Source organism: Pagrus pagrus (assembly GCF_965226575.1).
Source record: "Pagrus pagrus genome assembly, chromosome: 10".
NCBI classification, from domain to species: Eukaryota; Metazoa; Chordata; class Actinopteri; order Spariformes; family Sparidae; genus Pagrus; species Pagrus pagrus.
Genome location: NC_140194.1, coordinates 14,410,514 through 14,482,602, shown reverse-complemented (window position 1 = coordinate 14,482,602; position 72,089 = coordinate 14,410,514). Strand labels below are relative to the sequence as shown.

At 42.8% G+C, this 72,089-nt stretch overlaps 3 protein-coding genes across 4 annotated transcripts; 1 reads left to right on the top strand and 2 right to left on the bottom strand.

The window, feature by feature from the left end:
- The first annotated feature begins 14,181 nt into the window (after positions 1-14,181).
- On the top strand, positions 14,182-51,074 carry LOC311264209 (A-type voltage-gated potassium channel KCND2-like). Of its 2 annotated transcripts, XM_084364893.1 has the most exons (7): positions 14,182-14,691; positions 14,955-16,133; positions 44,528-44,690; positions 45,155-45,253; positions 46,180-46,278; positions 47,310-47,530; positions 49,588-51,074. In XM_084364893.1, the coding sequence occupies exons 2-7, from the start codon at positions 15,025-15,027 to the stop codon at positions 49,763-49,765; spliced, it is 1,869 nt and encodes a 622-aa protein (XP_084221019.1). In that variant the 5' UTR covers positions 14,182-14,691; positions 14,955-15,024; the 3' UTR covers positions 49,766-51,074. The 2 variants fall into 2 exon arrangements, with proteins under 2 accessions (XP_084221019.1, XP_084221020.1); XM_084364894.1 differs by lacking the exon at positions 45,155-45,253 and having other exon boundaries at positions 14,183-14,691.
- A 6,377-nt stretch (positions 51,075-57,451) lies between these two features.
- On the bottom strand, positions 57,452-59,094 carry parietopsin (the record flags this gene model as incomplete). Its single annotated transcript, XM_084363139.1, has 4 exons — positions 57,452-57,607; positions 57,724-57,969; positions 58,133-58,461; positions 58,740-59,094. 4 exons carry the CDS (start codon positions 59,092-59,094, stop codon positions 57,452-57,454), a joined length of 1,086 nt encoding a protein of 361 aa, XP_084219265.1.
- Positions 59,095-59,549: 455 nt separating this feature from the next.
- On the bottom strand, positions 59,550-70,639 carry nt5dc3 (5'-nucleotidase domain containing 3). Its single transcript, XM_084365448.1, has 14 exons — positions 70,271-70,639; positions 68,759-68,943; positions 67,812-67,886; positions 67,642-67,697; positions 67,021-67,111; positions 66,792-66,929; positions 65,830-65,890; positions 65,518-65,620; positions 64,230-64,331; positions 63,968-64,049; positions 63,784-63,870; positions 61,897-62,037; positions 61,743-61,807; positions 59,550-60,971 (listed from the first exon to the last, which is right to left on the bottom strand). Exons 1-14 carry the CDS (start codon positions 70,554-70,556, stop codon positions 60,710-60,712), a joined length of 1,734 nt encoding a protein of 577 aa, XP_084221574.1. The 5' UTR covers positions 70,557-70,639; the 3' UTR covers positions 59,550-60,709.
- Between the last annotated feature and the right edge of the window lie 1,450 nt (positions 70,640-72,089).

Here is a 72,089-nt window from a genome sequence, read left to right as displayed (position 1 = left end):
CATTTGTGCTCGCTCTCTCCTGTGCCAAAGCTACCCAGAGGATTCTTTTTTTCCATGAGAGTGAATCGTCCATTAATTGTGGGTACAACTGGTGAATCGATCTGTCAGGTAGTATTTTCCCGAGCTGCAAATTAGTTTCCCTGGAAGCTGTTAGACTAGCTTTGAGAGGGTTGCAGTACGTCTCTACCCTCTGCATGGTAATACCACACTGTGTTGCCATAGCTTCCCATGATGCCTATAAAGTTCAAATCAACACATTGCAATTACCATCTATTCCTCGGCGTACAGCTGCCCGTAGTGGCTGCCTCCACCAGGAGAGTTAGGACAAGCTTCACTGCTTTATTCTCCCGTATGTCATCCTGGGCTGAAAAACAAGATTAAATTGGTTCTGCTCAACTATTTGCTGTCAGCTAAAAGTAGATGGTTCAGCCTCAGAAAAAAAGGTATCCTGCGAATCTGCGAGCAAACACTCACTCAAACAGACAATGGAGGCGTGCATGCACATACGCATGCGGATGCACACGCACCGCCTCACACTCGTAAACAAATAAAGCAAAGAAATTCAAAGGCTGATTCAGGAATGAAGAAACAGCTCTAGCGGAGAGATGCCTGCACACGCTCGTACACAAGCATGAAAAAAACGCGCACGCGCACACACAGTGAGGCGCAGACCACACAGTCAAACATTAGTGGCGTGTCAGAAGTCTGTCATTTCTTGTTTGGAAGATGTGAAGGCGTAGGCCGGATTTGTGACCTTTGTTGTGACTGTGAGGCGTGTTTCTCCCTCTTTGGAGAAGATGATTAATTTCTGTTATTTACATTACTGCCCTGAAGGCTCCTCAATGGGCCTCACACATTTGTCATTTCCACTGCACTGTTTTTCAAATGGAAATGAAATAGAATGTACAGCCTCCTGGGTCCGCCTCGCCGAGACTCTTTTAAGCAGAGGAGGCGCAGGAAAAAACTGTATTTGCTCATAATAAAACAGCCGTGTCAACATGGCGCTGCAGCAGCCACACGGTGCAAAGTCTTTTGGCTCTAGTAAACAGCAAAATAATCTTGAGGGCTATGAGGTGCTACGCTCGCTCCATTCCCACTGCTCTTGCTTAATTAGATCGCTGATTGGATGGGCACAGTCCATAAACCAGCCATAACACTGGTTCAATTCAGCAGCGAATCTGCACTGCTTTTTTAACATTGGTTTATAGCCTGCAGGAACCATGACATCCCCAGATGTCTGTCTGTGTATTCCCACACCCGTGCAGCGAGCACACACACATCTTAGTGAAACACCTCGTGAATTTATGTTCACCCCATTCTCACTTCCTCTTCTTCCTCTCTCCCAACAGTTGGAAGAGCGAGGGCTTATTTCTTTCACCTCCTGGGAGCGTGGCGATGGAGTAAAAGAAAAGTGAGAGGAAGAAACAGGGAGTTGAAGGGAAAGTGAGAAAGACTTGAAGGTGTCCTGAGAGCGCTTTCGCTTTATGGAAAACGCTGCGGCTAATCCTCTGAGTGTCACTGCACTCCCCGCATCCTAAATAAGTACCTTTTTTGTGCGGTGAGTACAGACGCTTCCCAGGACGTGACAATCTCTGTCCCGCCTCCTTCTCTTGCTGTTGCTCACGCAGCCTTTAAAAAAACAACACTAACAATCAACTGCATGAGCTCTGCTCCATCATGGCCGTCATTAGCTTTCACCAACACAATTAGGGTTTTTATGCTGTTAGAGGAACACAAGCACAAAGTCACTGTACTCATCATTAAGGCCTGCTGAGTTTCACTGAAATGGTCTGATTGGAAAACAGCAGCCACTGATGAGCCATAAATGACTTATGGTCATTTATGCTAATCGAAGCCTCACACTACACATACCTCATTCTATGTTACACAAACACTTTATTTTCCCAATGAGAAGGGCTGGCATTTGTTCCCTGGGGTTGTATTACTACAGCTGGCCTACAGCTGTGATCATAACTTAACGTCTACACAATAGGCCTGGCCCTCTAAGCAAGCTGACCTGTTAGGCCTGGGACTGCTTGACGGCGGTAATTACACATGTGAGCCATTTAAATGAGCATGATTAGCCAGTAACAAGCTGAAAGAGTGAAAGGAGGTGATTAGACAACTGCGTGCTGATTCATCAGCCAGTGGGAAAAGCCAAACCACTGCAGGTGAATGTTTGTGTCGCTTTATACAGTAATAGTTGCTCTAACGATGTTTATACTTGTGGTGGTAAGCCCGACCATAACGAGAACCTTAAATTGTAATAAAAAGTGGTTTTACTGTTCTAATTTACACAGAAGGCACACCAAGGCGCAGTGAAATGGAATTGCTTTTATGTTGCCGTGTCTGCTCAGGCAGATCAGAAAGTCAGAATCTATTTAATATCAGCGGTTCAGTTGGGGTCGCTCACCTTGTGTTTATTTCAGTCTCTTGTTTAATTTAACCACGTGTTTGTGTTGTCAGCGTAGCCCCTGAGCTATGCTCAAAGCCCCAGCATTGCCCTCTGGCCTTTTCCTCCCTTTGCAGATGAAGAAACCCCTGGCTTAGCATATCAAAATACTGCACTTTATTGTGGCAGGTTTATTTATAGAACGAAGGATTTATAATTATTTTAACATCAAAAGACATGCTGGATCCATTCTACAGCCTGTGCGCGCTGCTCGCCATCATGATATCTGACAAGCAGCTCCAGGCACTTCGCTGTGTAATGTGAGCAGGACTCCACTTCTGACAGTGTTTTTGTGGAATTTCAATAATTCTCGCCGTCCAAACTTTTTCTATTCAGATATTCATGAGTTTCAAACACACACCTTTCGCAATCGCTTTTCGCTGCCTCTGCGTCGGCTCCCGCGGGCGCACGGATCTTTAATTATCCACGAAACATACATTAAACGTTTGGTGGATCACATTTCAACGGCGTTGCTCTGATCATTTTAAAGGGAGTCGAGTGCATCACAGCAGCAGAACAAAAGTACAAAGAGGTAGAGGAAAAACATCTTGAGCGCTTCGGGTGACTGATCTGCTCATGACACGGAGAAAAAAACACCACGGAGTGTGACTCCACTGTTTTTTTTGTCGAGGGCAACCGAAAACGATCAAACGTTGCATTAAGTAGAACATGACACCAAATTAGACGCAGTGATTAGTGGCCTTAGTATACAGTAGGTCAGTAATAAAGCAGGACACATCTCCAGTGAATGCTCACAAATGCACATACCCAAACACGCAGTCGATAATGATCCTTCACTCAACTTGAAAAACTTATACAGCAGCAGGCCACTTCCAGCAGCCATTGCCATTAATAACATATTAACGATGTATGTCTGCTTTGAAATTATAATATTTTTGCAGAGGCTCAATTTGAAATCCATCACGGGTGTGGGGGGCTCATTACTAGCATGTAGCCGAGGAATTATCGGAACAAGGCCCTTCGCTGCCTGTCTGTCATTACAACACTGTCAGATGTGCTTTGGCTAGGGGGGCTGTTAAAGGGAGCACGGGGACTTATCTGCTCAGCTGTAAAATGATTTTCTGTCTCTCCGAGAGATACCGCCAGTGTGTGTGGGGGGGTATCAGTGATCTGAGAGTAATTAAGATATGGGCTCACATCACACAAGGGCTTTGCACGTGGGAGACGAGCAGATAAAATTGAACGTGAAATAGTTGAGTTTAAAAGAGGGACTTTGATTAATTACAAAACTCTCAAAGGACGGCCCACCCCCTCTTAAATTGAACTGCCATCTAACGGCGGCTGCTCCGGAGCTGATGACCTCGACACCTCCCCTTTATCTTTAATAGGCAGGTTATCTCGTTATTCATTGCAGCTCACCCATTCATTTGCTATATTGCTCTTTCTGCAAGACTGAAATACATCATTATCTTTGTATCACGCTGCTCCATGTAAAGATTTTCTTTAAAGGGTGAGACATTCGTTGGCCGGGTGGAATTTCAATTGAGTTTATGACATGTAGCCTATCCGCACTGGTCTTTTCACTCTCGATGTGTTCGCCAGCAGCACTAAAGATGCTGATGACAAGGTCTCCCTATTAATACATCACTCTGAAAATAGCTGCTGAGGTCTTTCTCAAACCATCTAAATTCCATTTCTCAGGTGTCCTTAAAGGGACAAATTGTTAGATATGGCCAGAATTTTTATACCACTTTGTACCGGCAAGAGGCGCGAATCCAACAGGCTCCCATTGGCCGATGATCCAATATGTTAGCTGTTAGCGTGATAAATGAACAACTGTACACCTTCTGAATTCAAGTTTCTCTCTTGACCCATCAGGTGACCCCTCTGTTCAGGTAAAATGTGTCTCTTCACTCTATTCATGTCGGAGGAAGGGCCTGTGCCAGCAACATCACATGGAGGTAATAGATGTTCACGGGAGCATCATGTTTTGTTGCAGACTCTATTTTTCACCTGTAATTATGGTGTTCAACGTGTTGGATGTACGCGCTTTTTGTTAACTTCTTGTATAACACTGATGGTGCTCTCTATCTGTCCATGAAATATAAAGCTACAGCCCACAGCTCGTTAGCTTAGCTTAGTCTGGAATTAGGCGGACATAGCTAAATGGCCCTGTACAGAAAGTAACATATTTGTTTAATCTGTAGAAAAACTGAATTGTTAAAGCGATATTTATTCTTTTTTACCTACCAAACTATTTCTTGGCTCTGATGAGTTGCTAAGTAAGCAGCAGAGACTATAGCAAGTCATCCCTCCCAGCTAAGAAATAGTGGGATACATAACCTTGGTTTTGCTCTTCAGTTTTTATACAAATTATCAAAGCGATACAATGTGTTTAATTAGTGAGCTTTAGATCTGCTGGGAAGTGGTTTTTGTTATGAGAACAGTATCGATCTCCTCATCTAACTCTCTGCCAGAAAGGGAATAAATGCTTCTCCCAAAATGTCGAACTCTCTCTTCAACTGTCTCCGGTGGAGGCATCGCACCTCCCCCAGCACAGTATTTATGCGATGCCGTGTGCACTCATTTGGTCAAATGCAGGATTGCTTGGGCTCAATTCCCCACAGAAAATAATTGTTCATTTATAGTCTGGCGAGTTACACAACAAAAGCAGTGGGAAGTGAAAGTGGAAATAATGAAATATGCTAAGAGAAGCAGCTCACACTGGGATTTCTTATGGATTGATCACCATTCCCCGTTGTCGCCTCTCTGTCCATATAATTGTAATTGTAAATCCTGTGACTCTGCGGTGTGTGTGTGCTTTCTAGTAAAGCAGAAATGATTTTTACAAAAGCGGCTCCGAGAAGCTTTAGATTAAAGTGCTGATACTTATCGCAGTTTACTGATATGATGTGTTTAGAGAAAGACCCCCATCACTTACTCTTCCTCCAAGCTGCGATGCTAAAGATTGATAAAACTTTCAAAGGGAGTAAATTGATTTGCCTCCTCCTAGCGGGGTTAATAGGCCAGACTTATATACACTGGACAAAGTGCTCAGTTTGCTTTTCAACCCATGTCTCCCCGGGCCTCTGAAATACATCACAAGACATCTGGTTCAATGACAAATCTCAGCTCACTGGCCGTTCCACTGAATACCATTCACAGATGACTGACGATTCCTTCATATAGGACTAAGGAACGGATACAAGCCAAAAAAAAAAAAGGAGGAGTGAACACGATATGAAGAGAAACAAATTTTGTGGTCCAGATAAAGGAGAGCTGGAAGAGCTGTGTGCCGTGCCTTCATGATGATATTTCACCCTGAACAAACAAGCTGAGCCTCACAGAGAGAGGAGAGCATCGATCTACCTGGCTCCAATCATAATACATCCACTTTTCCCCAAGTTTACTTTCTGGCATTCTATCAGGACTTTATAAATTATTTCGGGTGACAAATCGATCTGTTGCTTTGCCCCTCTCTCTGCTGAGTGAAGGGAAACTTATGAGCAGTACGTGTGTGTGCTTCTGCTTATGTAAATGTGTCTCTGCATGTGTGTGTGTGTGTGTGTGTGGATACGCTTGCATGGGTGTTTGTGTGTCGGCTGCTTTGGAGGCATCATCTGCCATCTGGCCTCAAAGTACAGGGGCCACATGGTGGGAAAGCAAATGTCACTGGTCAGGCCAGCCAATGCCAAGTCCCGACAAATGACGTCAGGAGAAGCCCACACTGTCACTGCCCAAACAAACAACCCTGCCGCCGAGTCTGATCCCCTCCTGACCCCTCAGCCTCACTGTCGTTTGCTTGTAATGATGGCGACGGCGATCTAGGAATTAAAGTTTATCTTAGCATAGCGCTAAGCGACAGTCCTCCTGGAAAAGCGCTGAATCCTTAAAAACAAGTCTAATGTATCTGGAGGGCTTACGGAGAAGTTTTGTGGGGAAAACACTGACGGCCTTGGATCGCGGGTATTTATGGACTGTCATAGCGGCCCGATCATCTAAAGGACAACAGGAAGCAGGTCCAAAAAATAGATTGAGCATCTACGTCCGTGCCAGCTGTATTCAAGCCAGTGACATTTAAGTATCAATCAGATGAAATAGTGATGAAATTCTGAAAAGGATCCAGTAAAATGGTACCTCACATCTGCCAAACAAATATGATTGTAATGCAGATGTAGAGTAGATACTATTTCTTCCTCTTTTGGTCGAAATCTGATGTGCTTCAACACAATGGTCGTTTAAATCTACTTGCTCTGGTGCTTGGCCATATGGCCTTAAAATATATTTATATTATTACATTATTATATATTATATTATTTGAGATTATATGTTTGCAATCATACAGACCCTTGTGCCCCCCGCCTATTTCTAAATATGGTCTATAAAGTACATCTAAAATTCATATTAGCTCTTACAAACTTCTCCTCCTTGAATCGAGCTCTGTCTCTGTTTGTTTTTAGACCCGTAAAAAAAAATTAGCATAGTGCAACGACCCATTCATTTGAATCAGTTGTGTTGGAAACACATCTGAAACATGCAGGGCAGGACGCCTCGAGGAGCAGGACTGAGGAACACTGCCATGAAATATCCTGCCTCTGTTACGTATCTTTGTCGAAGTGTTGGATAACCACATTTGAGGGATCACTGTAAAAAAAATTGCCTAAATCTGCCGATATATATTTATATCTGAGGTTTTACTCCCGTATTTGTTGGACTATAATATTGATATTGTAACGATATTGTAGTGATGACTTTTGGTCCATTCACGTAATATTAACAGAATATGGTTTTTGATGACTCATCATCAGTAATGTGGGTATAATGAGCAAGTGGGTGATGGTGAGTATTAGAACAAGTGGGACAGTCTGAAATCACTTTACTGTAATGCAGCCTTTAAAAGCAAGAAGATACAACGCTTATATCACGATATAACAATATCCAAAATCTATGATGACATATAGTCTCATATCATGATCATGATCGATATATTGCCCAGCCCTAATGTGCACAAACTATGGGCACTGAACTCTGAATGTGCTGATTGATGTCTGATTTGCTCCTGTGCTGAGCTTTACAGCTTATTCCTCACTTTTTCTTAGCCTTCACTTTGGTTCACAGAAGCAGCAGGAACATAAAGATTTTAACACTTGCCACAGCTTCATTTCAATTTGGGCGCTGCGGCTGCACAGACAGTGTAAACTTGTTAAAAGCCTTTTGTTTAGATGTTCACATAGCATCTGCTCAGCACCTCTGCGATGGGGATTGTGCTCAACAGATGAGGCGGGTAAACATTGCAACGTCCTTGGATGAGAATTACTATTTCACTGTCGGTTTGCCAGTCGGGCTCCATGCTGTCTTTGGTTTTTAATTACACACACGAGATAAACACACATCTGTATTTTTCTGCGCGGCTACAAGGCCAAAAAACATCAAGGTTGAACTGTCAAGGCAGGTGAGGGAGAGTGCGGTTCAGTTTAGTTTCATGGCCGTGCTTTACATTTTCCAGCCGACGTGTGCAGTGGTGGTTAAGGGACCGCCGGCTGATCTTGCAGTGATGTACTCGAGGAGTTCTCGAAGCCTCAGACACAGTGCTGCAGTGTGAGAGCTTTAGCTATAGGCACAAGCACTCACAGTGACAGACACCTCCCTTTCTCTTCTAATCCCTTCTACACCTCTTCACCAGATGACAAGAGCTACTTTCCCTATAGACACAGTGAGAAGGAGCTAGGTGAAAAACAATTAAAAAAGTGCCAGTGGGTGGAACACTTATCCCCCATCTCACTGTTCCCCATCCAGAATGCATAAATGATAGAATGATTTAATGAGAGAGACCATATTTAAACAGCACATTTGAGTTTTTGCCAGGCTGCAGTGGGGCTAGATACGTAGGCTTTAACACGTTTGCTTGTCTCCAGTGGCAGCAGAGAGCGAAGTTATAAAACTTAACATGCCTTAAAGGGTAAGCCCACCAAATTAACACATTGACATGTGTTTACATGTCTTGAGGAGCACTACTGCATATGTGAAGAAGGTAGTATAAAGCCTTTTGTGGCTCCAGAGGAAGCTGCGCGTAGTTGGATGAATTGCCTCCAATGATGTCACTCAGTGTCTGGTTGCATTGTGGGTAATGCAGGCACCAGGTGTTGAAAAGCAGTCCACTGGTCGCATTGCACTCCTATAACACTGCTGGGCTCATGCATTCCTTGCATCAAAACCTGGCGTCTACATTACCCACAATGCAACTTAGCCTCTGAGTGACATCACTGGAGGCAAATCAGCTAAATACATGTAATACACAATTACACACAAATGTAATACACAATATGCAACAGTACTCTGCAAGACCTGTAAACACACTTTACTTATCTAGCTAGCCTAGCGCTACTGTCGCTGCCGCTACTGCCGCTAACGTTAACATCGCTAACGCTAGCTAGCTAACGTTAGGGCAGTATAGTATGCTGTTTGCATAATGTAGAAATCAGCTATTTTCTCGTTTTTTTCCCCAAAAAGTGGAAACTACTAAGACTCTTGTTGCTGACAAAACACAGATTCTACCTGATCCAACGGTGTTGGGGCCCACATAGTGATTTTTTGGGCAGAAAAGCCCTGGCGGTGCGCTCCAGACCGCTGAAAGAAGAAACACTGCATATTGTCTCAGTGACAACAATATCTTGACAGTCACCGATGTATTATCGACACTGCCCCCTTAGCGGTTCACTGTTTGTTTTTTATATGACATCAGACATCAGAGCAAGGAGGGTGTGGGTGCATGACATTAGAGAGACAAGAATATGGTGAAAATTGTCACCTAGGCAAGGAAAAAGGAAAAAGAGCGACGGCGGCCGCACAAAAAAGGCAGAGCGTTCAGAAAAAAGTAGCTAGGCACTGCGCCCTTTCTCGAGGCGGCCGCCTGCTACACTATCAGCTGACAAACCTTGTTAGAAGCTGGAAAAAAACTGTCAGATTTCTTACACAGACATAAACAAAACATCATTACAGACCTCACAAACATTGTAAAATTGCTTCAAAATCATAATAATGTTATTCAGGAAAAGATGTACTTTTACTCTGCACCGTGCTACAAGCTCAGTAGATGTTTTTTTAAAATATCTGTTTACATAAAAATGTTATCATTATGACCTTTACTGTGGAAATGAGGTTGAGTTACCCTTTAAATGATAAAAAAGCCTATCTAGCACTACCAGTCATGTGAACCACACGTACCCATATGGCCTATTTGTGGCTTTCTGACAACCAGCAGTTGTTAAATTACAGATTATCCCAGCAATCCTGACGGGGATAAAACTAGTCATACGCTCCTCCAGCGTAAACATCAGCCTGCACTACATATCACACACACACGAACACACACTTATAAATAGCTTCACACATGAGTGCCACGCATGTGCGCACACATGCACACACGGACACAGAGACACAAACACACCAGCTGCCATAAAGAAACAAGAAGACCTTCTCTATTTTACACATCCGCAGGGGGTCAATAACTCATTAGAGCCGGAGAGAGGCAGAGGCAGCTGAGGGAGATGACGTGGTTGGAGAAGGGCTGTGTGTGGCTGTTCACCTGAGGATATCAGCATGTCATTGTGCCCAGAGGTCATGAGGACGATTCATGACTTCATTAGCGGCATGTCATAAAACATGCCAGGGTGTTTCCAGGCCTGAAATAGGGTACCGCGTGTAATTTGCCTGTTTTATTCGTCTCTAACCTTTTTCTCCTTTTCGGGGATTTTTTACTGCTCACCCTATTGGCTTTTTATTTATGACCCTTTTATCGCTTGTCATGAACTTTGCATCTCGTTGAAATGCTCCATAAAAATGGGGTTTATTATGAGGTTAAACTAGACCTCCGTCCCACTACCGACCCAGTGCAGCAGAGCACTGAGCCCATACGATTGTCTTTAAAGGCCTTGTAGGCATTGAAGCAAATATTTGCACTGTAGATGATTCACTCTGCTCATGTGTTATTTCTGGCTTAAACTTACAAGATCGCTTCAATAGTTTCTAATATTTTGAGCTTCTCTTTTGATGACCCGAATCAAATAGCGGCTGCCCCTTCACTTCTTCCTTAACAAGCCCTGGCACGTCTCCAGTGAAGGGGACTCATCTGTTTAATCATCTCAATCACTGAGCTGGACCTGACTATATATAGAATACAGAAAACAGGCCGCAGTGTGGGCTGCGTTAGTGTACTACATTGGACAGACTGTTGCTGTCAGTGGATCAAATGCAAAAAAAAAAAAAAAATGGCTGTGTGTGTGTGTGTGTGTGAGCCCACATGAGTGTCTAAAGGTCAGTCAGTGTGTGTGTTTGTTTTGGGTGCATGCCTTTGCGCTTCAACACTGAACACACTTAAGAACCTGTTTACAAAATGTATCCAGTTACACAACCTAATCCCGAAAGCTTCAGCGTCACTTCATCGGTACAAGTTCAAAACGCCAGCAGGCTCTATCTGGCTCGACTAGACAAGAGTCTGATTATGCATCATGATTACTGGAAGCCACTGCTAACCCTGATGTCTGCAAGTTTTTTTAATCAAATTTATGCATGTATTATAAATCCAGATCAGTGGCTCTCATCTTTGAACTGATGTCCATGCGGCGGTGCCACAAAAATAACACAAAAACCGCCAAATGAGTCGTTCAACCTTGTTGAGGACGCATGCTAATTACTTGATCCAAAGTGTAAATCCATAAACACACAGACGATGTAATTAAATCATCTGCACGGCTCTGTGTCAACACCAATCATCTGAAATGACCTTGGAACTTCTTGAATTGGAGCGTGTTTGTAAAGTGTGTCAGCACCTTGGAGGCTGTCATTCTGACCATCCCAGCACGCCGCAGACCAGCGTTATACAAAAAATGACTCATCCTGTACAGCGATTTCTAAAGATCACCTCCACACATGTATTAAAGCAGGGGGCTTCAACATCTTTTAGGCCAAGGACCCCTTAACTGACAGAGAGACGGGTCAGGGACCCTTCTACATAATGTATATTGTACAAAATTCTGGTGCATATTGACCTCGCTTTACAATAACATGTAGTGAAGCCTGTACTGCCGTGTATAAACAACTGAGCAGCAGTCGTAGCATGGCAAATGTTAAGCATGTTAGCCTCACCTACTGCATTTTCTCTGGATGGTTTGTGAGGTGGAGGGTATGTCAAAGTCACTGTGGCTCACAGGAATCTCTGTACACGTGGGATGATAATAAAGAGAACTGACCAATATGTTTCAACAATACGTTAGCTGACTAGTTCACCGCATTGCACAGGGATTTAGCATATAGTTAGGTAGCTTGTGTAACAGAGTTTGTATAGTATGTGAGTCCAGTTGCCATTATTGCGTATTTTGATAATGATGTATTTGTGAGCTCAAGGACGGTTTCTGTGAGAGGTGGTAAACAAATGCTGCTGGTGGGTTTGAAACGTTGCCAGTTAACAAGAGACGTGCGGGAGGTTGTCGGCGCAGCATTGTGTACAAATAATGTGTATTTTTGACCATATGCCCCTTTGGTACGAGCAGAAGTGCAATGTGGTTTACGAACTGTCGACGAGAAGAGTTACGAGTGGGTTGCTGTATTTTTTCATTGCTGAAATGTTCAAATAACATAAAGCCCTTTCTAAGTTAGCTAGCTTTTTTTTAAAAATCAAAACATTATCAAACAATGATTTGTGGGCCCTCGAGGGGTCACGGACCCCTGGTTGAAAACTCATGTATTACAAAGATATTCTCTAATGTGTGTCTGACATGGTTTTTGCAGGGGAAAAAAAACACAATAACCACATTAAAATCCTTAACATAGCTCCTCTTCCTCTCCCTCATTCATTTATTTTTGTTTTTTGTGAATGTCATATTATATATCAATCAATGTCAGGTATTATAAATGTGTTTAAAGGCTGGTGATTTGCTGTCATACTCAACCTAACCTCTACTATTTGGAAATAGTTTATGTATAATAGCTTTGTAATATTTGTGATGTCACAAATGATGCTCGTAGGCCTCTTAAAATCGGATTTTCAACAAGCACAGAGTAAAATTCACTCTTTCAGAATGAATGCAAAAACAGCCTTCTAGTGTCAAACTGTGCTCATTCATCATCCTACACAGTGATTCTCAAACATTGGGGAACAAGAGGAACGGAGGGGGTCTTAAAATATTACACAGGGTAGTCCTGTGGTTTCACTTCTTGTAAAGTCTTATGATGAATTAGGAGAATTTACAAACCAAAGCCAAGCGGACATGTGAGGCGCGGTAGATAAAAAACGGCCTACCTTTTAAATTAAAACACAGTGGCTATCTGTGCTCAGACAAGCTTGCAGCTACTCTGGCATCCAGCTCAGCTCAGCTGGGACGCCTGTGTTAGGTGCCATTTGGCAACCGCTGGAATATTTAAATGCCCTGATGAATACATAGCCCCTGGGCCTGACTGCTCAAACTGAACACTGAGCGTGCTCTGACATGCTCAGCATACACTAATGGGACTTCTGACAGTCCTGTGCATTCATCCTACAAAAACTCAGCATTGTGCCAGAGGGGACCAGAGGCTGAGTGGGAATATAGTGCACTGGCTGAAGATCTGGAAAACAAAAGGCCACAAGTCAGACTGTGGAGCATCAAATGTGTCCATCAGCAGCCTGACAGACTGTCCTTCAGCAGGACACCAAGACACTTCCCTCTCACTTGTTGCAAATTACAGTGCAGTGCTTTGGTTCTGAGCAACAGCTGCTAAAGAGAATAAATCCACACCTCATTTCGGCTGGGGCTGGGAGTCTGGGTTAATGGTCAGAGAGACCGTCCATTTTCTAGAAGCTCAGCAGCTGTGTGTACTTAAGCATGGCTGCGAACCCCTGTGTGCTTAGCTGGAGCTGGAGGAGATCTTTAGCTGATTGACTACAGTAAAACAAGCCAGGGAACAGCACACAGAGGCGGGAGGAAGTGGCGTCTGCAGGGACGTTGAAAGCTGTGGCGCTGTCCGTGGTGCTGAAAAACAAAAACAGACAAAAAATCCGCTCAGGGCTTGAGAGGGAACGTGCTCTTTATGTCCTCATATGGTCCACGCTGCAGCACGAGCTTCACAGTGGCACAGCTGCATGGACTCCCGTCGGAGCCGCCAGTGTTGTGTTATGGAGCACAAGAGACATTTCATTGATTATGCTTATTTTGGAAAATGTCAGTAGGGCAGTGTAGCCCGATGATGTTGACCTTTTAAGCTGTGTAACTCCACTGAACGGCATCACAGCACGATGCAATCCAAGAAACAATATTGATCACCATTTGTTGCAGATCTGTGCACCGTTTATTTATTTCTCCTTTTTTTTTTTTTTTTTAAAGAAAGCCCCAATAAGTCTGAACATTGCAATAGATACATTTCACCAGGAGCAATGCGCATGGCGTCCTGTGAGAGTTTCAATCCGTCAAAAAAACCCAAAAGAAATCGCTTTAAATTCTCCAAACTGACAGTGTTTCAATATGATCATCTTTATTCTTCTCTTAAAGGGATTTTCTGGCAAAAAAAAAGGAGGAAAACTTCAAAAGAACTGTGCATTAATGCGCTGAGAGAAAATTAATCACGACCTCCACATAAAAAAAAAACAAGCCAGCTCATTAAAGACATCTCACCATATGCACACTAACATAAACGACATTATGCACTCAGGGTAAGTTGAACGCAGCCATATATGCACAAAGACATACGCGCTAACTTGAGCTTTTGGAGATGCCGCCTACTTAGACGACCATTACGCATTGATTAGTCCCCCCGGAGCGAGGCAGCAGAGGAATTTCTGGGTGCAGATAGGACCACTCCTCTCTCTCTCTCTCTCTGCCTCTCTCTCCGCATGTGATTTTCTCTCCTCTCTCCACAGTCGGGGCTCGGCGGTGGCGAGGAGGGGGGGAGGGTGGTCTTGCAGTCGACGAGAGGAGAGGAACAGGAGTTTATTGAAGGAGTAGCTGCAACGGGAGAGAAAAAAACGCATGCGAGTGAAGCACCTCGCCGACGGTGACAGGAGAGAAAGGGGAGGAATGACCGCTCCGTGCCGAGAAACTGCCGCTTGAATTTGTTTAACTTGTTGATGCGACGTTTTTCTACTGTTTTTTTCTTCCCCCCCTCTGTCGTCTGGGCTGCGGTGACAGATAGATGGGAGGCGGAATCGCAAGTGTGCTCATCCGAGGATAGGTTTCCTGTTTTTTTGTTGTGTGTGTATATTTATTAAACTCGCCGTGGATGCAGTTTAAAGAGCAGCCTTACCTAAGGTGGGTGGTTTTCCCTTACTTGGATTTTCATAGAGAAATCTACCCCTCGCTTATTGACGGGTGACGTTTTTTCGAAATCCAATTCATATTCTGCCGCAAAGTAGGCTTCCATAACTGAACAGTTGCAACGAGGAAAAGGCTTGAGAGTGGTACTATGCGCAGGATCAGTAGAAGTGAATGGATGTGTGTGTTTTCCTACAGTCTGCTGAGCCCTCGCTGCTTCAAACCCTAACCACCGGTGTCTCTGTCTGTTCTTCCTGCAGATGCAATTCATCTCTGAACCGTAGCACTGTGATAACCGGAGCAGGGTTGTATTGAACACTACAGGTCAGCATGGCAGCAGGTGTAGCGGCGTGGCTCCCGTTCGCCCGAGCGGCGGCCATAGGATGGATGCCCGTGGCGAGCACCCCGATGCCCATCCCTCCCCAAGACAAGAAGAAAGGCAAGGACGGACTCATCATCCTCAACGTGAGTGGGACCAAGTTTCAGACGTGGCGAACCACTTTGGAGAGGTACCCGGACACTTTGCTGGGGAGCACGGAGAGGGACTTCTTTTTCCACGAGGAGACGAACGAGTACTTTTTCGACCGTGACCCCGACATCTTCAGACATATCCTCAATTTTTACCGCACGGGGAAACTACACTATCCGCGCCAAGAGTGCATATCCGCGTACGACGAGGAGCTCGCCTTCTTTGGCATAATCCCCGAGATCATCGGGGACTGCTGTTATGAGGAGTACAAGGACCGGAGGCGCGAGAACGCAGAGAGGCTTCAAGACGACGAGGAGGACGTGAACAATGACGTCACGCCGGTGAACCTGACTTACCGGGAGTTCCTGTGGCGGGCTTTTGAAAACCCCCACACCAGCACCGTAGCGCTGGTCTTCTACTATGTCACAGGCTTCTTCATTGCCATATCAGTTATGGCCAACGTGGTGGAGACGGTTCCGTGCGGGACTCTGCCCAACAGGTCAAAGGAGGTGTCCTGCGGGGACCGTTACGCGCTGGCTTTCTTTTGTTTGGACACTGCGTGCGTCATGATCTTCACCTTCGAGTATCTCCTCCGTCTGATCGCAGCTCCCAGTCGGTACAAGTTCATGAAAAGTGTGATGAGCGTCATCGACGTGGTCGCCATCATGCCTTACTACATCGGCCTGGTCATGACCGACAACGACCAGGTGAGCGGCGCTTTCGTCACGCTGAGAGTCTTCCGGGTGTTTCGGATTTTCAAGTTCTCCCGGCATTCCGCGGGGCTGCGCATCCTGGGCTACACCTTGAAGAGCTGCGCCTCCGAACTGGGCTTCCTACTATTCTCCCTCACCATGGCCATCATTATCTTTGCGACGGTCATGTTTTATGCAGAAAAAGGCTCCACAGCCAGCAAGTTCACCAGTATCCCTGCGGCGTTTTGGTACACCATTGTCACCATGACAACACTCGGGTAGGTGGTTGCATATAAGTCCATAAACCCTTTTTACGCGCCTCCTGTAACTCACTATAAATCACCGCCCCGGCTGGCTTAGCTCTTATGAAAGGGCCATATTGGTGGCGAAACAAAAACAAACCCTCAGACGAGCCTCTGGTTTGTGTCTCTGAGCCGCACAGAGCCCTGACTGGTGCCAAGGCTCGGCCACAGGTGTGCGTCTAATGGGCACATTAGATAGTCAGTATGAGGGCAGGGTGCAGAGGTTGGGCCTCGTCCCTGTCTGTTTTAAAAGGGAATGCGCTGGAGAGGTAACCAGCAAGGGACACACACACACACACACACACACACACACACACACACACACACACACACACACACACACACACGTTTCAGCCAATCAACACACATTAAAATCCTACCTCACAGCACAAATAATGATCCCTCATGTTGCATTTACAGGCCAAACTGAGGCACAAGTGATTTAATTAAAGGGGGCGCGCACACACACACACACACACACACACACACCTCTCTCTCTCTCTCTCTCTTTAACGAGCTACAGTAAATATTTGAACGCTAATTTCATGCTCGTGAACAACGTCAGCTGCACAATGTGCTGATGTGGCATAAAATAATTAAACGCGCTTAAGACGATTACATCAAATTAATTTGTATTGATGAGCGCACTCAACCGCTCAGCTGCTCGGGTAGGGTTATTATTATTATTACTATTATTATTATTATTGTTATTGTTATTGTTATTATTGCCACTATTGGCTCCAGCTCAGCGTTGTGGGGCGGCGCTCTCTCTCTCTCTCTCTCTCTCTCTCTCTCTCTCCAAGGTGCTGAAAAGTTGTGTCAATGAGCACATTTTTTTTTTTTTTAACTGAATGGATGAAATGAATGTCGGCTGTGCGGGAAATAATAATCGGACCGTTTTCTGATGCGTGTGTGAAAACACCCCTGCTTGTTTCTTTACTCACTGCTGCTGCACGTCTGAGGTCGAGCAGCCACTCAGCCAGTGTTGGTCCTCCTCCTCCTCCTCCTCCTCTTCTTCTTCACCGCTGACACAGAAATGAGGTCCTGTTGAAATAATGTTGTCTTTTAATTTCAGAGCCATAACACCGCAGATCAAACGTCGCAAAACAAATTGCCACTGGCTGTTTGTGCTTGTGTGTGTGTGTGTGTGTGTGCATGCTTGAATGTGTGTCTGCAGGTGTGTGTGTGGCATAAATCTGTGACTATAAAGTTCAGATTTTTCTTTATTTTTATTTGTGGTTTAACCGAGATACGAATGTTTATGCTGGTATGGCTGACTTTTCGTGTGTTTGAAGTCGACCCTCTCTCTCATATCTGCATCGATGCAGCCACTCTGCACCTGCTTACCCTTCTGCAGGCAACACATATTATTATTGCTATTGTTGGAATTATTATTATTATTATTATTCACTGTCACCATGCCCAGCCTGTCTCTACCCGCCGTCACGCTGCGGATGACTCTGAGTTAGTGGATTTCCTGTCTTCTTAATAGCATACAGAGCTTCCCCCCCCCCCCCGCGCTCGCTCAATACCAGTCGAACCACCACTCACCCTCGAAATGACCAATGAGTGAATAATTAGTAATATGCACCATCCGCTGATTGAAGCTGCCACCTCAAACGTAATGCAGCGTTTTTTTTCCACGCTCTCCATTCAGATTCAAAGCGCAGATGAAAGATGAGTTGTGTAAGAGGGTACATTATTTATCTTTGGGGAGCAACAAAGATATTTGCTGCATTCAGCTCGGAATCCCCTTTGTGTTGCTTAAGACGGATTTGAAAAAGATGTTCCGTGGTGCGAGAACAAAACTGAAATGTCCTTGATAATGGGAACGTTTCTGTCACTCCATTGTGCACCATGACAGCCGGGCTGACAGATTTGCAACCTGTACTGAAGCCTTGCAGTGGTGCAGAATGCTGCATAGTGGACCACCGGTGGAGAGGGCTGAATACCCATCACTGAAAGACAAAGTCGGCCTCTTCTCATGATCCATCATTGTCTTGAGGTGCTCCTTTTAAAAGCCACATATCTCACACGGCACCTAGAGTACAGTAGAGCTGAACCGTGGTTGTCATTTTCTGCCGAAGACACTGAAGTGAGGAGAATATCTGTTGTTGTGCTCTCCTCCAGTCACCTTCAAATGCTTATCTGATCAGGGGAAATGAGGTATTCTGATGGTTTGTTTCAGACCTCAGCATGCAGAAAAATCGATCCACACCAAACAAATAGTGATTTGAGTCAGATATGAATGGGGTACTCTTTTCATTCGGTTGCAAATAAGCTCTTTAAAGACTAGCGGGGGCGCTTCTGGCTGGAACCTCTATTCGAAGCGTTTGAAAGCATTTGATTTCACTCTGATAGTCAATGATGCTTTATGCCTGCACGGTATCATGATGCCTTTCCACTACATATATTTTCAATTTCCGAGACGCACACCCTGTGGAAGTAAAGACAGTGGCATGCGTTCTCTCCCCTGCTGATGGCCCATTGATTGTGCTTAAGCAGACGTGCAGACATTGGGAGAGCAGGGGCTCCTGTTCAGAGGCACTTGGCAGGCAGCCTGAATGAAAGGGAAGGGTGCCTGGAGACTAGCGGAGAATCAATAGCACTGTGCAGCTGCGTGTCACACCTCTGTGTCTACTGCTCTGTGCCACCAAACACAGGACAAGACCCACTTATCCCTCCTTATTTATTGAGCCTAATCTCTGTGGCTGCTTCACAAAGAGGAATCTGCCTCTGTCAGAATGCTGCCGCCAAGATCTTCAAGCATTGGGTGTAAAATTTTTGATTTTTATCTGTGGTATTGCCCTTTGCAATATCTTTGAAACCTGCACTACGGTCTGAGGGTGTAATTGCGTGACTTGATTCGTCCGTTAGATTCCAAAGTAAAGATAGCGTTGCACTTTGTTAGTCTGGAATCAGATGTTGCAGTGTTTTCCTGCTCTTGTTTTCTCCCGATGATCCACACAGTCAGGGTGAATTAGCTGCAGAGGGAGTTTTTGGTGCTTCAGATCTTTTAAGTGATTTAAGGTGTAATGGAGTGCACTGCTGAGAGCAGCTGTGAAAACGGTGGAAGTCAAGCGCAACCCACAAGGGAAGAGGAGCGGGGAGGACAGGGTTTAGTCTGGCAAAGAGACACACACGTTACCCCGGACACAAACAGACATTACCTTTGATAGACAGAACAGGCCAGGGCTTCGGACACAAACATTTTTTCAATCTCTCAGTCCTCGTTTCAATATGCCTCTTTGAGCCGCTCGCCTCCGGATAATACTGAGAGGGATGATCGTTCTAATTACTGATTTGTCGCAACATTGACTATGTGCATCGTCCCACGTTGAAACAAACGCCGCCGCACATTGTCGTTACTCAACAAACGCAGAATTTATCACCATGTCGTTTGTCTGTGCTGCAGCTCCGCCCACCAAATACGACTGGAAGGGCTTGACAAGTGAGCCCTATAAACCTCTCAGGAAAGGATTTATAAGACAGAGGAGGCAAGGTTAACAGACACGAGGGTCACTGTAGGGCCCATAAACCACCACGAGTATCACCATTATCAAGCTTGCCAGTTTTGACACCTCAACCCCAGGGCAATCAAAGCCTACAATGCAAAGCATTAAGTTCGTGCTTGGATGTGGTGCGGAGCAAAGCTTTTTGAAGTCCAAACCCTTCACTGCATGTCAAATGTAATTGAAATATACAGGAACAATCTGGAGGGCCTTTCACTGTATCTGTACCCAAGAGATAACAAATGCAGTCTTGATGATGAGTACTATACTCGTGTGGTGGGATAAGTTACCGTGCCCCTGGCAGGCGTTGCAGAGGATTTTCACTCTTTCTTTTTTTTCCACCGAGCACGACAGTCAGCGAGAACATTTGGTGTGTTTGATTATGTACCGCAATGAGTGTAATTTTTGTGTTCAGTAGAATACATTACACCACTTGGCATTGTGTATGTTATGCACATTATGAAAATCAGCAATCCATTATGGGCGATGTGATGTATTACCGTGTAAAGCAGAAGTGGCTGATGTGAGATGTGTAGGCTGCCATTAGCCTGTAGGCTCCCAGCGCTCCTCCAGGTGCTTCATTGAGGAGGAGAGGTGGTGCTAATACGAGGCTGGTATAATAGTCCTGAAGTGACAGGTGACTTAATGAGGGGAACCTGGCACTGAAATGTGTTCTGAGCGAGCTCCTTTCTGCCCATGCAAATGACTGCGAAATGGAGGAGTGAGAGCGAGGGACGGGAAACAGGCAGCCTTTCTCACTGGAGATTAAGATCATTGTGAACAGAGATGTATATATATTTTTTTCCCGCTAAACTGAAGAACCACTGCATTTTTTTCTTTTTTCTTTTTTTTTTTAATGCTCTTTGTTTTCATCACACAAACAGTTTCACACTTTGCGGCTAGAGATTTGAAAGGGTGTTGTGGAGGTGTGAGTTGAATGATTAACACTTCATCGACATTCATATATCACAGATTTACTACATCATATTTACGTCGGTCAGAACTTGAAAGACTTTCATTTGCACCCTTAAATTACATTTTAATGATAGTATATATATTATTATATTGAATAATATAATGTCAGGATGAGAATGTATTTGTGGTCAGTCAACCCTGAGCTGAAAAACAGATTGTGGCCAGCTGGTAGGTTGATGTGAGGTTACTGTGTGTGTGAACTGACTCTAAAAGCAGGCATGCGTCACTGCGGATGGTCAGATTGATAAATAATCTATATGGCAAGGACAAAATGGCTGTCCCTCCATTTGATTCGATTTCTTTGACAACCCGTCTTCGAGGCAGCGCCAATAACACTCATTCCACGCGGGGGGTTTTCATTAATTCACTTTGAATGTGCTGCATTAAGCAGGGAAATAGACTAGCATGCTCTGCACTTGGGCCCTGGGTAACGTAGTGTGAGAACATAAAATATGGGATCAGTGTTTTTTACACTGCTCAGCATTTTCATCTTCTTTGTATCGCAAGCAACGTCAAAGATTAATGGAATTTTCCAGAACAAGATTAAAGTTACTCCGAACGAATGCAGCATCACTGCATTAGGAAATAAGGAGATATGTGAGAAAACACATCGCCTCAATTTCATTGTTGTTAGAAAGCATTTGCTGTGCCTGGCTCCACTTCCATCCAATCTAACAGCCCAGAAACCCTGACCCAGCTGGAGTGAATGAATGAAATTGGGAAATATTGCCTATTTTGTGACTATGTGCTATCTTGAAAGTTGATATGTTGTAAGAGATATCGGCTGTAATGTACGGCATGAGATCACTGGATCAAATGGTGTGCAAATGATAAACCCGGAGCCCAACAGCTATCTCCTCCCCCAGTGCTGCATGGCTTATTTACATACTCAGCATTAACATACAGATGAAAATGGCTCGTCTGGTCATGGAAATTGGTATGCAGACACACATAATGCCTCCTCATCACTTTGTTGAAATATACACATGTATTCAAAGTGCTTTCTCTTAGCATTTGATCCATGCAATTATCATGTTAGGATCGCGGTGCATAGACAAGATTTTAGGATTGTCAGGATATACTTTATGTAAAGCTCGTTATTCTAAACACTGTTATTCCCTGTTATTGCTATTACTATTAACACTAGGCCACTAGTGACCAACGGCGAGACTGAGACCTTTCATTATTAAAGGAGGTAATGTAGAGTTATACCAAGTCACGATCTGTCAGGTGAACATTATCATCATTAATAGGCTGCTTTTGAATATTTGTCATCACAGACAACATTTTTTTTCAGGGCCGATGCTGTTCACAGAGAAAGAATGATGCACAACCAAAAGTAGTGCGTTTTTAAATGTATCTATTTTATCAGCAACCTGTCACAGATATCACCGATAGCGATAATTGTAAAAAGGCTGACTATCGGACTCGATAGTGAGCCAGGCCGATAATGGGTCAATCCCTAATTTTTTACTATTCTTTAATGCGAGCATCAATACCCAAAATGCAACGTAGTGCTGGTCGTATGAGTCATCTAGTTATCGATCCAATTCCAAACAGAAGCACATGAAGCACATTTCTTCGCACTTTACAATATACACCACATACATCGTACACCTTTCACTGACAGCTGATTTGTTCGTCACTTTCCAGCGTCCACTGGTAATTCTGTATTCGCTGTAGTTTTTCTTTTCGCTTTTATGTCAGTTTAACGTGTTCTTTATGACACTTATGCGCCCTGTTAGTGAATACGTTTCTGGATTTGAGATTCGTGATTTGTCTGCCTTCTATTCATCTGCAGTGTTTTTTTTCCTCCTCCATGCCACCAGTGTATTGTCAATATGTTGTCTTGCTCGTAGTTTACATCCCAGATTCTTGTCCTCACGTCAAGCCAAGAAAACCGTTAAACCTCTCCATGCTCCCCCGGCGGAGCCCGCCCCTCAGTTTGACAACCACTACGTTAAGATGAAGTGCACTGTTTCCTCAGCCGCCGCACTACTCTCCCACTCTGAACTTTTTTTTGAAGGTTTTTATATTCTATTGTGTAAATTCGTACCCTTTCATTTGAGTCAGCTCTCACTTTGAATACACCATTTTCACACAGCAGAGAAAACCCTTTTCGGTAGTTCAAGAACAGCAACTGAAAAAAAGTTTCCAAGGAGAGTGACTACTACCCACCTGTTTAAACTTTCATGCTCAAGGTTTCACTGTAAGGTCAGAAAACTAATTATTCACACAGCATAGCGCTGAAACAACAGAAAAATGAATTGATACGAGTAATTCCCTCAGGGTCACATAAGCATCATGAAAAAAGCCATTCAAATAAATAAGTTAAACATATGCACACAGAGCTGCAGCACTTTTAATGTCAGCTGCGGCTGTCTGAACAACCAGCAACTCCCCGCATTGGCATGTCATGAGTCCTGTTTGAGGGAGAAACAGTTGCGCTTTTATTTTTAGACGCTGCTGTCACTATGGTAAACACTGAACTAGCCTTCATTATGCCGCGTTTCCCAGACCCGAACCAGCCTTTGCCTCATTCCTGACCTCGAAATTCAGCTTTGCAGCACAGATGTAGGAACAGAAAGTTGTTAGGAAGGTGATGATCCCACCCGTCAGTGAGAGGAGTTTGGGAGGGGTGTGTTGCTCTTCGCACTGTTTTTTCTATTTTTTTTATTTTCTGTCAGGCGCGTGGGACAGCATAGCAAACACAATATCTTGAAACGGTGCCAGCTTTTATAATGCCAGAGTGTGAGTATCCCTCCCCCTGACATTTGTCTCTTTATCAAAAATGCCCCTCAGCCAACAAGCCAACATCTGTGATCAGCAGAGATTCAGAGATTATAGCTAACAGCAATCATCAGTCTGCCGTGTGAGGCAAACAGAAAAGATTCAAAGAGTGATGTAACTTCTGCTGGTGTCGTACCTCGTTTGAAGAGCGATCCGATGTCACTGTAGATACAAGTTTAAGCAGAAAGTTATGCTCTTTTTAAAGCCTCTCAGCAAAACATGAACTGGGGTGAAATGAGAGAAATCCATTACCCTGACAGTTACCCTGGTTTTAAAGCATCTACACTTAAATGCTGTGTAGCATACATTTATTTCATGGTGACTCACTTTCATTGTGTGATAGTGTGTAATGTTAACACCGGTTCCTCTTTTGTATCCTGCGAGAGCGTCCAAATCAATATAGACTTTTTTATGTGCCAGAGACAAACAGGAGGCAGGGCTCGTCGTCAGATTCAGAGAGCGCGGAGAAACTTTGACGCTCACACATTAATTACCAAAAGCTTGGTTTACAGCCCATTCATAATACCTGAACGTGAGCAGCTTCGCGGCAAAGTCATGAATATTGATTCAGCCCGTTTGTCAGCTTAAAGCTCTGCTTCACCGTTCATGAACCGTCTCGTTTTCAGGAATCTTGTGGCAGTTTACAGCGCTGGGATACCACAATAAAAGCTCCTCATGATCAATACTGATCCCACTTGAATGAAATCCACAGCGGTAGCTGTAAAGGCAGAATACAGATCTCTGTACAGGGTGCAAGTGCGACTTGGAATGGAGCTGCCCATACCAGCCGCTGTTAACCCAGTTTCATTGTTGAGCCTTTGCCACAGGCTCCATAGATTATTAGTTTCTGTATGCACTATGAATGATAAGAGGCTATGTCCCATTTCAGTTTAGGTATAAAGAGCTTCCTCCCGTCTGCCTGGCAGGGAGGTCCTGCTGAGATGAGGGATGTCAGCCTGTCACCCTGACGCATGGCAGCTGTTTCCTGCCTGCCCCAGCTTCTATAAATAGCTAAATATATCACCTAATGTAGGCCGTTTGGTCAAACAGAAACTAAACAAGGCACGTGTTCTAAGGACATTTATCTCTCTTTCACCTCAAACTAATTTCTCATGTCCAGGTGTATCACCACTTTCACATCTTAATATTTTCCTCCTCTTTGACTGTCTGCACACGGTCACAGATGGACTGATGGAGTATTAAGTGATAATCATATAGTGCCGTCATTTCATGTCAAGTTCAGACTTTTAGACACTGATCATTTCTGCTCATCTAATGAAATAGATCATTTAAAGATAAATACTATAAATATATCTGTTACCAGAGGTGGCAAAAGTACACACGTTCTTAACTCCAGTAGAAGTAAACTAACTGAACCTCTGAGAGACTGTTAAACTTCAAGGTAGAATCTGTAGGATTTGTCCGAGCTGTTCCTAAACGCACCAGAAAGAGACCTGATTGTTGAGATTCATTCCCAGGACGTCAAATACCAACATTTTGGACTGACAAAGCATTGTACTGTAAATAATCGATAATCAATAATTCCCTTCAAATACAACCACAGTAAGACTAAAGTAACGAGCCTGTTTTGAAAATGTATTCATACATGTATTCATACATTTTCCCCCAACAAACAGGGGCAGCATATAACCAGAGTCACCACTAACTGTTGCCAACTGTATATTTTCTATACACCCATGACTGTAGCTACTGTTAGCTTCTTAGCCCAGTTAGCTGTGCAGCTAGCCGGACTGCCAGGAGGATGTTGGTGTTTACACCACTAGCACAAGAGCCTTCGACCGCAGGGGAGAAAGAGGTTTTCAGGCCTGGGGCTAGCTGGTTAGCATGCTAACTTCAGTAAATATCTCTTTAACACAGAGCATAGACGTCAAAACTGTTATTTCTTCGCATGCTGTTCATTATTGTAGTAACTAAAATTCTTGCGTGTTGCACCTTTACAATGTAGGGAGCAAAAGTAAATTGTCAAAATAAATGCTCAAGTGAAGTACAGATACCTGAAAAATCTATAAGTATTTGTATTTTGTTGCTTTCCACCTCTGTCTGTAGTTATTCTGCTATCTATTGACGCTGTTAACACAACAGCCAGTTCCTATTATTACAGCCACCATTAGGCTTACGGGTATATTTGTGATGGACACAATAAAACCTGCACAGTAAAAAGCATATAGCTCTGCAATAACTACCAGTTTGTGAAAACTGCCCTTTAGTGTTGTTGTTGTGTAATTTGTGTTGGAAAGATGTTGGTTCATATATGGAGCTAGTCAGAATCTCTGTCACACATAGACTTACAATATGATGCAATTGAATTACCACCAACTATGGTCGGCAAGAATTACCACAGTGTTAAATCAACACTTCGCTGCCACAGACTGAACAAGGATTGAGCATTAAATCTTCACAAAGGGAAATGGTGATGATGCTTTTATTGTGCCCATCCACTGTAAATTCAGAGCAGTCACATGACAGGTTGAAGGCAGCACATATCAGTGTCTGTCTTTTATCCGCATCTCAGTGTAATTTATTGCCACGGTGATAAACCGTTTTTTTTCTCCCAGGTTTTTGCATTGTTCCTTTTTTTAGCCACACTAGCGGCGTGGCTTCATGAATGACAGTGTCTTTCTGTCGGCTGGTGGGACAATCATGTTGGTCCAGACTGAAATATCTCAACAACTACTCGATAGATTTTCATCACATTTTGTACAGATATTTGTGGTACCCAGAGGATGAATCCTACTGGTTTTGGTGATCCCCTGACATTTCCTCTAGCGCCCCCACAAGATTGACATTTTGCAATTTTTAGTGAAATGTCTCTGAAACTGTTGGATGGATTGCTGTGAAATTTGGTGCATTCATGTTCCCGCCAGGATGATTTTTAATCGAGTGATCCATTAACATTTCATCTGGTCAGCTGTACTCTGTGTCTAGTGCTAATGAGCAAATTCTAGGCCAAGTTTGAAGGCCCAGTTTGAACTTTAAGATTGGGGTCCACAAAAAATCTCGGGGAAATGTAATATGTAAAACAGAAGCTTTGTTTGCGTGAACATGAATAATCAGGATACCAGCAGGTGCATCACATTAAGACTAATACATCCAATGATTGATGGAGTATTGCGAGAGTTACCACAGAAACTGTACTTGCACAAATTGCATAACCTGCCATTAAACCATAACAGATCCCAGTTATTAGTTTCTACAAAAATGAGCCTTTGTCCTCCAGATGAATACTGTGCTCCATCAAAGCTGTCAAAAGAAATATTCATTTCAGAAGCTAAAAGTTCAACTCTGTCACCTCTGGAGAGCTCCTTCCATCACAGTCACATAATCATTTGACCCTTTTACTGTTACAGAGCAAAACATTAGAATAAAGTTTCAGTTCTAAATAATATTTAAATTCCTACATGCATTTTTGTCTACGGCCACTAGGGGGTTTAGTGAGCCCCTCGAACCAACTTAAACTGAGCCTGTGACTAACACGCTATAATAAGATGGTGAATATGGTAAACATTATATCTTTTTTAAACAGCATGTTAGCATTTTCATTGTGAGCATGTTAGTATGCTATTGTTAGCATTTAGCTCAAACACCATTGTCACTAAATACAACCTCACAGAGCAGTTAATTTGACCTTTTTACCACATTGGGGGACTTTGACATGTAGATTTAGTTTTAACATACAAAGCATTTGATCAACAAATACAATATGATGTACTAGTCTACATTAAACTACCCAGCTCTGTGTGAAGTAGGTAGCCTCATGTTGACCAGCAATGTTGAAGCAACATTATGTAGAAATAGGCTTTATGTGTGATTTGGCGCCCCCCACAGTTTCTGAGTGCAACACCAGTGTCGTAAATACAAATCTCAGGTCTGTAACAATTTGTCGGACATAATGTAGGTGCTAACTACAAACAAAACTCATAACATCATAACACTGTTATGAATCGGAAACTTGTATCTTGAATTTTAAATCACCTATAACTGCTGAACCATAACTTAAACTCACCAGATCCAAAACCTGCATCAAATTGTAGTCACTCATAAATACCAACAACCAAGATTCAATGTTAAAGAAAGTGAGAAAAAATTCCTGGATCCCTCGCTTTATCCGGGTCAACAGAAGGTAATGAGGTCTATTCTGGGCTGAGACCCATCCTCCATCCAAGTTTCGTAGAAATCCTTTCAGTAGTTTTTGTGTAATCCTGCTGACAAACCAACCAACAAACGGACACATGGATGAAAACTTAACCCTCTTTACTGGCAGAGGTAACAAAAATATCCTAATAATCTGAAAGGGCCATTCTGAATTGTGAATACCTGCAGAACCGTTACATGTAGAGTAACAGAGTATTTTTAGATTAAAGTACTGCGACTTTTACTCAAGGATCCCCTCCACACATGTATTAAGACGTGCAGCAAAAATTTGCTAATGTGTATGTGTATCTAATGAATGTTAAAACAGCAGGGTGTCAAACTCAGCTCGTACACCGCTCTTTCAAGTGAAGCTCAAACATTCAACTATAAGAAGAAGAAGAAACACACATTTTTAATTGGCTGGGGACTCCTTCTTCCACCAGTGACTTGATCCCAAACTACAGTTACACTTTCTTTGAGTGTTCAGTTGAGGTATTTTTTTAAAAGCCTTCATGCAGTCAGCGAATACACGCTCCAGGGGGTGAGCTAGGCAAACGACTAACAAGGTCACAGCAGGTAAGCATATTAAAGTTGAGAGTAAAAAAAATTAAATGACAAATCCTGATCCTATTCTTTCAGTGGTCTCTGGTCGGATTTCATTGACTTAAAATTTGGCAACAATTTAAAAGCTATTTTGAGAATGGGATAAATGATAGCTACCGTAGATTGATATGTTTGAGAGGTGTTATTGAAGTGCAGGTTCAGCTCCCACCTAGAGGATTTCCTGCCTGTGTGTCTCTCTGCAGGCGTCCCCGCACAGGAGTATCTTAACTGCTTAAGGATTGCATTTCCATGTGGGGATTTTCGCTTCTTTTTCAAGGTATTAGTGGAAAACCGTAAACAGTTGATTATTATTTGTATTTTTCCCCTTAGCCAATTGTCCGTAATCCCTCCGGAGGAGCTTAAGAGTTAGATTTCTGGCATGCCTTATCTTTACATAACGGCCACAGACAAACGGAGTGTGTCTCTTTTTGACTAAGCCACACATTTAGGCCAAAAGGCAAAGGCGAGTGAGCAGAGAAGAGAGCAGACAGTTAGCATTAATAAAGGCGGACACTGCAATCAATTTCAGGTCCATCTTAGTCTCATTTACTTGCACATACAGACTCACTCCCACATGCATTGAACACACATGATTTACATTCCTGGTGTATTTGCTGTGGTGATGTTGGATCCTCTGGTCCTCACTGTCCTCTGGAGGTCACAGGGGAATCATGCCCGAGCATCCTGGGAGACATATTCAGGATCAGCCTCTCTGAAGTGACATTCAATTACCTCCAAAGCTGATGTGGTCTCATTCGGATCCAAAAATCAATTTTGCATGGACACTGCCACAGTTTGCTCCTCTGCGCTCTTCCGCAGAATTTTTTGTGTACACATGTTGGCGACAGAAAACAAGCTGCGTCGCCGTCGTCTCCAACTCCCATCGTCTTTTCTATGAAATGGCATCCATCAAAGTTAATGGGCTGTAATCATCACCACAAATACACTGTCACACGTCCCACTGCTCGCTCCTGAGTATTCAACTCCCAGTCAATGGGATGTAAAGAGTGACAAGCGTGAGCAACACAATTTCCCATATCATTAACGACTCTAAGTGAGAATTGGAAGAGAATCCAAAAAAATGGTCTTTTTTTCCCGAATTTAAAAAATTGCGTCTGTTTGCTCAACATCTTCGGGGACTGCAGAGGAGGGACATTTATCAGGAGCGCACGAGACATTCAGTCAATACTCACTGGCACTGCGTTTCAGCCACCCATCAACATTGTCATCTTGTGAAAATAATTCTTATTAAAGTATGTCACTTGCTGCCGACAGATCTGCTGTGTGGCAGATAAATAAATTCTCCTAGTAGCCAATCCTGCCGGCTTCAAATCAGAGTTCATCTCTGGATATCTACTTATCTCCAGGCTGTATGCTGCTGGACTTCTGATTATGCATCACACATATACACAGACTACTCTTTCAGTGCCTGGCATGGCAGCTCTCCAAGAAGACTGTCCCTGATGCATTTGTGTGTTTGATAGGATGTTTTAGCCGTAGCATCCCCAGAAGACAATTTGTAGACCTCAACAGATGGAGGAGTCCAATTAGAAAGCGGGCGGATGAATGGGAGGAATGGGAGACGAGCGTTCCAACTCTTTCTCTCTCTCCCCCGGGACAGACGGCTAATCTTAGAGAACAGGTACAAAAACCAACATCACTTTTGTTTTGGAGGGAAAACATGTTTAAAAACGAAACAGGAGAGAAATAAAAGCCGGCAAGCAGGCGAAGAAAAAGCGCCTGTGATTTGATTCCTTAACACCGCACAGTCAAAGAGGGAAGTGTTGAATTTGATACAGCTTGCTCTCACTCCACATCTACAGTATGTATAAATATCTCCTTCTGTTGTCTGATTCTTCAAGGGCAGACGTCCCACAAAGCAATTGCCTTGCCATCAGCCAAGACCCAAAAAAAGGAGAAGAAATGAAAAAGTGCTTAAATATAGCAACCCCCTGGGATAGTGTGAGGGAGGGCGTGCTGTAGTGTGATTAAAATGAATAACCTTCATTCAGTCACGATTGGTAACGGTACGTTCGAATGTGCCGTGGCTGGTGGAGCTGCGTCTTCACTCCGCCCGTCTTCGCATCATTATTCATCAGGAGGCCTGTCCTCTGCACTGTCAAAGATGTTGAGGCGATAAATAATGGGAGTTGTGTCTTTAAGTGCACATGCGTTCTCACCACTGGCCCAGGGTCAGTTTAATTCAGGCTTCAGCCACTCCTGCTGTGAAAGCAAGACATTCAGCAATAAACCTGTTGATGACTGATAGATTGCGTGGATGCAAGACCAATTTTCATCGGCAAAATGACCTTTCGGTTGTGTTGTTGTTGTTGTTCCGCTCATGCCCCTGAGTTATTATTTTTTGTGTCATTTTTTTGATTTGACAGGAGAAGTCTTGTGGAGTGAAATGGGAAAAGTAATGACGTCCCCGTTGCGCACGAAGTAGCGCAGTGCAGGTGGGGAGATGGTGGATACGGCTGCAGCTAGCAGCTCTGCTCTGCCCCAGGGGCCAGTCAGCAGCTGTTAGAAGAGATGCAGCTCTTCCCAATGCTTCCCCACAGGTTCTCGCCGGTTCCTGGTGCTCGCTGTTATCAGGGCTCACTGCTGTCGCCAGTCTGGCTGCTGTCCACACTCTCTGAGAGGGAGCGCTCAGTACATTTTTACGCTTCACCACTCTTTCTGTCTCATCCCAACCTCCGCTATTCCCCTCAGTTTCACTGTGAGATTTTGAAGTGTTCCTTTGAACTTGCAGCTGTTTTTTTAAACGGCTGGAATTTGTACCTTCATGTTTGTTTCAAAGACGCTCCTGAGGGATGTAGAAGTGGTTCTTTCACTGCCTTGACAAGTAATCTGCAATGAGCTCTATATCTACCTACATTACCCCACACAAGGCGTTAACTATCCTGCATGTGAGTGTTTTGTTTGAACAGGAAGCAAACTTGGAGATGAGGAGCCGCAGATGTTTGGCGTAAAACGCTGATTTAGGCAATTTAAAGTTGCACCTCAAACAGAATCTAGAAGTTTTCTGATGTTGAGCATGAGGAAAATCAATCCTTTCCCAACAGCATGTATCTGCTTTGCCCATTCCTCCAAATTCTGGAAATATGTTTGTCCCTCTGGGCTTTACTTTGAAGCTTTGAAGCCTTTGTTGTAAAAGTGACCTTCCCAGAGACTGCAGAATTATTACTTAATGATAAAATATGTAACGCGTTACCACAAATGTTTCCAACTATGCTTAAACCCAGAGAAATCTGTAATTTTCTTCAAATATAACTTACTGAGGATATATCAGATGATACATCGCAATTTGATTCGCGTTACTGAACATAACGTGAATAAACGTTTAATTAATTACCATGTTCGTGAACATTTCTGCTTTCTGAGTCACGTCAGATCCCGAGCTACTTCACAACATCACCAAACTACATCTTTTGTTTGCATTATTTAGATTGAGAGACCCCTAGTGGCAGGAATGACATGTGCTTAACAGATAGTTAATTAATCATCAAAGTTCAGCATTGACCTTGGAAATACTAGGCTCACTAAACACCCCCAGTATCAGGACTACTTATTGGTTTTCTGGAGCTTCTAATCCTGTCACACAGTCGTCATCAGCGATAGTTTGCTCATTTTTTACATTAAATATAGGCATAGTATAAAGACGATGATATGGATCGATGTTTTGCTTTTCATTGATGATGTTGGATACATATATTGGTCTGGATCGATGTATCGTTACATCCACAGTTGTCAGTAAGATGGATTTGTTGACATGCAAGCTCAGTGGTTTTGACATCAAAGCATTTGCTGTATTCAGTTTCTCAGATGGGATGAAGTGCTGCTTTTCATCCTCTTTTATGGTATTAAATTAAATTACCGTAGGTAATTTATTATTGCAATTCCATTAAGGTGGAAACGGAGACAAAAATAAAAGATTAGCCAAAATTGAAACAACAGAGGCCAAGATATCTAGTCTAGATACTGTACATAGTCCTCAGCGCCGGGATTTACAGTTCCCAAGATGTAACTCCAAAGCATCTTTCATTAAACCCTCCCTGCCCACTTCTCTCAAACTCCACACTTTTAGTTCCTAAGGCAGGATTTATGTTTTAAGTTTGAAGTTTCCAAGCCCAAGCACAGACAACCCTGATGACACCACTCTGACATCCTCAGAGGTTATTTTCATGGACTTGACAAAGCTCCTCTAGAGCCCCAGGAGACATTTTTCATCTGTTTTTGCAGAGTAGTACTTCTTATGATGAGGAAACTGTCTTCATGAGTAAAGTTTTTGGAGTGCTGCTGCTTTACTCAAAAGGTCATTTTATAGATTAATTGATACTGAAAATAATCAGCTTTAAATGGTTAATGGATCAAACTGACACATTTAAATGTAAACAAAACAATGTAAGTGATTGTTTGTGGCAGGAGCCAAAAAATGGGGCGACCCTTGTTCTCCGTCGTTTAAATGTGCTGATTTTTAGACACTGTAGCTCGTGAATGCACACGCTGCAAACTCAGAGTTAAGGGGCCATTTGGTGGAGGGAGCTGATATCCAGCGGCTGCTCTGTGTGGAATCGCACATCAAAGTTAATCTTGCACCGTCTGCTCTGGTGCTGCGGAGCACTAATCTGCTGTCAGTGTGATGAGGCTCCTGGACCAGTTCCCCTTTCCAGCACACAGGCACTAATCCGCAAGACCTTTCACGTTTTTCCACTTCCCCATCACCTGAGTGCACAACAAAGGTCACAGGGGTCACTTTGAAATCTCATGGGATCAATACCAGTGGAGCCTTTGCATAGGTCCTAGTTTGGTCCATTGTGTCTTTTTGAGCCGTGTCCTGATTGTGCTTTTCATGTTGCAGAACTCAATAAAACAACAATACAGCTATTATTACACACACTGCTGTTACTGATGCTACTACTGTTCAGCTGCTTTCATTTTTTTCTCACGAACAGACAACATCATGTAATACAGGCGATAAACTGGAAGGTAAATTCAGATGTGAGGTGTGTTAGTAACATCAGTAGTGTTTACTGATAGTGAAAAAAGAAATGATCAAAAAGAAGCATAGCAAAGGGGTTGCAGGAACACTTTACAGTACAGTACACAAAAATATCATGTCATGTAGTTAAAAAAGAAAAAAGTAAAGAGTAAGTCAGGAACCGGCTGATAATTAATGAACTGCTCATGAGTAATTCCTGAATGTGATTGGAGGACTGGGACTTTGTACTTAAATCATTCAGTATTGATTAATTAATCTGTGAATCAGCATACTGATCACTTTCCTCATGAGTCGCTTCTGACTAACTATGAGCTAGTGTTGAGTGTGCGCTCAGCTGAAACAAGTATCATGGGAGGAAAATGCGTCAATATCCGTAGTTGTGATGAAGGAAAATCCTCATTGGGTAGCTGACTGTTCATCCAAGGTTATAAAAAACTATTAAAAATTGTTCTGTAAGTCGTTCTCTTACTCTTGTGATCAGGCCCAGTCCCATTAGACCCCATGCTGCTACCACTTAGCCCTATCCCTCCACTGTGCGCCATCATGTAGAGTGGTAAGGAATCCTGATTCGAGTTGGGATAGAGTGTCGATTTCAATATATTATGGTGCTTCTCTTTATCACAAGCAAGGCAAGTTTATTTCTATAGCACAATTCAGACACAAGGCAACTCAAAGTGCTTTACAGGGGCATAAAAAATACATTAAAAATACATTAAAAACAAGTAAGAAGACATCAAGAAACAAAACATTGAAACAAGTTAAGAAATAGGGAAGTACGCTTAAAAGAGAATAGGTTTAAAAGAGATTAGACTAGAAAATAAAAGTCACAGTGTAGTTCAAAGCCTTGAAATTGCTTCAACGAAAGGCTGCGGCAAACAAAAAGGTCTTCCGCCTTGATTTAAAAGAGGTGAGAGTTGGAGCGGACCTGCAGTTTTCTGGGAGTTTGTTCCGGATATGTGGTGCATAATAACTGAACGCTGCTTCTCCATGTTTAGTTTTCAACCACACCTCGTAACACAAAAACGAGAGGTAGTCGCAAAAATGGGATTGAGTCTCCGACTTTTCTGTGAATAGTTTCCTAATAAATAAAACATATATATAACAACATTTGATCAACCCATTTCAATTTTCAGGCTTAAATTAACAACTTACAGTTTGTACGGACCACTTCCGGTTTAAAACCCGCCCATTCCGAGTATGGGCGAGGTTAATTTAGTTGGTTGAAGACATGCAGACAGATGCAGATAATAGCGTACTTGCTCATCCCTACTATGAACCAGCCACTGAGAAACTAGTGCCGACTCATTAATCACTAATTATGTGATCATTAGTTTTGTGCCCCCTCATGTAAAGGACATCATACTGAATCAGTAATTGCTGAGAACTCCGTCATTAGTTCTTGATTTGAACGAGTATCTACTGAGGTTTCACTGGGAGTTCACAAAAAACTCAGTAGCTAATTGTCAGGAGTAGCTACTGGAGTTACTCATTAATATCAGGACATTCCTTAATTATTCCTCACTCCCTGAGAAACTGTTTTGAAAAGTGTTAACAAGTAAGGAAAGAGAGTGAGCCATGCTTGAAGTTGGGACTTTTACATCCTACGGAGCACCGGGGCCCTGGAGACAACATAGGTGACCACAATAACTGACGCAGCACCCACAAACAAGCAGGTGAAACAGTGGTGGGTAGATCACTAAAAAAAAATCTGCAATCAAGTAAAAGCACAATTACTCCCATTAAAAAAGGCTCAAGTAAAAGTGAGAATGACCATTTTAGAAACCTACTCAAGTAAAAGAGGTATCCGGTTAATAAATTACTCAAAGTTAAAGTTAATGTCCATTTTTATGTTTTTAAATCTTAATTAATTGCACTTGACATTAAAACGTTAACTTTGAAGTTGGCACTGCTCTTCCAAGTCCAACAGCTACGAGATCAGTTAAAGCCATTATCATAACATCAAACATTAACGTTAAACATGAAATATTAACACAACTACTGACAGCGAGCGAACTACATTTTCACCTACAGCATGTGAAAATGACTTTAATGTGCTTTTGGAGGTTAGAAGAGGCAAAGCAAGCACTTCATCAGGTCACTGTTGTCTTTTTTTTTGTAATTTTAGTATAAAAGTGTGTCCAGATGTGCATCTTGTTCTTGGTTTTGCTCCGTCATTAAGCATCTTGGTCAAAAGACAGGTGGTGCTTCTTGTTCTTCCAGGCAGCTTCAAACTTAGCATCTGCACTCGACGTCTCGCACACTCCTACACTGAGTCCCTTCATCTGGATCAGACTAGTTTAAACAAGTTGACAAATGTAGCAGAGTAAAAGAGTACAGAGACGAAGTACAGTTTATTAAAAAGAAACACGAAAAGTACTCATATCTCAATAAACACTGTTCACAATTGGTCATCTCAAAATGTAACCATTTTCACCTTTAGCCCCACCGCAGGCCCTCGCGCACCAGAGGTGATGTAACCCGCCGCCTGCTCGATCAAAGCTTTCTGTGTTCAAGAAAATGCCACCACTCTCTCGCTCGCATGCCGATTAACCTATGATGAATACGGAATGAGTTCATTAGCATAATCGCTTGAGTGTCTGATGATTTCATTTTATTATCACGTTCTCCCATAATCCATAGCTCCGGCGCCCCTTCATGCTTCCAACCCCTCTTTCATGTTCCTTCGCCCTCCCCATTCAGCCACGAAGCAGTGTAATTGCATTATCAAAGTATTATACTGACGTTGTGGGAATATATTTTTAGCCCCTGGCTTTTCTGAAGTAATGTAATGGGCAGCAATCTAAACATGGAATGACAAATTGGACTTAGGGCGATGTTCGAGTCAGTTTACCTTGGTTTCATCATGGCCCGGGTGATTGAAGAATTGCATCATCCAGACCTCCCTCCGACTCACACAGATTATCATTCTCACATTTGCGTGTTTGCAGAATAGCATCCTATTTTATGGATCCAATGTGGACACTTAACCCTCGTAAAACTTCTATTAATACAGAGCCGCCATTCATCTTGCAATTAAAAGAAATCGCCACAAGGATTCGGTCATAATCGTGACGGCGAGGCGCTGAAGTCGAGGTGACTTGGCATATTATAGCAGTGAAAAAAGGGGGTCCTTTTTTGCATAGGACAGCAGTTGTTTCTCAAGTGTCAGCAGGTGTAGACTGGGAAACTGGAGAAGAGCAGAAGAAAAGAAAAATGTCAAGCAGGGCTGTGCTAGCACTGCATGATAATAGAAAAGGAGGAGAAAAGGAAAAGAGAATGAAGCGTTTCATCTCCAACTCATAGTTAGAGGCAGGCAGGTCCAGGCAGAGGAAGGGTGAGTCAAAGTCAGGAATGGAAGAGCGGTAGAGAGGAAAGCTTTTTATCATCCCTGACTCTTAAGAAGATCTCCCAAATGAGAGAGGGCGTGCATGCTAATGTCAAAGCCGCGGTGATAACTAGCCGCCTGGCTTCGCGGGGTGAGGGTTAAGCTGGGATTTGGAGGGCTGAGGGAATACATGTTTGATATGTGAGCGAGAGAGAGCTGAGGTGCCTTTGCCAAAGCTATACGTGGGGGATTATTCTATATGGTTTATCTGTGTCGGCATGGCTAAGAGAGAGGAATTTTCACCGGCCTTTCTTGGGTCTGTGTAGTTCCTGAGACTCCCGGGTGAACGTTCAGCCTGAGGATCAAAGCCACATTGACACTGCTGCATCACTGAGTCTTCATTTACAATGCATTAACACCGACTGGCATGGAGCCACGCATGCTATGGCTGTTTCCTTGAACTTCACATGCTAACCTTCATCGCCTTTCACAAATCTGCAGAGACCGGATCTCAGCTGGATTGCCGATACGGCATACAAAACAATCTCTCCCATCTGCTCCACACTTCATTTTGCCGCATTTCAGCATCCAGTCCGAGCGACGTAGTCTGTGCATTTCTTTTGCCCACCAAGTCGGAGATGTTCACCTATCTCAAAGTTGTCCTTCCCTGTAGCTATTGTTCGCAGTTACTCATACTCGAGTGCTCTGTTTTTCCTTCCACACGCATTACACCAGGCAGTGCGGTCCTCTGCTTCCCTCATATCTCTGCTTTCCCATCTCCCCATTATGTTGTGTAGTTCTGCCAGCCTCTCCTTCTCTCCCTTATCACCTGCAGTGAAAATCTAGCGGGCTAATCCCAGCGCCTGTGGGATTCCCCCCCTCTATAATGATGTATATCTGAGGGATAGCATCAGAGCAGAGCCTCCTATCAGCCCACACACTCTTAATCCCATCAGTCTTTGGTGTCCGAACCCAAGAGAGGCAGCGTTTCGGATGTTGTGCTCCCGGGCTGAAGCCAGAGATGCGGCGCAGAACATCAGGAATGATACGAGGTGTTTAGGGATCATGTTGGAGATCGTGTTCATTTATTGTGCTTCTGATTCTTTAGACCTTGTGGTGCATCTCCCCCAAGGATTGCATTGCAGTGGTACGTTCTGTAGCTGTGTGCCGCTGCATTGAGAAAATCTTGCAGGCCGGTCTCTCTGAGATTTTTATTTCACAGTCTGTTCATGGTGGAAACACAGATAAACACAGAATGCGCTTAAAATTTTAACGCGCTGACCAAAACACAAAACAGATTTACATTCTGCTCATTAATAATATAAATGTATGGTACACTGGAGAGAGTTTTCTTTTATCCACCTAGCTTCCACTTGCACTTGTTTATCTGTAAAATTCAGCAATCTGTGTTTGCTGCATTCCTCTTTTCTCACTCAGTGGTCAGATTCACGATGCCTGTTGGCACAGAGGAGAACGATCTTATAGCCTTTCCTTTCTTGTTTTTACGAACTAAATTTTTTATGAGGACTCTGACATAACCACCCTCAAGACCTCCTTCTGCAGTACTCCATAAATCCTGCGGTCTTCACAACTACACCCCGGAAAATTTATATCTTCTTGTCACTCATGTTAGTATGCCTCTATGGCATGCAGGCAGTATAATCCATTTTCCGGAGATTCTGAATTCATAGTTGTATGAGCATGATGGAGTTCAGGAGGGAAATTACATTTTTTTTGGTACATCTATTATTTAACTGTCAGCAAGGATGAATATTGTGCTCTTTCAGCCTTGTGGAGAAGGTACATAGAACAGTATTGTCGCGGGGCATTGCTCCATTTGCTCCTTGTCAGGACTTGTAAAATATGGAGCCTTTCTCGGTTGGTCAGCGTCAGGCTTCATCACCTCTGTGTCATGTTCTCGGATAAGATTTTAATGTTGTGTCCACTGTGACACTCTATGATAGTCTGCCGTGGCTTTACGTTTCACATCACGCCCGCAGGAGATGTCGCCACTGTAAGGATATCTGATACTCCCCGACCTTGCCACTGTCCCGCTGTCCCTGCACAGTTTTAATGCCTCTCTCCGTCATTATCAACTTTTGATTGGTACAGTTAGTGACAGTATCGGCGTTGCGGGATAATTGACAGGTTCGGGTCTCACAGGTTTGGAGGGCTTGCCCGTGCTGTAGAAACCATTGAACTGTGAAACTGAGCGAGTGAATTACCCCAGGAAGCACTGATAGGGAGCTGGGTGTGCGATGGGACGGTCGGTGAAGGTCAGACAGAAAACAGTGCATTCACAGAATTATGAAAGACATGCTGAGGACGTGCGGCGCAGAGCGCATGTGTTGCATTTACCAATCTCGTCTTAATGAAATGATAGAAAATGCTAATTCCTGTGTCAGAATAAAAGTGGTTGACCTTGACACTTTTTCCCCCAATTAGGTGCTGTTTTTTCCAAATGGATGCCTTGTTTTAGCATTTCACAACAAGTTCACTGTGACTCAACACGCACAACAGATGCCAATGAGTCCAATGAACGTGCCTCATTCAGGGAAACACGAAGAGTGATGTGGAAGCTTAAGAAGGGAGGTGAGATTGAAATTAATTTCAGATCCAGATTATCAGATTGCAGGCCGCTTAGTAATTATTGGCATGAAACAACGGGGATAGATGGCGCGCTAGATAGGAGAGTGTGCTTAATTCATCTTGATTCTAATCAGCTGACGAATCAAAATGCTTAATGTATTAATCAAATTAGCTTCATTCCATTGCTTCCCATTGAAATATCAAAGTGGAGTAGATCAAAGTGCAGTTTGATGAGATTCAATGTCTTTACCATGACGGATTTAATAGGATGGGAGCACACAGTCCAGCAGCGCCGGTATCTCCATCACAGGCTTTCTCTTCATTTGAACACCTTGACCTTGATCGCTCACATCAGTGGAATCCGACTCTGCGAGGCCGATTAAGCGTCATTCATTCCCCTTTGCTTTTATGATGCCACTTTACTACAGTCACTTCAGCAAAGAGGCGAGTTAGTTTCACGGTAAAAGCCAGGAAGTAGAAGCTAGAAGCACCGTGACAGAGGTGCCAGTGGATGATTGGATTTCAGCGTGGTTGACAAAGCCCTCTCAGCCCAAAGATCTGCCACAATCCTCCTTGGATCCTAATTGTCAGCACTGCTAAGCTGCTGGCGGTGATCTCGACTGGCATGTCAGTTGGTGGGACAGCAGGACTTACTTTAGACCTCTGTGATTACATCAGAAACTTGATCCTGTTCTCACTTAAGAGGGGTGTTTTTATGTAAGTGTTCTTTTCGTCCTGCCAACCGAACCCGAACGCTTTAATAGGCTGATGTACACAGCGGCGAACATAACCCGAAAAGGTCAGATTTTCTACAGTTTCGGCTCGTTTTACCTGCAAAGACTTAATTTCATTTTGTTTGATTTGAGAATAAAAGAACTAAGTGGTCTCAGAGAGGAGAAGTAAACAAATGACGTGTCTGTAAAGTCATCCAGATATCTTGTTTGTTTTTTTCCTCCTCTCGCTTCCCACTAACCAGATGGCAGTCAGATTTCAGACACAGGGTTCTGGAAGACAATCAAGGAACAAGATTGCTTTTTTAGGAAGGGGGATTGGTTTAACTAGATGTCAAATTAAAGGCCTTTTTCACGCACACGCACGCACATAAATGAGTGCATATTCTCGTCACTGCTCGTGTGTGTGTGCTCCTGTGTGTCCAGGCGTGTCCATGTTATTGGGTGTCAGCGCTCGCTGTGAGGCGGTGAGGTCATGTACAGAAATCTGTCTCAGAGCACCCCCTGATGGAATACCGCACCGCCTTTAAGGTCAACCGCACAAACTCTGCCACGCAGGTTGACACAGGGACTCATGAATGTTTGATTGGTCTATTATCCCAGCCGGGCGGGGACATTCATGCCCCGCTTCTGGAATTCAAATATTCCTTTTAGTCTGACATTTCTCCTCTCCTACGCCGTCTGAGGCGAGCCCCCAGTTTTGCTCTCTCTCTCACCACGCTGGGCTTCATCTGCAATGCTGTCATCTCACCGTAGGACAATTCTACACAATGCGCTGCTTTTTAAGACCGCTGCGAGTGCGTGCGCAGCGTGGTTTCAGGTGGGTGGAACTGGGGAATTGATACTCAGTCATTCCGACACTCCTCTTCCTCCTCTGCAGGGTGGATAAGGATCTGGCCATCCATCTTCGTGTCTCACCCATGTCAGCTCGGGGTAGCAAACGTGGGTACCTGGTAGTCAGAGACAACAAGAACAAAGCAGGAACATTACTTTAATCTCTCGCTGCTGTTAATTCCTGCCTCTGCCGTCATCCAGGAGGCAGAGCTTTGTGTATCTCAGCTTCCCCCTTATGAACAATCCATCACTGTTAGTGCCTCTCTCCCGAGTGCTCCTTCCTTTTTTCACCTGCACACTGCGATGCTTTGCTTTCAAAAGACGATGCTCGCCGCTGAAAGGAATGCAATTCGCTGTATTCCACAGTTGACTGTTCAGACTTATTTTCACATCCAGCAGCATCTTGACACCCCTCCTGTTGGAATAACACACACGTGAGCAGCCACATTAATGTGGGGGAATGTTGCTCTGCATTTTTTATGTGGATCTCTTAATAGGCTTTCAACAGTACATCCTGAATCTATAATTGACACCTGCTGTCAGGCTTCGCCGGTGATTACATAGGAAAATGGCTTGACCTGTAATGAACTGTAAAACTAATGACATCTGCGTGAGATTACTCAACTTGAAAGCAAACTGTTGTACATGAAGTCCCATCAAGCGTGATATTAAAATGTCCACTTTTACATCTTTCCGCCCAAGCTCTGTAAAAGCCCAGGCTGTTGGGCCCAACGTGATGGAAACCTGAGGCTAATGACTCAAGCAGACGGCCGTGGGCATTAGACAACTTCATTTATGAAATAGTCAACCTCCCGTGTAGCGATACATTCACATTACCCTGCCTCACTTGAGAGACGCGCGGCTGTCACAGCCACTGAGCAATGCTGATGTCCTTTCCTACCTGCATTCATCTTACTCTCAGGAGGTAATGGTCTTCTCAGGTCATTTGCGCATGAGGCTCTCGATCATTCATCTCACCCACCTGCAATCCTGTGGATTGCAGGTCCTCTGCAGCATGTAGAGGGATGCTTAGAAAGACAAGGAAAACAAACATGCTCTAAATCATTCGTTTTTTTCTTAAATCCCTGTGCTTCCTGTGCCCTAAAGTGTCTGCAGGAGGCTATTAATGAACATGCAGGCTATGTTCAAATGATTTGTGGGTATAATTTGCAGGGTTTTGTGTCTAGTGCTTTTAATTGCCTGGGAGAAATGACTAATTATGATATTGAATGATTATCACCAACACGATGTCACAGAGCTTGTGACTAAATGTTTAGTTTGATAGTCGTGGTAGTATATAGGCTGGTGAGTGGTGGAAGTGTTTAGTACATGTAAGAACAGATCTTCAATGTGAACCGACTTCACTGAGTCACTATTGTCTGTACGTCATATCCTTATCAGACGCTAATAAAAGACCACAAAGCCACGGAAACAATCAAGATATGACGACTCTGTTTCACATTAACCTTATGAAATGTGTCCGTATAGTCTACTTTTGTACTGGAATGAACATAATTGAATCAGAAATATACTGAACTCACTGACAGAGGTGTGTGATCTTGAATTTGAGTAAAAGTAGCAACACTAAAGTGTAAAAATACTTGGTTTCAGGAAAAAGCCATGCATTTAAATTGTTATTTTTATAGGAAGAGCATTTCCCTCTGATGTTACTGTACTGCACCGCTGTCGCTAGCAGCCTGGCTACTGTCCAAAGCAAAAAACAACTGTAAGAATCCATATTTGACCTAGAAACCCTGATCTCAGTGCTATGAAAAGGCAGAGTTAAACACTTGGTTGTATTATTAAGTATGCAGGTTTAGTTACTTACTGATCTTGTAGAGAGAATGGAGGTTTTGAACCGTCTCGAGTCCCAGTGGTAAGAGGAAACACATGGATAAACACTGGAGCCCTCTCCATTGAGTGAATGCCGTTCACTCTTGTTTCACCTCGCTTTCTATCACTCTCACTCCTCGCCTCCTTAGCCTCCTCCATCAGCTGGGTTTTCTTCTTTTTCACGGTTCTTCCAGTTCTTCCACTGTTACCGGGGGATAGCGACGGGGGTAAACAATGCCTCAGCCTGTTTTGGTTGTGCACCGGCAAACTCGTTTCCTTTGTGCTGTAATTCAACCTTTATTTTTGTGGCAAAGCGAGGTTTATACAGCCATTATGCATTCAGCATTTTTACTTCAGAGTAAGTTAAAGCAAAAAGGTTATCTAGTGCCAGTTCAACATGAATTTAATGTAACAAAAGTAAAAGCACTCATTATTTAAATAATATATTCTATGTTGTTGGATTATAATAATGCTGCATTAATGTGTTCATCACTTTAATGTGGAAGCTGGTAAAGGTGGTTAAATTGCTTTATATAGTTTAGCTGCTCGCAGCGTTGTCAAAAATATCGAAATACAGATAAATATTGATACAGAATATTTGAAACTATTTCAGTACTCATTTTCCACAGTATGGATACTGATACCAGCAGTGCTTTCTCTCTCTCTCTCTCTCTCTCTCTTTGACAGCAAGTGGACACACACAGTGCTGCAGTGGCCACCCTCCTCACACCCAATTACCTTAAAAGCTAAAATCGCACAGTACATAACCCTTGCTATACTTATCTTTTAATGAATATTGAAAAATGTTATGCCCTCAAAGTCATGGCAATTTTTCCTCATGGTATCAGATATTTTTTTATTCTGTATTGTTAAAGAAAAGTAACTTGTAACTAAAGTCCACAAATGCACACACTGGAGTAACAAGTAAAATATTTGCCTCTGAATTATAGAGGACTAGGAGTGTAAGTAACAGAGAATGGAAATATTAAAGTACCTGAAAACTGTACTTAAGAGCAGCAGAACGACGATTAATTCACTTACTGTTGTTCACGCTGCAGTGTGTAAATAGTGAGTGGATACAAATCTTCACACTGTATTGAACACAACAATTAAAAACAGCAGCATGATTTGTAGTTTTCCACTTCCTGCAGACGGCACCGGAGGCGACGGCTAATGCAAAGAAAGCGAGATCATGAAGACAGTGTGATTCTAGCTTTACCTTGAGCACAGACAGGTCCGACTGCCTGATAGAAGACAGGCGCATTAATCTCTTTAATGGGGATGATTCAGTCTCGTCTGACATATGTACAACCATTAATCTGTTCATGCTGAATGCAGCCTGTTCAACATTTCTATGATGTTGAGAAATGACATGCATGTGCTGAGGCACACCATCGGATCAGTGTTGCACAAAGAGCCGCTGTTGGCTTTGTCTCAAACATGTCCAGTGTGGTTTCCCCGCTTATCTGCATTCAATATTCAGGGTCCATTTTGATGCACGCAGAAAAACAAAACCACACAAATGTCCCACCGACTTAAACGATTTCTCCAGGGTGCAGCATCACGCTGACTGTTCCCTTCCCCCTTCTGCTTTTACTCGATGTGATACTACACCCTGTATCTTTCACAAGCTGTTTGGCTAACCGAGGTCACAGGGGATATGTAGCGCGTTTGGTCACGACGTGAAAGCATTAGCTGGTGCCAGCAGGTGTGTAATTATATATGAAACGGGGTTTTAAAAGGGAAACATCACGATGGCATGAAGAAAAGTAGGCCACGCAGAAGTGACTTCACAAAAGTCCTATTTATTCCTCACCCACTTCAAATGTGTGACTTTCTTATTTGAAGTTGTGAAATAATCCAAGGTCACTGTTACTATTTCAGGACTAGTAAAAATAACATTAAACACACAACAACTAACATGACAAAACAGGCCTGCGAGCTGATTCTTTAAAAGGTTGTTTTTTTTTTTTCTTGTTTTCCTACCCCGTGTGCTCACTGTTTGTCTGTATTCTGTGTTGCAGGTACGGTGACATGGTGCCAAAAACAATCGTGGGGAAGGTGTTTGGGTCCATATGCTCTCTGAGTGGGGTGCTGGTCATCGCCTTGCCGGTCCCTGTCATAGTGTCAAACTTCAGCCGTATCTACCACCAAAGCCAGCGGGCGGAGAAACGACGAGCCCAGAGGGTACTGACTCTCCCCCTTCCTCCGCCTCCCTCTTCCTTCCTTCCTCTCTCTATCTCTCTCTATTTTGCCTCTATCTGACTCTTTTCTCTGTCCCTGTCTTATCCGCACGTAACAGAATGACAGGGCAAACACTATCTTCCAGAATATTAATCTTTTATTGTGTTTCTGTGTATGTGTGTATTGGGTGGGCTAAACTTGCTTGAGTATATTTCAGTGGGAGAAAGGAATAAGAGGGAGAATGACAATGACTGAACAAATGATCTTCAGAGTATAGTGTCAGCAGCTTTTCGATAGCAATATGTGCATTTCTTCCTAAAAGTGTTTGCTAGGGCAGAATTTCCTAATGGTAGATTTAAGCGTGGCCTCTCCCTACTAAATACTGTGACTGCCAGAGGGAGACAGAGCCAATTAGTGTGACAGACAAACCGTCAGAGGCTAAAACAGAGGTCTGTTTGTTCAAACAGAAAACTCGGCTTGCTAGAATCCGTGCTGCGAAGATTCGAGGCACTAATGCCTATATGCGCTACAAACAAAATGGGCTCCTGATCGACTCACTGGAGGAGGTAACGAGACCAAGCGGCGGCTTGGGGGCTGACTGACCGGGGCCTCGCTGACGCTTGCATGCCGCTCTGCTCGGGGGGCCATGCCACCACACACAGGGGAGGGAGTGGGGGGGCGGGGCTTCTCATGCTGTAACACAGGGGCTGCTGTCATTCCAGTGCTTCAGTGTGATCGCCGTCTCTCTTACATCGCACCTCTCGGCTGCAGCATTGACATGCACCGTCAACACTCTCTCTCTGTCCATACAGCAGGAGGGCCAGGCAGGCACACTTGCCTTCTGGTGGAGCTCAGCCATTACACTCACACTGACTCATGACCAAGCTCTGCATGTCTGTCCAACAGGGTTTGGAGGGGAAGGAGGGAACCGGAGGCTTACTGGACAGTAGGTCGCCCATTGGAGGCTGTGTCTGCTCAGCCTGCATCTCCTCTGAACTCTGTTTCTGATCTGCCGTGTGTTCTGTGTGTTATTTCTCGAGCATCCAGGTTGTAGTGCAGACTAACACAGCATACCTTCCATCCCAGCGCCGTGCAGAGCTCCATCAACGTGTGTAGTGTTGTTGTGGTCCAGACTCCGTGCCGTGTTTGGTGCAATCTGTTCGATCTGTGTCCAGGTGTGCCACTGCTGTTGCACTGAAATGAGCTCAGTTCTAATTTGACTTTTCTGGTCTTTCTCAACAAATCAGCGAAAGAATGGCAAAACCAATTCTATCAGTGTAACATGTCGTAATCAGCCGCTGTCTTTATGCATCTCTAAAGCATCCCCGTCTCACTAGGTTCTCAGTAGATTGGCTGCCGTGCTACAGATCAGCATTTCAACCCTCAGTGCTTTGCATACTCTCCACTACATCACCGAGCTAGCTGTTGCCTGAAACTGTTCCGATGCAGAGTGTCAACCTGCTCATTTTGGCTTTGCTCTGTCTGTTTGAAGGCCGCCAAGGAGGCAGGACAAGCCCTGGTGGGGAAGGCCCCTCACCCTCCTTTTGAGAGCCAGCATCATCACCTGCTGCACTGCCTGGAGAAGACCACGGTAAAAAAAAAATCCCTTTTCTTCCTAAAACTTAAAAGCTGTGTCCACTGGAAAATACACACTCACTTTGGCATCTTTCACTCGTACTATCTTGGTAACAGATTGTATACATCTCACAGTAAAAAATAGCTCCTTTTATGCAAAATTGCATCACTTCTGCAGCCTGCGCTGTATCATCAGTGGTGCCAGCCGGTTACAGTGCGTTACAAATAGAAACAAAGTGAGTTTTTTCATCCGTGCACAAACTGTACAATCATTTCACATGCAGCGCGAGTTAAAAATAGCTGTAAATGGGGATGGGAAATGTTTGGTCCCCTCTCTAGCAACATGCTAAAGATAACATGACTCTGCCAGCCAGTAACATTATTCCTTTCAAACAAACCGGCATACTTAATTTCTACACTATGTATAATTCAGAGATGTAAGAGCTCCTTAATGCCTGCCTGTGACATGAGTTTTACACTTGCAGCTCTAAACCCCGGTGCAGAGAGACATGGACAGGCAGTAAATCAGTGTGCCTCCTCATCCTCCCCCCAGTAAAATGCTTGCCAGCCGTCCGGGAGAAGCTCCATAAAGGCTTCATGGCATTCAGATGGCGGCATACATGTTTACATCGGGCCTCTCATGGCGTACATTATAGATGGCAGAGTACAGTGCAGGATTGACAGAAGGAACGTATAAGAAAGGATGCATGATTCAGGGGCACGGCGTCAGAAACTGCGTGGTGTCACTCTGCCACCTGCTGGCAGAGCCTGAAACGCACTTGGAGACTGACCTTCAAGTCATGCTCATTTGTCACAGGGATAACAGTTGTGAATGTTTTCACAGATGGCTCTTAATATGGACATCTGGGCCAATATATTTCTGCTCCCTTGATGATTCATTTTCCAATTATTAAACAATTTTGCTGTGGATTCTGTTCAGTCTGTTTAGTCTTTACTGTGAAACATCTTCACTCATTGTTTAGCCGAGCCAATCATTGGTGTAATCGAGTGATTCACAAGCGACATTTCCCCCATCTCCCTCCGCAGAATCATGAGTTCGTGGACGAGCAGACGTTTCAGTCCAACTGCATGGAGATCTCCGTGATGAACAAGTCGGGCTCCCGCACGTCCTCGCTGTCCTCGTCTCCGCATGGACTGAGCTCGTGCTGCTCTCGGCGCCACAGGAAGAAGAGCAGCTTCAGTCTGCCCAGCACAAACAACCAGGAGCTCAGCACCATCCAGATCAGAGAGAGGCCAGTGGCCAACAGGTAGTGCTGCTACCTACAAAACACAAGTTCAAAGCATGTGATTTCTCAACATGTTGGGTTTCATAAGTATAGAATTATCTTCATGTATACTGGTTTTGATTGATTGATATATTTTTTATATCAAACATGTAAAAACAAAAGAAAACAAGCAGTAAAAAAGCTCTCAAAAAACACGTCAAGAGCAACAATATGAATTTGGAAGGAACGGTTTAAGAAGAAATAAAGACATTTAACCCCACCCCAACTCAACCCAACTCACAATCTTATACACACATATATACGTATATCATACACTTATACATATAATTCATTAATTAATTATCTTTATGTTTATGTCTTTTTGTGTTGGAGCTTGAAGAAAAATTGCAAAACAGCAACATTTCCCTCCAGAAACAGCCTCAGCTTTACTCTGGCTTATCTGCAGTCAGCACACACCTCAGTAGAGCTACTGTCTAGTATTGAAGAAATAGTCCTTCACTCTGAAAACTGTTGAACAGATTGTTCTGTGGATTATCGAGAGCAACTACGACACTGTATCTGGAAGGAGCTGTTGAAAGAAACTATTCAATATTGTAAGCAGCACAGACAAAATCCCATTCACTGTCACATTGGAGCAGATAAGGTGGACCCAAATGCAGTAGACAGCAGGCAGGAAGATCAATGGATGAAGTTTTATTCAGGATCAAGGGAATACAAGGACCAGGCAAAAACACAACAGCAGGATCAGGGAAACACAACAGAGACTTAGCTAATCATTGGACTTAGATACAAACTTAACTTACGAGGGAATGAGGTGCAGGTGGAGAAAAGGCGGAGAAACACAGTTATGAAAAAGGAGTAGAGGAACCAAGAGAGTGGAGGGAAAGCAGACTGGGGAGGAACGACGGAGAAAAAGACACCACGAAAACCTAAAAAACACATAAAACACAAATAAAATAAGACAAAAATGACGTGACATTCAGCTCCATCATACTGGGGCAGAATTGTCAGAGCTGGATATCTCAAAACGTCGAGGAGTATTGTAAAACCTAAACTCTAACATGTATTTCAAAAGGTACAGTGGAGATAACTGACTTGGAAACAGAACAACGCTGCCCTCCTGCAATGCAGACTGCAGTGCAGCCTGAAGAGAAGCTTTTGAAAACAGAGCCGTCCAAACACTGTGCCAAGAAAGTTGAATCAAAACCATCAAATGGAGATGATGCAACCCTCACTGGGTTACTGAGATAATGTACCCATTAATCTTGGTTGGAAACATGTCATACATAGCTGAGAAATTGTACATTATTTTTCGTGAGCATGCATGCCTGTACATGTAATAATATTCATTTATTGTGTGAGACTCACATGCAACAAGACAGTCAATGTGGACTTTGTGTTCACATGCATCCAAAAAAAGCACATTTAATATGTGGGGGTTCAAAATGGAGAACATGTAAAAAGAGTGTTATGTAAGATATACAGTACGGTCAGTCTCAGCCCTTGGTCTTAGATCCACAGGATGTGGACGATCAGAAGAAAATTCACCACGAACTATAACTATTTGTCAATCGATTAATCGTTTCAGTCATTTCTTAAGCAAAAATGTCAAATATTTGGGAGTTGCAGCTTCTTAAATATGAAGATTTGTGGCTTTCTTTGTCATTTGTGACAGTAAATGAAGAGTCTTTGGGTTTCACACTGTTGGCTGGACAAAAGAAGCAATACGAAGATATCACTTTGGGCTCTGGGACATTGTGATGAGCATTTTTACATCAATCAAACCTAAAAATGGAAAAATTAATTGTTATAAAGAAATAGTTAAAATGGTTAGTATGTTCTCTTTAGACCAGACTGAAAACTGAAATACATTGTGCAGTAACGTGAGCCTAAACTCCTTTATACCGTGCATTCAATCTCTACAAAGACTGTGGATTTTTCCCAAGCGGCTTTCATACAGTAAAGAAAAGTCTAAAAGAACTGACTGTAATACAGGCTTTGTGTGAGACACTCACAAGGTCAAGGCTCCAACCCTCTTTCATCCTGTGTTTTACTTTCTTTCTTTTTTTTTTTCACAGCCGCTCCAGCCTGAATGCCAAACTCGACGAGACTGTGCCCTTGAAATGTGACGAACCTTACATCACACCCTCCATGGTCAGCCTATCTGCCCCGGCGGTGACCTCATCAGACGGCCACGGCTCCACCACCACCACCGCATACTCTCAGAGCAACATTGTCCGAGTATCTGCCTTGTAGATGTCATGCCTATCTGATCAGCTAAATGGTCTCGAGAAGCACCAGATGCTGAGGAGAGGGACCACCGAGCATCAACCTGCCATAATCTAGAGGGATTATAAGATTAGCAGAAGTTGGGGGTTTTTTGAAGTAGTGATCTCATCTGATGTCAAACTCTGCATGGTATTAGAGTGATGAACGGACGGCTGCCTTGGAGGGAAAAGCGAACCAGCAGATCTTGCTCCATTAAGCACAGCAGAGCAAGGGAGTGTTGGGATTGCGTGGTTATCGTCGTTGCCTAAAAATACTGAGAAAAAAACTTTATTTTTGAATATGTAATGTAGTTGTATTTGTTGTCTTCTGATTCAAAGGAGGAAAGGCAGATGTTAAAAGGTCAACTTGATGGCCTCTGATGACAAAGCACACATATTCATTGACTGAGGACCATCTTTGTGAATATCCAATCAGTCTACTTACACATTAAAAGCACTCACTTCACTCACCACCCGGTTCAAATAGATTGTTTTGAAACCCCTCGATTAACCGGCTTCTGATAGTCCCCTCACTGTTGTAAATTCAGAAAACATACATCAGCTGGAATGGACACCTGTTGTGAATATTCATTAACTGACTCATTAACTGGTTGGTGTCATCGCTTGATGAGTTAAAAAAAAAAAAAAAAACTACGCATCCTGACATGTTTGTGAAATGTGCAAGTGAAAGTCGAAAACGACAAAATTTGTGTTAGCTTACATATTTGACATTCTGATATGGATCATATGTGAAAGCCACTGTCATTTAATTAACAATTGATATTGAGAACTATACAGGGTACATATTAGTTAGGTCACAAGGTAGAAATATGAGTGAACTAATACTAACCCTAACGTGGACACATAGTATCGACCAGGAAATCCACACGACAGAGTGTAGAACATCAACTCCACTGAGTTCCTCTTAAATTATAATATTCATAAGCGAGACTTGGTAGATGTCACTGTGTTTAAGGGCCATTTTGTACATTTTTCATATTGTAAATATCTCGGTTAGATCTTTATCAACTGCATTTGAATTTGGCTCCTCTTATTTCTAGATTTAGTTGACAGTTGTTGGCATACTATTTCTGTCTGTTACCTGGTTGAATTAAGGATTTGCATGCTGTCATTGCAGAATTCTGTTTTATTAAAAAGTATGTCTCTGCTTTCTTGTTGGAGGTTTGTCAGTCAAAATGAGATCGATTGGAAGGAAACACAATGAGGCTGGTATGTTGTGATGTAAATTCTGCAACACTTTATTGCTTTTAATGAAATACAAATCTTGTCATGGAGTACGTATATAAAGTGGGTAAGGAAAAAGGGACAAAATAATCAACACATTGTGCATTTGGTGCAGTGGATAGAATAAATACTGTAGCTCTACTGAAACATCCAATAAATGACCCATGTCTTTTTTATTTACTAGAACACAATTAGATGGATTGCATAATGTTTTGCCTGATTACTCAATGAGCATCACTAATAAGAAGATGACATAATAATTAGGTGCTGCTGGAGGACATGTGAGGACCTGACCGGCCCAGCGGTGGGTCCTGACTGCAGGTTCCTTGGAGACACAGAAGCAGTTCCTCGGTGATTGTTTGACAGAAAACTCAGCAGCGTCCTCCTGCTGAGCTGATTGCGTCGGTCCAGGCTGCCTCTCACAGCGTGCAGCGTCTCTGCTCCGCAGTGTTTAGTGTCTACTGAGACGTCAGCAAGCATAAAAATCTAATATATAACGCAGCGGCATATAAAATAATAGGCTTCGTCTACCCAAATACAAGTTCACACTTTGACGTCTGGGGTTTAATTTAGTAGATATTTGAACAATGACTCTGCAAATGTTAACCATTTTATTATTCAGTTACATAGGGAATGTTGAATATGGTCATTTGGTCTTTTGAGACTCAATTTATACAGAAGAGGAAGTGTTATCACTTCTTATTAAATATGGATTCAACCCTGCTTTTGAGCCTGTAAAACTCTGTCCGAAACTGAGGGTTCACTGCAGCGTATATTATGGGGTCACTCAGTGACGTGATGCAGGCGACAGAGACTGACAGAACCTCCACGTCCCAAATGATTGCTATCTGAAACAATGAGGGGAAATTAAAAGGTGTTAGAGAACATTAGAGACATTTTGCCTATCAACCTACAGAACTGAGGTCCCACATGTAGTCGCTTAATATGCACGTGTTTGATATATATCTTGAAAATACAACTTTAAAGCATATCATACTCATCTTTACATCTTCTTAATTTTATATGCGCCTGTGTCATGGCTTTTTGGGGATCTAAAAGTGAGTTTACAGGGCCAGGAGGAGTTGAGAGGCCTTACTGTTGCTACAAACAGCAACATCTTACACTTTTTGGTCAAAGTTGCATCCTTAACTCTACAGCTCCTTACCTGTGTGTTTTTGCTTTTGTGAACAGCAAAATTCACCAGGATAGTCGTAATCAACGGCAGCCAGAACAAGAGGAAAGATACAATTATGTAGCCGGCTCGCTTTGCCATTCTGCTCTCCTTCTTCTTGCTCGCTCTCTCTCTACTTGCTTTTGAAGGCATTATGCACACGGCGCCTTCAATCTGCCCGTTTTGCTTTGTGGCATCTGTTTCAGGGACATTGCTTGAGACTGCAGGTAATGAAGACACTTGATCCACTGTATCAACAGGCAGTACTCCCCCTCCATTGTTGCTCTTAGGTGGTTTCGGCTCAATCAGTAAAACAGAAGTGGACTCAGGGTTTTCGTGAGGGCTGCTTTCTTTCATTTCAGAGGGTGCTTTGTCGATTTTCACTCGCACTTTGGACTGCTTTTCTGTGTCGAAATTGCACGACACCTTCTGCGGCTCTGTGGCTGAGCCCTTAACACAAGCAACAGCATCTCCATTTGATGGTTTTGATTCAACTTTCTTGGCACAGGGATTGGACGGCTCTGTTTTCAAAGGCTTCTCCTCAGGCGGCACTGCAGTCTGCATTGCAGGAGGGCAGGGTTGTTCTGTTTCCAAGTCGGTTATCTCCACTGTACTTTTTAATTCTGTTTTATTCTCTGAACCGAGGGAGGCACATTGCAGTGCTTTTGTTGAGGTCAGCAGAGCAGCTGTTGAATCTCTCTTGGATGAGTCAGGTTCAGCTTTTGTCACTTCTTCCACTTCAGCAACACTTTTGCTCAAGGTCTGGTTTTGCTCTGATTTTTCTTGTCCGTTTTCCACAACTGTGTTTTTCTCTGTCTTCAGTTCTTCTTCTGTCTTGTCCTTTGTTGAAAGAGGTAAAGTTCCTTTGTCAAATATTTTGCGATTATGTGATCTGACAAGGGTAAATATGCGAGTGTAAAATCCAATGATGGCACCAAAGCAAACTGCCCAGAGTGGGAACAACATGTAAAGTCCAAAGGTGTCATAGGAGGGTGACGTTTCTCTCTGTAATCCTTTGCATTTCACATGCACTGGTGAGTCCTTCACAAACATCAGACAAAAAACAGCCACCACAAAAGCTGTAGTCCATGTGACAGGAATCAGCACCATGACCCGAATTCGCCTTTGACTGGTTTTGAAGGGTTGTGCGATGGCCTGGTATCTCTCAGCGCTTATACAGGCCAGCGTCAGGAGCTGTATGCAGCAGCTGAAAGAGAAAGAGGCCACTTGTGTGTCGCAGATCAACTCGTCCACATGTCCCCTTTGATACACAGTCATGACGATGGTTAACAGAATGGGGCAGTCAATTAAACACCTCAGTATGTCTATGACTGCGAGATTCACCACCAGCGCGTTATTCCACGTTTGCAGTGACTTCTGGTGATAAACTGCCAATATGACAAAAATATTCGCTGCAATCCCCACGACAGAAGTGATCACCAGGATCAAGCTGTTTGCCATCACAAAGGCGATGTCGGTGTATTCCTCCCGAAAGGTGTTGTTCCCAGAGTCCCGTGCAGATGCAAACTCGCCTCTCATCTCCAGGTTGAAAGCGTCAGCATGTTAAGTTCTGCATCTTCACTCTCTACATGCTGACCAGACATGCAGTAAGCCTGTTTAAGATTCTTCACTGAATGAATAATATTTTAAAATGGGTGAACCTGCAGCCTGGACAAAGTATCCGCCCTTTTCATTATCACTCCACAGCATCAGCGGGTCACCTGGGAGTCCTCGCTGTTCACATTCATTAAAAAAAACTGTGCTGTGTATTCACAGCAGAGACAACAGGGGAAAAAAAGGATGGCTGTTAATTGAAAAGTGGTTACGTCACCATTGTCTCAATCCTGAAATACAGCTTTAAAAAAGCCAACCAGGGGCTATGAGACGAAATGTAATAATGATGATTATCATGGCACCGTGACACAGAGGATATGAATATGTGTGTGTGAAGTGAACAGCTGTCCATTTTATTTAATACAGTACCTCACAAAGGTTAAAGGCTTTGCATTAAGCATGCCAGATGGATGACTTGGGAGTTCTTGAATTGGCTCAGGAAATAAAGGGAGCCATGCTGCTGGATTATAGCATGACACTCTGTAATCCTGTTTGCAGATAAAGTGTGAAATGCTCTTTGCTTCAAATGTGCAAGCTTATGGACAAATCTGGGATTAGATCAATACAATACATGTTCCTCCTGACCATCCTATGTATTAGGCTGATCAAATGTCTCTTAAATTCATATACGAAAAAGGAAAAGAAAGTTCTGGAAAACAAAACTGTGGCGAAACAAAACAGCTCATCAACTGTAAATATTACAGGAAACCATAATGAGACTGACCGTAATAAAAACCTCGCTGAAATAGAGATAAAGAGACAAAAGAGAACCGTAACCCTGCAAATGAAAATAACTTCATTCAGAATCTGGTTTCCATTTACGACAGTTTCATCAAGCTTGCCAAAAAAAGTGGGAGGGAAGACGAAAAAGCAAGCAATAAAACTCAAATTCACCTCGACTATTTTTTGCCAACAAACTCAAACCAATCAGAAAGCATGTTTACAAAAAGGACTGTTTGGAAGAAAAATCTATGGAAGGAAAAAAAATGCTTAAGTCATTATAATGAGAAATGTTCTCAATAGAATGACTGAGTATCTTAAAATACTCACGTAATATCACAAAATAATGACTTAGTATCTTCAGTAATGACTAAAAATCTCACAATAATGAGAAAGTTTCTGAAAATAATGAGACACTTTCTCAGAATGATGACTTAATAATGACTTAAAACCTGAAAACAATGAGACACTTCTCAGAATAAAAACAAAGGATAATAAACAATAATTACGTTTTTTCCCCATCTCATCTGTGGAAATGGGCTTCCACACCAATCATTACAATGAAGGTACCCACCACTAGCCTGGTGTATGTACAGTAATAGAAATCACAATGTGTGCACAATGTAAAGGAAAAGGCTAATCGGTCCTCTGGAGTGCAGAAGCATCTAACAACAGTTATTATAGAGAGCACAGCACTGAACAAAGTGAAAAGACTGGATGACTGGATTTCAGTCGGACCAACGAGGGACAGATCTGTTGGGCAGGAAGAAAAGACTGAACCTCTAGACTTGCTCAGAAGACAGACTATAATCAAATTATTGCTCCCAAAAACAAACATTAAAACCAGTTTATAAAATAAGTAAATCAATAAATGCCCCGCTCACATTAAATAACCAAATAGTGAATTTATTTAAACCTCATAGTTCATTTCATAGTTGTTCTTGCATAATGGTCAACTCAACAGATAAAACTCGCTCTGATTCTGTCCTTTTACTTCATCTTTATTCAGTGATGCATATTAATCTTCATTTCTGGTGACTCAGTGTGGGCTTAGGCCTGTGCCACATAAGACACGATGTCCTGGGTTTGTCATTATGTCATCCTTCTCTGAAGTGTCTAATCCCTCTCTGAACTGGCTATAGAGATGAAAAAAGAACAAAAAAAAATATAAATAAGAAATCGACAGACCACAGAGAAGTCCTGCCAAGAGAAATGAAAGTGTTTTGCTGCCTGACTGACTTCCCATTGCAAAGTGCACAAGGTGAGCGGCAGGCTTGCTTAACAAGTGCTCCCAAATCTCGCTTATTTCTGAAGCACATTACAGCGTTTTTATGTACGAGGCCAGCAGCAATCTGAGGGAGAGCATTTTGTGTTGCCTTTGCAATTTCTGTGCGACTAATAAACCAAATCCTGTATTCACACGGGTGCTTATGAGTCAAATGATGCCTGTATACACTGCAGCAATCTAATATTATGTGTTTTGTGCAGCAGGCATCTGGGAGGTGTGAGTGTTGGCAAAAGGCAGGACTTATACATTGCATAATGCACAATAAATACAATTATTTGGCCTAGCTGTCAGTGTTGATGACATAATGGAGTTGGCTACTGTTGACATTGATTTCATTTATTTACATTTATAACATTACACAGGGAGAGATGCCTGCAGCATGTGTATAACTTACATAAAATCTTTCCAGAAAAAGGCAGAAAAAGACCTTGTGATATAAAAAGGGTTTCAGAGTATACAATGTATAAATCAATATTTCATGCCCGGCAGGACGCACTGCCCAAGACCCTGATAAATGTTAAACATCGAAGAGACTTGCAGCATCTTCTCCGGCTACGTGAAAACAAGTACATCTTATTTATGAACAAGGGTCAAAGGTTTCCCTTCCTCACAGCCTCTCTCTGCAGCGCAGCTGTACTTGACTGGCTTAGTCCTGTTAAAAACGCATACAGATGGAGAATTACAAAAATCTGTCAAAACACATTAATTTTAGTCTTTTTTTCCTGTCCTTTCAAAATATCCTTTCTTTTTTGGCTTGTTTATCTTTGAGTTTATTGATCTAAACAAATCACATAAATAAAACCATCTTAATGAACATGTTCTAGAAAAACGGGATAACCATTCACTAACAACTTTCAACATAATGTCATTTAAAGGAGACATATTGTGCTCATTTTCAGGTTCATGATTTTATTTTGGGTTACAACTAGAATAGGTTTACATGCAAAAATGTTAAAAAAAAAAACCACACATCAGTTTTCTCTGTCTGAAACGTTCTGTTTTGGCTCCTGTCTCTTTAAGGCCAACCTTGGAAATACCTGCTCTGATTGGTCAATTCCTAAACGCCTGAGCCAGCACTGCTAAAATCAACAGAGCAGCTGTGCTAAATTAATTCTAGCTGCTAGGCGTTAATTATGCAAATGTCTGACATGGCGACGTAGTGTGATGTCATGGAGTTAAAGGCGGGACTACTGACGAGGCGTTTCAGGAGCAGTGTTTTCTGCGGGAGAGAGGAGCGTCTGTTGTTGTGGACTTTTTTGTTGGACCTTTTTAACTTTTAAGATCTTTTACATAAACACGAACCCAACACACTGAAGGAAAGGAAAATAAAAAGTATAATAGGTCTCCTTTAATAAAACGGCAAAACAAATTCAAAAGGAGATGAATCAACACACCTCTTACAAAATCTCGACATAAAGAGAACAAAATAAGCACTTTTCAGTGGTACTGGATTGGATTGCATTACTGTATCAGTTTCCACTTATTCTGTCCACCTTCTGATTATCAGCTGTCAGTCTCTGAGCCGATTCTGTTCTCACTGAAGACCTTTCTGAGAGACCTGTGCAGGTCTGTGTCCTTGATGAGGCACCGATAAACACTTGACAGCCACGGCAGCTTCTTGTTTTTGCCGGAGAGAGTCACAGAGGCAGCACCTTGCTGTGCGTGTTGACGCTCTTGCTCAAGGTAGTCAGACGGCTCCTCCTGTTCAAGGGGCGCATGTTGATGCTGACGGTGGTGGGCCCGTGGGGGATGTAGCGGCCGCACGACAGCACCTCCAGGGCGGCGTCGCGGAACTGTTGGGGATAGACGCACATCAAAACTCTCAGGAAATATACGAGCAAGCATCCTATACGGGCACCCTACCCTTTGCATTTCAATTTTACAGCAGATTTACTCTTTATCTGCTCACCTGCTTGTTGGAAAGGAAGTAGATGATGGGATTATAGACGGGGCTGGTCTTGGCAAAGTACATGGGCATGGTGGCGAGCAGTGGAGGGATGTAGAGCTCTGGATCCACGACCACCACTACTGACAATGTCGTGTAGGGCAGCCAGCACACAAAAAAAGCTGTAACCATTGCCAGGACCATGCTGATGGCGTGCTCATTCTCCTTCTGGCTGGAACGCCCACCCTGGAGCTCCACACTCCTATTCAGCTGTACGAGCAGAAAGCAAATTCAACACCCATTAAAAGCTGATAACTTGTTTCAGTCTGTAGGTGGTAAATTGCAAACAGAAGAAGATGGTGGTATGAATTTTAAATCTGGTGCTAATGGTGTAAATGTGTAATAAATATGCAGGAGCCATCGCAGGCTCTACCTTATTCATGGATTTGAGCACTTTGGAGTAGCAGTAGATGATGACTGTAACAGGGAAAATGAAGCAGAGGAGTGTGTAGAGGATGAGGTAGCTGTAGTTGCTCCACGATCTCTCCTCCCAGGCCAGAGAGCAGGAGGTCTGGACTCCCTCTGGTCCGTAGGAGCTCCAGCCAAACAAAGGGGCCACTGCCCAGAACAGGCAGAAGACCCAGACCAACAGCAGCCCGATGGCGCTCCTGCGCATGCTTAATTTCAGACCGGCTCTGGGCTTGCACACCACGTTGTAGCGCTCGTAGGACAGCAAGGTCAGAGTGCAGAGAGAGACAAGACCTAGGACATAGAAAGGAATTAACAAAATAAAAGCCCATGGTTGACTTATTGAAGATTTAACAATGTTTCCATGACCCTTGAGCAAACTGCATTCTCTGAGAAAACTGTGAGGTGTGTTTGAAAGAGTACCTTGAGACTACACATTCTGAGATTGAATGAAGGATGAGTATTTCAACCTCACATTTTTCTGTACAACACAACCTCCAGGCTCAGACTGAAAACAACATTGATCTCAGAAGTCTACAGAGCACAGACTGCTCTCTCACAGCGCCACTCACCAAAATAATTGACTGCAAAGCCCTGAAACACGCAGGCTGCGTGTCCAATGAAGAAAGAGCCCTGGTAGTTGGTGATGGTGACCACCAGGGAGCCGCAGAGGCCGATCATGAGGTCAGACACGGCGAGGCTGAGGATGAAAACGTTCATGGGCTGGAGGAGAGACGGATTCTTCAGCATCACGGTTATGACGAGGCCATTGTTGAAGACTGTCAGCACTGTGTTGATGAACATGAGGAAGGAGATGATGCTGTAGCCCACCCGGGGGAAGATGGTGGGCGCCGCGGTCACCAGCGCGTCGGCGTGGATGGATGGAGGGTGAGGGCCGGAGCTCCACGGCGTGCTGTTGCTGTCCATGGTGCCCAAATGAAGTCCAGCTTTGGTGAAAGGCCAGAGACAGTGTGCTCAGCTCAGGACACGGCGTCATCGAGCTTATCATTTGTGATCCCCGTTGAACCACTCTGCTCCTCTTATTCACCAAGATGTCAGATTGCGCACCTGTCTGATGGAGAAAGCCCCAAATGCAATATGGGAAATTGCTCCTTAACACGATTTGGAGGGATTAATCCTAATAAACCCACTGCTGCTGTAATGGTAATTGGAAAGTTGAGAGCGACGAATTAGTCCTCTAAATTAATTTTCAAATTATGAAACATTTCTTCCTTTGTGTTGTTTACACAGCTAATAGAAAAGGGGACGAGAGCATGGTATAGGAATTACCACACATACCTGCTAATTCAACCTAATTACAGAACACTTATGCAATCACTTCAATTGCTTTTAAACGCGTGACACAAAAACACTCAGCAAGATCATTAAGCCAGTTCCAGTTTTAATAAACAGAGACATAAATATGCACACAGAAACACCAATAAACAATGAGGTCTCGGTTGTGGCCACTTGTATTTAAGAATTCCCTTTTTGTCCAAATAATTACAAACTCAAAGACACCAGGTTACACATCCAAGATATTCTCCTTCCAGCACGTGTGAAAACATTTCACACATTTTTTCTGCAGAAAAGTGTCAAACCCACCGCTGCTGCCTTCACAGATTAAACAGCAAACACTCATGCTAAATATAGTCATGATGCCTTTTTTTTTTTTTTTTTCACCCTGACAAATATTAAACATTTCTAACTTCTAAAAATGAGACACACAGGCTGCTGTTGTGAGGAACTGGTTACAATCCATAAATACAAACATTTCAGAGCATAAATGTGCAATTTGTGTCACCAAGTGCGGTTCAAAATGAAGTGAACTAAAATGCTGGGCTGGCAAAGTTTGAAAAGCTTCATTTCCATATATCATATTAAGCTGTTACAAAAATATATACATTGCAGTGATGTGAAGATTAAGGCAACACATTGTGTGATGTAAATGTCACATCTGACAGTCTCCTACAGTTTTACAGAAGCCGGGCTTAAAAAAAGCAAAGATACAATCCACACTGAGATCCATGTAAGACTTGATGTGTGACTGCCCCCTATTGTTTAGACTGAGTAACTGCATCATCTTTGTATAATCTCACTACGCTGACTCTCTCAAACTCGCTCTCAGAGTTGGGTCTCTGTAAATAAATTAATCAAGGTGGATGGTTTAGACCTGCTCAATTTGGAAAGTGTCATGAGATGACTTTTGTTGTGAATTGGCGCTATACAAATAAAGATTGATTGACTGGTTGATTGATTGAAACGCACACACATGCAAACACAAAACAGTCCAGTTAATGTTCCAAATTCTGTCTGATGAAAATGTCAAATACAAGAAGCACATGTTATTAAAAGCACTAAATCTGTTCTTCTTAAAAGGCCAAATTATCCGAGAGAAGTTGCCGACTAACTAGTTTAAAGCTTCATAAACATCGACAGCTTGCACGATTGTTGCCAGCACATCCTGAGATGTGGCATGCGTCTCCTAAAATGTCTCAAAACTCGAAAAAGCTAAGCGATGGAGATCATTACATCCTCGCCTTTACTTCTGAACTCTGTCCGTCAGCTGTGAGGCTGAGATGCTGATGCCAGCAGGACTGTGTTCGGGCCAGAAGGGGGACTCGTGCTGCAGGGGAGTGCGGCGAGGGAAAAAGGTGTGCTGGAAGTCGTAGTTAAGCAGGCAGCTGATGGAGGCCATGTAGATGTCAGCGAAGCGCGAGAGCCTGCGCGAGAAGTAGGTGGGGTTGTGGTATGTCCGGAAGAGACTCCCGAACTGGCTGTTGAAGATGTCCTTTGTCTGAGCCCTGTAAAAGGAAGACACAGTCGTTCCATCAAGATGAGGCTGAGAATGGCCAGGATTGAAATGATTTGATTGAAATTATGTTATCTTGAGGATTATTTTGACATAACAAAGTTTTCTGGTGATAACAGTTTAATTTATCTTGAGAAAACAAAAGATGACAAGATAATTTACCACAAGAAAATGACTTTGCTTTCTTAAGACCACGGGATAATTACAGAGAACTCAATAATGAGTGTCACCGTCGTGACTGCCAGGGAGGATTCTCAACTACACAGAAAATCAAGGCATCATTCTGAGGTGTTGTTTGCTGAAGCGACGTCATTAGAGCGGACAATCTTGTTTAATGGCAGACAAAGATAAGACAACGACCAACTCACATCTTTCTGCTTTCGTCAGCAGCTGCTCAAATAAAGCTTATTACAATGGCAGAGGTGAAGATGTTATTAAAGACAGTTTCCCATGCAACTTGCTGTACATAGTGCCACCTAAAACATTTTCATATAGCCTTGAGACACCTGTTGAGTTCTCCATAATTATGCATCGATCTCCAGAAAACATACATTTTTCATCTTAAATTCTCTCGAGAAATCTGTCTTGTGTTTTCTCAAGATAACAAGACAAATAAGCCCATTACCACAAGAAAATGAGCTTTGTTATTTTGAGGAAATGGCATTAAAAAATAATTGCAAGCATGGCCTTGCTCAGCTTCTTAGTATAAACTACTTCTACAAGAATTATCATAACTGCTCTTGATTGCAGAAGTAATTACTACCTCATGGCTTCTCTTTCTCTGATCCACTCATCGACGACAGCTTGAGACACTGGATCCCTGTGGACCTGTTGGGGAGCAGTGCAAAGAAGTTAAACGTTGAGAATGTAGCAAACACAAAAGATAGACCCAAATGATTTTTAAATATTCCCCTGACCTGCATCTGTTCGATCAGCCCAGTCAGTGCCTGTAACCAGGCCATCATGTGCATGTACTGCTCCGTGTTCATGATCTTGATCTCCTTCCTCAGCTCAGGAATGATGGCACCCGTCCTCCAGCCGTGTTTCAGCGTCAGATCCTGCAAAAAAAAGGACCAGAAGATCAGTCTTGAACCCAAACTACCATGTACAGATTGATTTGTCAAACACTAAATAAGAGGGGGTGCTATGCATGATACAATTTAGTTAAAGTCTTGAAATTCAAATTGTACAGTGCAGCCTGAATTTGAGTTTATTGCTGCTGTTATACCACGCAAGATCTGATATTGCCGTTCCGGTCTTCAGGACCATCATAGCTTTGCAACTCGGGGAAAAAGACCAGAAAAATACGCACATGGGAGAAGCTATCCTTTCAAACACATGTTTAACATTGAGAAAGAGTGTATTTTAACCCAAAACCATGTTTGCCTAAAGCTAACCAAATATTTGAGTCCCCTAAACATAACCAAACAGAGACAGAATACTGAAAAGAAACTAATAAGTGAAAAGTACAATAACATGTTTAAAACACCAACACGAGTCATAAAACTACGACTTCTAACACCTGGACCAACATTGATTATGATGCTGTAGGAGCAACACCAACTCTGTGATATCAGAAATATATGACATTATAAGAGTGTCATACTCATATTTTTGAGAAAACTCTGACATAACTCACTGTATATATTTCAGGGCTGTCACTTGTTTTGACAGATATGGCAGTGTGAGTCATGAATTTAATGGGGATGGTAATTTTTGCATTTCATTTTCACTGTCAAAAATATATAAAAATGATGATGATGCTTGGGTCTCTACCAAAAGATGGTGCCCTCTTACGTGTGGAGAATGTGATTTGTGAGCTGGGGCATCTCTCTAGCACCACTCTTGGCCATATTGCGATTTCCATAATATTTCGATTATGTGTTCAGCCCTAATGTAACTGTAAGAATAAGATAAAAAGAAATGGACTTCAGGCCTCAACTCCTCTGGCTGCAGTTAAGACGGACCCTGCTGAAATGGATCCAGGGAAGTGAGAACATTTTGGGCTATTCTTCCGTATATTTCTGTGAAGCGGAAATAAAATATTGCTCCATCCTTCCCACCCCTGTAACTCCTTAGCAATTCCGACATGCTTCTGCTCTGTGTCCTCCTGCAGTAACGATCTCATCTCCGCCTGACTGTGAGCTGCGGCGGCTTTAAACCACATACGCCATGTTCCATCTTCCTAAATAAGCAAGACGACATGTTTGACAGCCGGCTGCCTGCTACCAGCGAGGCATTATGCCAAAGATATAAACTCTCTCTTTCATTATCACCACTTAGAGTTGATCAGACACACTCATATATCCAGGTTGTTATAACTCATTGTGACGCGGTGAAGAGAAAAAACAAAAAGAAATGACGCCTGTTAGTTTGTTTAGCGCAGATGAGGGGCAGCTGTTGGCAAGTTGCTAGGTGACAGGTATAGAAAGGTAAATAAGGTGCAGTCATACTCAGCTGTAGCTGTAGACGCTGTAGGTGTGATATATCAGGACACACTGACACTCATTAAAATGCCTGTCAACCAAACTCTGTAACTGTGGTTTAATGCAAACCAGTTACTTCAATATCTTTGTTCTATTTCGAACATTCACTCAGCATCTTTTTGTGCATCTGCTCACAGATCATTAGGATTTATACTGTTACATATAAAGATTATCTCCCAGAACACGCTCATCTTAAATGGATCATGGTCAAAGCAGGGCTCCCCTCTTTGTTCATAACATCTTAATCATTTCATACGACAGTGTTTTGTGTAGTTATAATGAGTCCTTTGTTTGTAAATATGCCTGGATGCTGCTTACTGCCAAGTCACTGTAGATGTGATCGCCAAAGTAGAGCACTTTGGAACCTCTCCAGCCGGTGAGTCTCAGGAACTCATAAAGGTTTCCCTGCGGCGATCAAACACACATTAAATAAATCAATCTTGCCTTTCATCCGGAGGAAAATGGTTAACTGGAACGCTGAGGTGATCCACAGGCACAATACCTGTTTGTAGATCTTCCCCTTTTCCAACCTGTGAATCCTGTCCCACAGTAACGCACCTTTGTCTGTCACTCGCCTGAATGGTCTAGGGAAAAAATACACAAAGACAAATCTATTTAATATTGGCAGCTATACAATGCACATTCTCAGTACGGTGCACAAGATCTGCTGATAACTGTTGGCTGTGTAGCCCAATGAGGCCCCTAGTGGGCTAAAAGAGGCTCTGCAGGGGTAAAGTATGAGCCGCAGACGCAAACACACTTACTTTCTCTTGTCGTTGAAGAAACCAGGTTTGTCGGCCTGCACGATCACAACATCAAACAGGTCCCTCCAGTCCTTCCCTACAATGTAGTTCATTCCTCGGTCCCTGAGAAGGAAAAGGATTCAAGTCAGGGAGGACAAAATACATTTCTCTTGTTTACTTGGCTTTCAAGTTTTTGGGGGAATCTGGAAACCTGGATGTTCTATGTTTGGTGTGAAAAGGTTGAATAATGAACTCCCGTACCTCCATACAGGTGCAGGGTAAAAAAGAGCAAAAAAGGAAAATGAGAGACTGTTGGCACACTAATTTTTGCAAGATGCAAGGTCTTTTCAACCTGCAAGGACCTTGCAGGCTGGACACTGCTGATTTGTTATTCCCAAAGTCTGGAGTGAACTGGGAAAGAAAGTTTGAGGTTTTCTGCACCCACAACTTCATAATACTGATCTTAAACTTGAAAACATTGAATCCCTTCGTATTTTCTGTGTGCTTATGTTTGATCTGACTATTTTAATGCAACTCAAACCTGTTGTAACTCTGTGTTTCTGCTATTCTTGGCCAGGTCTCCCTTGTTAAAGAAAGAACATTTTATCTCAATGGGACAATGGTTGAAAAAGGCTTAAACTAGAATCGCAGCCTCGAAGTTGTATTCCTCTGTGCACCAGTCAAGTTGCACTTCCTGAGCTATGGCATCATATAATGGCCAGAACATTATTATCACTTCATCATTTATCCTATTAGACATTTTTTGTTGTTGTAATTATTATATGAATTCTTGAGTTACGACTTCATAAGAATGTGTTTTGCGAGGTCACAGCGACCTTGACCTTTGACCAATCAAATCTAATCAGTCCATCTTTGAATCCAAGGGGAAATCTGTGCCAACTTTTGAAGACATTCCTCAAAGGCACTCCTGAGATATCACGTTCACAAGAATGAAAAAAATAACATCTCTAACCACGGCTATCAGCGGCACGGAGGCAGAAAAAGAACAAATTAGTAAGTATTAAATGAAGGACAAACTGTAGACTGAATGCTTTTAGACTTTTGAGTAGCCTTTTGAGGTTGGATATGCATAGCTGGCCATTTTGTGCATTCAAGCCTGACTTCAAAAGAGGCTCCCAGTCAATGACTTACAATAAATTAGAAACACTTGCAGACAGGAGGCCCTTTGATGTGTGGTTGCCCGTCTATAAAAGTTTAGACATTATCCAGCAGCGGCAATTAAATATTAGTGCACGGACACATGACGTTTTTAATTCATCACGCGTGCACTCTGTCTGCTCGCACTTACACAAAGTCAAATGGGCTGTTGGTAATGAGGAACATCTTTTTCCCATGCTCTGACAGCTTCTTCAGCACAGCGTGGCTCTGCTCACCATAGCATATGTATTTCTCTGAAAAATTAGAAAAACAGAGGGAGAGAGAGACGGAGCCGGGTGGGTGATTCTGATATCATTTGCACACAACAAAAAGCAAACAAAGCTTTTTATTTGCGTATCACAGTCTCATTAATACTGAATTGTTTTTTTTGTGAACAACTCAAATGTGGCTGTGTCATTTTTATATTATCTCAAACAAAGCAATATAAATCAAAGAACATTACCGATATCTGCCTCCACGGCTCGGTACATAATGCCCTTGACGTGAACATCTCTAATGGCTTCCTGTGAAGAGGAAGAAGTAAACAGCCCTCAGGCAGGAAGTCATGACTTTAGTGACACAGTGTTAGCATTCAGCTCCAGTAGCAACACTTTGCTCTGTACATAAACGGTTGACTTGGAAGCACAAAGACGGGGATCTCTGAATACAAATTGAATATGAAGAAAGCGAGCCCTGGAGTTTAGTTACTTTGGTGACACAGGGAGAAAGTTTCCACAACATTTTCGACAGAGTGACTTGTGCTTTGGAGTCAGTGACAGAGTAAACAGACTCTACCTTGCAAAGTTGCACATTTAAGGGAACTTTCAACAGAACTTTATCGTGTGCAAAGATTATTTGATGTACACAAAAGTCAAAGGAAAAATGACCGGGTTAATGCTGAATACTAAATCAGGCTTGGCAGGGGAAAAAAAAGATTTGAGCAGGGTGTCCTTGAAAAGATATGAGAGGCACTCGTGGAACAGAGAGTGTGTGTGAGGGCTTTTTAATGACAGCGATCTGTCAAGAACACTACAGTGTCGCGCAGAATAGACAGAACCGGCGTGACAGCTGCCCTCAAAGGGAGAACACAGCGCTGATTTCTCGTCCCTCTCCCTGTGAAGTAGCAGAGCCACCAGAGAACAGACGCAGATGGCTGGAGGCGGGCTTGCTCGACTAAAATTAGACACCAGTTTTCGGAGCTAAAATTAAGACAGGATTGAATGGCTGGAGTATCACAGCACGCTACAAACACTTTAAATACACTAGCGTTTATGTACATGTGGAGTGATTTAATATCTTTACACACAATGGCCCATGGGAGATACAGTCAATGGGAAAATTCACCTTGTCAGATTATTTCAAATATTGTTCTCTGACTTTCCCTGAAACATTGATCAAAGATAGTAGAATAATAAGATAGTGCACCTTCACGTCTTTGTAGAGATGGACCGGCTCATAATCGATGTTGTGCCTCATGAAGAAGTCGTTGACACAGGACAGGAGGGTCATCTCCGGCAGGGAGAATATGTCCATGAACTGTTTCATGGTGTGGCCGTGGGAACTCTGCAGGACAGTGATTAACATCATTAGATTCTGTTGTTTGTGTTTCTGCAGTGTCTCTCTTGTCAAAGATAAAGGAGGAAATGATCATCACCTTGCCATAGAAGTCGCTCATGATCTCTAGAGGGACATGACTGCCTTGGTACATGGCGATTACCTCCTCATCAGGAACTGAATGAAGACCTCTGTAGAGGACACACAAAATATCAAATCCTTAAAGGATAAATTCTACCAAAAATGAATACTCAATCATTATGTACTCACCCTGATGCCGATGGAAAGTAGGGTGATGTTTTGTAGTCCACAAAAACATTTCTGGAGCTTCACAGCAAAACAGCATTTCAAATATACGGGGATTGTATGTGGATGTAAAACTGCTCCATACAGCTCGTCTGCCATAATCCAAGTCTCTGGAAGCCCTGAAATCCCAAGGGCTCTCTCAGGGCTTCCAGAGACTTGGATTATGCAGGATGAGCTGGAACGCTGTTTTGCTGTGAAGCTCTTGAAATGTTTTGTGGACTACAAAACTTTACCTGACTTTCCATCTGCATTGGGATGAGAAGGCAAAAAATGTATTTACATTTTTGGGCTAACTTAAAAAAATTGCTCACACCACATCATTCATACCAATCGTGTTACAATCACACCGTGTTGAGTGAATTTCATATTTATCACCAAACACAGTGGTGTGAGCAGTTACATGGTGCACAGATACCTGTAGACAGTTCCCAGCTGGATGTAGTGAAATGCATCTATCTTCATCAGCAGTGCCTGTTACAAAGCATTCGATATTACCACAAAATGATGTTCTCATGAGCTTTTGGTACAATTGATGCAAAATATAAAACAGAAGTTTTTGAGTTAGATAAGCAAAGACCTTCTCACCTTCTGAACATCATAGTGAAGTCCTCTTACAGCAAAATTAGGAATATACTCATACTCCCGCAGCCCCTCTGGATACTAAGACAAAAGCAAATTAACAAATTGGTTTGAGATTTTCAGTGACAACAAAACAGGGCATTAGATCTACTGAGTCTTAAAGCTACAGTTCACAACCTTAAAAATACATGTTTGTCTTACCTGTAGTTCTACTTACTTCTAACTAAGCTAGCTGGTGTTAGAGCGCAGGTGAAGACGACATCATTAATGTTTACATCCTCACACTGTTGCATGAGCTTCTCGTCCATGAGTAAATGCACGGTTACTTCTGTGTATTACCTTGAGTAACCGTTCATGATGTGGTTTTGAGCACCATGAGCTGGATGACATTGACATCCATCATACCTAGCCCTTTCAATCAGATTCAAGAGAAGGCAGACATCTCTACATCCGGTATCTCCAAAACTCGGTAACTCACACCAAAAAAATCTAGGTGGGTAAATAGCCCACAGGTAAGAGGAAAAATATGTATTTTTAATTTTGAGGTGAACTAACCCTTTAAAACAGTTAAGCAACATCAATATTGCAAATAGGAAGGTGAAAATGATTCTTGATGGTGCAACACAGTTGTAGCCAATTTCAAACCTTCACTGGGTCGATTATGCTGCTTATTAACACCAAAGTTCTTAAACACATTCAGTCACAAACACAAGTTTCTACAACCAATCTCTTTGTATCTCTACTGGTCATGTTTGAGGGGTTAAATGCCTTGCTCAGTGGCTAAGTGACAGTGTTTTTCTAATGCATCCTGATCGGACTGAAACATGACAAGAAACACATGATAGTATTTTGTCATTTTCTATTCAATTAGTTTTAAGAACGATTCTGAAGGTATGCAGAACAACAATGTGTCTGAACTTTCAAGTTTTACGAGAGTCACCCTGCACAGTTACCCTGTGGTTAGTGATGAGGATGTCCCGCGCAATGTTGAAGATGAGGGTGTGGAGGTGTCTGGAGTAGAATGCCAGGGTGTAGTCATAGTCGAAGCCGTAGATCTCGATGTCTCGCAGGCTCATCTCATTGTTGGAAAAAATGGTGTCGGGGTCGACTGAGTTGGTGGAAATGACTGGGATCAAATCTAAGAGGAGAGAAACACGTGAGGTTATTTTTCCATTTGGGAACATAATGTCCTGCCACGACAGACAGGAATGTCTTAGGACCGAAGTACATTTGATATCCAAGTTTGTTGAAGGTTATGGATAAGTTGCTTTGTAGTACCTGCACTATTTCTCAGTATCACCACTTACAAATGAATATCAGTGTGCATAGTTTAGTTGTTGTTGGCAACTTGTTTCCTGTTCCTACATGCCTTGAGAGGAAGGCAAATATGTGGAACTGTGTGAGGTAAAACATCTGGCCTGTTTGCCAGCTCAGATTTTTGCTTACACCTCCAGAATCCTCTGTCTATAAACATGTGTACAGAGCCAAGGATTACTATAAAATGAGAATTATATATTATAAATTGGTAATGTCTACTCTGCAGTTAGTTGTTAGTTCTTGTGTGTTATGAAGATTGGGGTCTGAACCAACAAACATGTTTTCTTACATCTGGAGAACAATATTTGTACACCAGGGCATCTCTGCAGCACTACAGTCCTCTATAATAATGCTGTTTGTCGCACATTTTACCTCTTAAAAAACATTGCAGCTTCTGATTTGGATATTGCACTTGGCCATATTGTGATTTCGCTTAATTGTGCAGCCCTACTGTAAAAACACTACAAAATTCTGTAAATATCTGGGTGCGACAGGGATCCAGGGTGCGACTATTTTGGTCCCAGATGCACCGAAAAATCTGTCATGTACGACTTAAGCCTTCAAGAGATTTAGAGGTTTATTTTTCAAACAATTGAAACTAGGGCATTTCCTTTTCTTCCTTTTTTCCCCCTGTTTACAATCATTTATACAATGTGTTAAGAAGTTAAAATGTATTATATCATTGGGTGCACCTAAACAAAAATGTTGAAAATGGATGCACCAGTAAGGAAAATGAGTGTGGAGCCCTGTGCTACCAAGCCCCTTGATGCTGGTGGACATGCTGGTTTTAATTAGTGGTTAGAGGTGTGACACATTACCAGAAATGCTGGAACACAACAATCAACTAAATATGCATTTTCTAAGCTTTACAAAAGGTAAGTGCAGGGCTACTGCTGCATTACACTTCACCTTTGCAGGTGTTCGTGTTGTTTTGTCCATCCCGTTTATGTGTAAAACAAAGTATGATAGCATAAGTGCAGGGTGAGCTGATTGCTTGAGAGGCTAATGTGAGGCTGTAGAGATGGTTAGTGCATCGATCTGCTGGAAACATCAGTCATAACAGGGTTATAATGAGACTACAACAGTTCTCTATCTACCGCAGTGCTGTATGTTAATAAATGAATGGCCACTGTTAGTATTGTCCATACCTTCTGTCTGTCTTTTGGTCTCTTTGTACACAGACCACAGCCTTTCCGTTATGTCCTGACCGTCTGAGGAGCTGCTACAAACAGATGCTGCGTAGTTTTGGGCTCTGGGCTGCTTTGACAGCAGTTGACCGACTCCATGTGCCACCGCGCCGAAATTCCGTTTCCATACACGAGACCTGACCGACCGGTGCTGTAACCCGCGTAACACGGTACAGAAGACATTCGCCTTCTGCAGACAGTCCCTGTGCCTCAGGAGAGACGACAGGGGTAGAGACAAGGGCGCCATGACTGTGTAGGTCGCGGCGGACTCCCAGCAGACTGCATACAGCTGACGGGCCCGTCTGTAAATACCGAAACTGTCCCCGGACGGCTGCTCTGACGTCACTTCCGCGTTCGGCAAGGTCCCAGCCAACCAGCGAATCAGAGGCTGGTGCGTCTGGAGTTCGGTCGCTTCCCACTGTCCACTGAACAGATGTGATGGGCTGCCAGATACATGTATTAAATATGCATAATCCACAAGAGGAATCATTTATTGTATAGAGTTACAGGGGTTACTCTTTCTCTAGCATTTAAAGAAAACAAAAATAAAAATGGAAATATAAGACATACAGGCCCCTCTGCAGGACAAACATGTTAGGAGAGAAACTAAATATAATCATATTAAGTCACATTTTTGACTTTGTAGTCTAAAAGTCCAAAGTGAAACTGAATATCTAGTTATTTCATGACTATCTCTTAAGTTTGCCTGAGAAAGTAAACAGTATGAATACTTTATTACTAATTCAAGACTGATATGCTGATATACTACTAATTTACTAATGTAATAATGAGATTATCCATCAAAAAGTTTGACTTTTTTTATGCAAGATTATGATCTATGATTCTAAATAAGATTTTGACCAGCTCCTCTGTAAATATTGAAAGTTTCCCTGGAGACAAAAAATATTAGGTAAGAAACTAAATGTAATCATATTGAGTCAAAATTGAGACTTTTTCGTCTAAAAGTCCAAAGCTAAACTGAAAATCTAGTTATTCTGACTTAACTTAGCACCTTACTTTTTACCTTGACTATCTCTTAAGTTTGACATTATGAATATTCTAATACTAATTCAAGACTAATAATAATATGTTATGAGATATTATGAGAATAATGAGATTATTCATCAAAAGTTTGACTTTTTAAAGAAAGATTATGATCTAATGATCTAAGTGATTATTCTAAATAAGATTTTGACGGGTTCCTCTATAAATACCGAAAGTGTCTCTGGAGACAAAATGTTAGGAGAGAAACTAAAGTCAAAAAGTCCAGAGTTGAAGCGGCACTATATAGTTTTTGGGAAGAATTTCAAACTCAGAATTTTAATATTAAGTAAGTACCTTACTTTTTATATCCACTATTTCTTTGCCTGAGAAAGTCGACATTATGACATACTTTTTCATTACTAATTTAACATTACTAATAATAACAAGAGATAATTTCTCAAAGGTTTTGACATATTGTCTCATTACTATGACCTGCTAATTCCTCTCTCTCTCTCTCTCTCTCTCTCTCTCTCTCACACACACACACACACACACACACACAAAACTATAACTGTAATATGACACCTGTAGTCTGATCCTATGGCTCACTCACATGACTGGGTACACACTCCTCATCTGACAGGCTGAGCAAGCAGCACAACAATGTGCACATTTGTATCATATTTTTTATTCACTTTGTTATCCATCTATTACTATTACTCTGGTATGACACAATCTCAGTTTTCCACATATTGATCAGATTGTGTGTTTGGTAAGAAAAGACTGTTTGCCCTCA

Excerpts from the sequence above, each read along its gene's own strand:
- LOC311264209 (XM_084364893.1), top strand. The coding sequence starts at position 15,025 with ATGGCAGCAGGTGTAGCGGCGTGGCTCCCGTTCGCCCGAGCGGCGGCC. Across the intron at positions 45,254-46,179 it reads TGATCGACTCACTGGAGGAG|GCCGCCAAGGAGGCAGGACA; the intron begins GTAACGAGACCA and ends GTCTGTTTGAAG. Across the intron at positions 47,531-49,587 it reads GAGAGGCCAGTGGCCAACAG|CCGCTCCAGCCTGAATGCCA; the intron begins GTAGTGCTGCTA and ends TTTTTTTCACAG.
- nt5dc3 (XM_084365448.1), bottom strand. The coding sequence starts at position 70,556 with ATGGCGCCCTTGTCTCTACCCCTGTCGTCTCTCCTGAGGCACAGGGAC. Across the intron at positions 67,887-68,758 it reads TCCTCATCACTAACCACAGG|TATCCAGAGGGGCTGCGGGA; the intron begins GTAACTGTGCAG and ends CTTTTGTCTTAG. Across the intron at positions 67,698-67,811 it reads TTCACTATGATGTTCAGAAG|GCACTGCTGATGAAGATAGA; the intron begins GTGAGAAGGTCT and ends GCTTTGTAACAG.